The sequence below is a fragment of the Salvelinus namaycush genome, chromosome 35, assembly GCF_016432855.1.
Source record: "Salvelinus namaycush isolate Seneca chromosome 35, SaNama_1.0, whole genome shotgun sequence".
Taxonomy (NCBI): Eukaryota; Metazoa; Chordata; class Actinopteri; order Salmoniformes; family Salmonidae; genus Salvelinus; species Salvelinus namaycush.
Window position 1 is genome coordinate 26,224,794 of NC_052341.1, and position 72,089 is coordinate 26,296,882.

The 72,089-nt window shown below is 44.3% G+C and overlaps 3 protein-coding genes across 3 annotated transcripts in view; 1 reads left to right on the top strand and 2 right to left on the bottom strand.

Moving 5' to 3' along the window:
• Nucleotides 1-5,697: 5,697 nt before the first annotated feature.
• Nucleotides 5,698-38,788, top strand: LOC120029632 (glutamate dehydrogenase, mitochondrial-like). The gene is made up of 13 exons (XM_038974921.1): nt 5,698-6,318; nt 9,968-10,048; nt 10,250-10,305; nt 18,842-18,905; nt 23,766-23,860; nt 26,247-26,426; nt 34,446-34,583; nt 34,747-34,884; nt 35,006-35,086; nt 35,299-35,422; nt 37,292-37,383; nt 37,524-37,586; nt 37,853-38,788. Exons 1-13 carry the CDS (start codon nt 5,931-5,933, stop codon nt 37,970-37,972), a joined length of 1,620 nt encoding a protein of 539 aa, XP_038830849.1. The 5' UTR covers nt 5,698-5,930; the 3' UTR covers nt 37,973-38,788.
• A 12,783-nt stretch (nt 38,789-51,571) lies between these two features.
• LOC120029665 (alpha-synuclein-like) lies at nt 51,572-58,052 on the bottom strand. The gene is made up of 5 exons (XM_038974944.1): nt 57,959-58,052; nt 53,464-53,505; nt 53,302-53,393; nt 51,704-51,742; nt 51,572-51,592 (listed from the first exon to the last, which is right to left on the bottom strand). Exons 1-5 carry the CDS (start codon nt 58,050-58,052, stop codon nt 51,572-51,574), a joined length of 288 nt encoding a protein of 95 aa, XP_038830872.1.
• Nucleotides 58,053-68,508: 10,456 nt separating this feature from the next.
• LOC120029913 (LIM domain-binding protein 3-like) overlaps nt 68,509-72,089 on the bottom strand; it is a 16,480-nt gene continuing 12,899 nt past the window's right edge. The window contains exons 5-9 of the mRNA XM_038975223.1: nt 70,781-70,978; nt 70,474-70,503; nt 69,195-69,364; nt 68,967-69,003; nt 68,509-68,806 (exon numbers count right to left, since the gene is read on the bottom strand). Coding sequence (XP_038831151.1) covers nt 68,701-68,806; nt 68,967-69,003; nt 69,195-69,364; nt 70,474-70,503; nt 70,781-70,978 — 541 coding nt within the window. The 3' untranslated portion in view covers nt 68,509-68,700. The remainder of the gene's footprint in view (nt 68,807-68,966; nt 69,004-69,194; nt 69,365-70,473; nt 70,504-70,780; nt 70,979-72,089) is intronic.

A 72,089-nucleotide genomic window follows, 5' to 3' on the forward strand; every position in this document is an offset into this window, starting at 1 on the left:
GTGACCAGTGAGACTTATAGACGACCAGGAGCCAGCGGGTTTGGCGACGAATACGTAGCGAGGGCCAGCCGACGAGAGCATACAGGTCGCAGTGGTGGGTGGTATATGGGGCTTTGTTGACAAAACAGATAGCACTGTGATAGACTACATCCAGTTTGCTGAGTAGAGTGTTGAAGGCTATTTTGTAAATAACTTCGCCGAACTCAAGGATCGGTAGGATGGTCAGTTTAACCAGGGTATGTTTGGCAGATGAGTAAAGGAGGCTTTGTTGCGAAATAGGAAGCCGATTCTAGATTTAAATTTGGATTGGAGATGCTTAATGTGAGTCTGGAAGGAGAGTTTACAGTCTAACCAGACACCTAGGTATTTGTAGTTGTCCACATATTCTAAGTCAGAACCGTCCAGAGTAGTGATGCTAGTCGGGCTGGCGGGTGCGGGCAACAATCGGTTGAAGAGCATGCATTTAGTTTTACTAGCATTTAAAAGCAGTTGGAGGCCACGGAAGGAGTGTTGTATGGCATTGAAGCTCGTTTGGAGGTTTGTTAACACAGTGTCCAAAGAAGGGCCAGATGTATACAGAATGGTGTCATCTGCGTAGAGGTGGATCAGAGAATCACCAGCAGCAAGAGCGACATCATTGATATATAGAGAGAAAAGAGTCGGCCCGAGAATTGAAACATGTGGCACCCCCATAGAGACTGCCAGAGGTCCGGACAACAGGCCCTCCGATTTGACACACTGAACTCTATCAGAGAAGTAGTTGGTGAACCAGGAGAGGCAGTCATTTGAGAAACCAAGGCTATTGAGTCTGCCGATAAGAATGCGGTGATTGACAGAGTCGAAAGCCTTGGCCAGGTCGATGAACACGGCTGCACAGTACTGTCTTTTATCGAAGGCGGTTATGATATCGTTTAGCACCTTGAGGTGCACCCATGACCATCTCGGAAACCAGATTGCATAGTTGAGAAGGTACGGTGGGATTCAAAATGGTCGGTGATCTGTTTGTTAACTTGGCTTTCGAAGATTTTAGAAAGGCAGGGCAGGATGGATATAGGTCTATAACAGTTTGGTTCTAGAGTGTCTCCCCCTTTGAAGAGGGGGATGACTGCAGCAGCTTTCCAATCTCTGGGGATCTGAGACAATACAGGCTAGTATTAGGGATGGCAACAATTTCGGCGGATAATTTTAGAAAGAGAGGGTCCAGATTGTCTAGCCCAGCTGATTTGTAGGGAAGTTGGGCAAGTTGCTGCAGGAGGTGCAGAGCTGTAGGCCGAGGTAGGGGTAGCCAGGTGGAAAGCATGGCCAGCCGTAGAAAAATGTTTATTGAAATGATCGATTATCGTAGATTTATCGGTGGTGACAGTGTTTCCTAGCCTCAGTGCAGTGGGCAGCTGGGAGGAGGTACTATTATTCTCCATGGACTTTACAGTGTCCCAAAACATTTTGGAATTAGTGCTGCAGGATGCAAATTTCTGTTTGAAAAAGCTAGCCTTAGCTTTCCTAACTGACTGTGTATATTGGTTCCTGGCTTCCCTGAAAAGTTGCATATCGCGGGGGCTATTCGATGCTAATGCAGAATGCCACAGAATGTTTTTTTGCTGGTCAAGGGCAGTACCAAGGGTTATATCTGTTCTTAGTTTTACATTTTTTGAATGAGGCATGCTTATTTAAGATGGTGAGGAAAGCACTTTTAAAGAGCAACCAGGCATCCTCTACTGACAGGATGAGGTCAATATCCTTCCAGGATGCTCGGGTCAGGTCGATTAGAAAGGCCTGCTCGCTGAAGTGTTTTAGGGAGTGTTTGACAGTGATGAGGGGTGGTCGTTTGACCGTGGACCAATTACAGACGCAGGCAATCAGGCAGTGATTGCTGAGATCCTGGATGAAGACGGCAGAGGTGCATTTAGAGGGCAAGTTGGTCAGGATGATATCTAAGAGGGTGCCCATGGTTATGGATTTAGGTTTATACCTGGTAGGTTCCTTGATAATTTGTGTGAGATTGAGGTCATCTAGCTTAGATTGTAGGATGTTAAGCATTTCCCAGTTTAGGTCACCTAACAGTACGAACTCTGATGATGGATGGGGGGGAAATCAATTCACATATGGTGTCCAGGGCACAGCTTGGTGCTGAGGGGGGTCTATAACAAGCGGCAACGGAAAGAGACTTGTTTCTGGAGAGGTGGATTTTTAAAAGTAGAAGCTTGAATTGTTTGGGCACAGACCTGGATAGTATGACAGAACTCTGCAGGCTATCTCTGCTGTAGATTGCAACTCTGCCCCCTTTGGCGGTTCTATCTTGTCGGAAAATATTGTAGTTGGGGATGGAAATTTCAGGATTTTTGGTGACCTTCCTAAGCCAGGATTCAGACACGGCTAGGACATCAGGGTTGGCGGAGTGTGCTAAAGTAGTGAATTAAACAAACTTAGTGAGGAGGCTTCTGATGTTAACATGCATGAAACCAAGGCTATTACGGTTACAGAAGTCAACAAATGAGGGCGCTTGGGGAATGGGAGTGGTGCTGGGGGCTGCAGGGCCTCGGTTAACCTCTACATGACCAGAGGAACAGAGGAGGAGTAGGATAACGGTACGGCTAAAGACTATAAGAACTGGTCATCTAGTGCATTTAGAACAGAGAGTAAAAGGAGCAGATTACTGGGCGTGGAAGAATAGATTCAAGGCATAATGTACAGACAAGGGTATGGTAGGATGTGAGTACAGTGGAGGTAAACCTAGGCATTGAGTGACGATGAGAGAGGTTTTGTCTCTAGCGGCACCAGTTAAGCCAGGTGAGATCACCGCATGTTTGGGGGGTGGGACAAAAGGGCTATCTAAGGCATATTGGGCAGGGCTGGGGGCCCTACAGTGAAATATGACAATAATCACTAACCAAAACAGCAATAGACAAGGCATATTGATATTAGGGCGGCAGAAAAGGGTCCAGGCCAATTGGCAAAAGAGGTATTGTAGCCCAGGAATTAGCTGGTGGACCTCTTCGGCAAGCCGGGAGATGGGCCTAGCTCGAGGCTAGCTCAAGGCTAACTGGTGCTTTCTTCGTTACAGAGACGTTAGCCAGGAGTAGCCACTCGGATTGCAGCTAGATAGATGCGATGATCCGGTGTAAAAGGTTCAGAGCTTAAGGTAGGAATCCGGAGATGTGGTAGAGAAAAAGCAGTCCGATATGCTCTGGGTTGATATCGCACTGTGCAGACTGGCAGGTATTGACCGAGCTGAGGCTGGCTGGTGTTCGAGTTAACGGTGAAGACCGCTAGCAGTGGCTAACTGACTACTAGCTAGTTGCTAGTTAGCTAGCTAGCTTCTGATGGGGGTTCCGGTTCTAAAGTATAAAAATAGCAGATCCGTACCACATTGGGTGAGGCGGGTTGCAGGAGAGTATATTCAGTCCGTAGATGGAAAATGAGATTAAAATATAAACGATAAGCGATATATAAAACAATATTTACATGGGACAGGACGGGACAAGACAAAACACACTTCCGACTGCTACGCCATCTTGGTATGAGCTGTTTATCCAGGGTTTTTGGTTGGGTATGTCCGGATTGTTATTGTGGGTACAACATCCCCAACACGTTTCCTAATAAAGCCTGTGACTGACTATATCTTCCTCATTGTTGTTGGATAAGTCCTAGTTGGATAAATCTTTGAACATATTCCAATCAGTATTCTCAAAACAATCCTGCAGCAGTGAGTTTGCCTCACTAGTCTCTGTGTTGGTGGCTCCCTTTTGAGTTGCTGCTTGCAGGCGGGGAGTAGGAACAGAGAGTCATGATCTGATTGGTCGAAGTGGGGGCAGGGGATGACTTTGTATGCTTCATGGATGTGTGATTATACATGGACAAGCACGCCGGATCCTCTTGTCAGGCAGGATACATGCTGGTGATGTCTTGAAAATGTTGGTTTTAGACGGGTTTGGTTAAAGTAATCCGTGACAATAAAGACTGGCTCCGGGTGAGAGGATTCTTGCTGGCTAATAATCTTGTACAGTTCACTGAGTGCCACCTTGGTGTTTGCTTGTGGCGGTATGTATACAGCTGTGATAATAACGCTTTTGAATTCACTCGGCATATAGTGGGGTCGGCATTTTAACATCAGAAACTGAACAGGAGCTCACAATGTTTTAAACTTCAGAACAACAGTAATTGTTTATGAGGAAACATCCCACTCAGAGGAAGCCGCCATTCGATCCATTCAGAATATGGAGAACCCTGCTGGTTTAGTAGAAGAGTCGAGAGTATTGTCCGTAAGCCACGTCTCAGTAAAAACAAAGACACAGCACTCCCTGATGTCCATCTGCGATTGAAGCCTGACTCGGAGTTCACAAAGTTTATTTTCCAGCAATTGGACATTCGCCATCAGGATACTGGGATGAGGAGGCCGTATAGCCTGTCTTTTCAGCCTAGCTTGGAGTCCCCCTTTCCTTCCTCTTCTTCGTCGCTGGCGTTGCCTTAGGTCGTCTCAGCCAGGAGCAACAGGCAAGTCCACAAAGGAGCGAATGTAGTATTCTAGATCTTAGAGGCTGAGAGATGTGTAGCCTCTGATTCATGATCCAGAAGTGTTTGTCGGTCATAGGAAATTGCCTAGTTAAATAAAAAATGAAATGCCACAACATGGGCATTGTCCCCAATAAATGAACTGCTTATTATTATCCCACAATAAAGACTGCTTTCATTTCAAGTGTTACATGCTGACCACACCACCCGCGTTGCTTGCACAAGCTTTGCAAAATAAATGTACACATACATTTTATGGGCACGTCAACGAGTATCTGCGTAGCCAGACCGCTAAAATAGAACTTGATTCTATTTTTTATGCTTGACACGCTGCAAGTCCCGTCTCTCCCATCTCCTCATTGTTTTTTAAGGAACATATACCCACATGGCTGATGAAAGATTAACTGAGGTCCACAATCCAGTCCAGTTGGTGGTGGTAATGTACCTTGAAGTTGGTTGCCAACCGCCATATAAAGTCCGAAGAAGAAGAAATAGAAGAAGACTGAAGGAGAGATTACTAGAAACTAACTAGGTTTCCACTTTTATCTGTGTATTGTCAGAATAGAGAACACATGATTTTGTGTGACTCAAAATGAGTCAAATTTCTACAAAGATCCAGAAAAAAAGGACATTGTGCATTTCAGGTAAAATAACAACCCAATGTTTATATCCCAGGACAAATTACCAAGCAACAGCAAGCTATCTAGCTAAATGTCCATGAATGTTTAAGAACAAATTCTTATTTACAATGACGGCCTACACTGGCCAAACCCGGATGATGCTGGGCCAATTGTGCGCCGCTCTATGGGGCTCCCAATCACGGCCGGTTGTGATACAGCCTGAAATCGAACCAGGGTGTCTGTAGTGACACCTCAAGCACCGAGATGCAATCCCTTAGACCGCTGCGCCACTCGGAAGCCGAATAGCGATCTAGAATACCACAAAATGAAATTCTCAGGATCCCATCAGAATAACACCACAATTTTCTCATTAGGAGATTCAGTAGCTGCATATATCTTACAGTATGTAGGCTATATATCATATTTGTCACACTTACACAATAAACATTTGACATTAGGCACTGTATCAAAGGGACACATACACGGGAGCGCGCTTTGTTTACGTGTGGACGCTCATTTAACCTCCTTCACAGAGCTGTGCTCTCCTCTTCCGCGTGCATCCCGGTCTCGGAGTAGACCTCGCCTCGTTGGTTAGCGCTGCCTTTTAAAGCAAACGGGCGCGCACTTCCAGCCGTCATTCAGTCTGAATACTAGACACAGGGAAGGAGTACTGCTGTGTCGTCCAACCATCCTTCTCTTTCTTTCCCTGTTATTAATAGATACCAAACTAGCTACCCCCTTTAGCTGTTGTTATTTTTTATTTGTATGTTAACGTTAAACGGTTAGTCAACTAGCTCAATCATGTACCGGTACTTCGGGGAGTTGTTATCCCGCGGGGCGGGCAGTGCACTGGCCTCGGGGTGCGTGGACTCTGCTCTCCCAGCATCGGCCTCTCTAATGCGGGTCCGACAGTATAGCGAGCAGCCCGACGACCCCAACTTCTTTCGCATGGTGGAGGGTTTCTTCGACCGCGGAGCCGCCATCGTTGAGGACAAGCTTGTGGAGGACCTAAAGAGCAGAGAGACCCACGAACAGAAGACGAAACGAGTGAAGGGGATTCTCCGCATCATCAAGCCCTGCAACCACGTCCTCAGCGTCTCTTTCCCCATCAAAAGGGACAACGGAGAGTGGGAGGTAGTGGAGGGCTACCGCGCCCAGCACAGCCAGCACAGGACGCCCTGCAAGGGGGGTAAGATACTGCCAAGCGCCGCTTCCTTGTTCTCAACTCTTCTTCAAGTGGTTGTGTGGTTTGACAGCGAGCTTGTTGCTAGGCTAGGTAGCTAGCTACTTAGCTATTCCAGTACTCAGCGGTGAGAACAACTGCACTGATTCTCTCTTTCGCTAACGGTAGCTATAAGTGAAGCACATCATGCAAGATACGTCTCTTACATAGACTTAATTTAACAGCATCACTGGTCTGGATGTGGAATATTGTTATTTCGACAGCGTGTAACGTTAGCTTTCTGCCTGTCATGGCTATGCCATGCGGGGAGTGTAGCTCTACAACACTGGATCAATGACCTTCCCACACACCTAGTGAGGCTGCCTGGAGCTACCTGTCATACAGTAACAGGAGCCAGCTGACATAGCTAGCTAGTATAACCCCCTGATCAGCTCTAGGACACTGGGCTATCAGGGCTAATCAGCGAATCATACTACTGGTTTCCAAGATAGCTCTATACTGTAACAGAGCTCTGATCAATGCAGTCTCTCAGTAACTACAACCTAGATACAAACATTTATACGGACTATTGTTGACTATCCAGCTCTGGCATAGTCCTTGTGTAGGCACTAATAGACAGAGTTAGCAATAATAACCAATGATGGGTTAATATCTTTGGCTATAACACAGGTGTTATACTGTATTGAGTTTGTGTGTGTGCAATTAGTGTTAGCTGAGATGTGGTGGCTAGAGAAGCTGATCATGTGATCATTTGGCATTTCACTGGGCAAGCCCTGCACTGGCACCACTCTCAACACATGCTGCCAGCTGCCCCATACATCAACCGTCTAGGAACAGGAACAGAAATAGGACATAGTACACTCACACACACACACAACAGTGAAGGGCAAGTGATGTGGGTATTCCCTCCCAGCCTATAGGTGTGTGTGAGTGAAGCAGCATGGTGCTCTCTGCTCAGGCAGAGGTCAGGTGTGCGGAGGGGCTGGGGGGGTAGGGCAAGGCTGTAGGGTGTGTGTGTGTTGTGGTATAAGGAGGGGGGCTATGTGGTTCAGGGTTCAAGGCAGAGAATTGTAGGCTGGTGCAGCCCTGCATTGTGGGTGCTTTGTGCGGTGAGGACCAGGATGAGTTAGTGAGGGGGAGGGAGAGGGGGATAAACAGTTGTTTGAAGAGGAGTGGAGTGAAGGAGGGGAAGAGGTGGTGATGTGCCCAGGCGCTCCTATTCGTCAGCATTGTGCTAGGAGGAGGGAAGAGTGTTCACTAAGCATTACTTACTTGATTCAGCTCACCACCTACCCAGGGTGCTAGGTAAGCTGAATCAAGTGCACCTACTGACTGACAGAATATTTGAACACTGGTGTGGTGTATAGATGATTAATGTTGGAAATCACTTTCACAACGCATCACCACTGTGCGTCATGCATGCTTAACTCACACGGTCACATGCCACCAGAGCAGATGCTTCCCTCAAACGCTTTTCTCTTTCTGCAGCTTAGTCACACTTTCCATTCTCCCCCTTGCTCCGACTTCGGCTGCCACTGCACTTCTCATGGTTTCTGTGTTCCCCCTTTCTGTGTGATCCAGCAACATTGTTGTCCTGTCAGTGTATGCTTTTTAACAGAGCTGGTTCAATTAACCACACTTGTATAACCTTGACTAGGACCTGAAGACTTTAACTTCCCTACCTAATGAGGGTTAGCACCGTTATTTGGCACACAGATAACTGATGGTGAGGCTAGATGATTTTTATTTTTTTTAACCTTTTGTTTAACTAGGCAAGTCAGTTAAGAACAAATTCTTATTTTACAATGACGGCCTGCTGGGGAACAGTGGATTAACTGCCTTGTTCAGGGGCAGAACGACAGATTTTTACCTTGTCAGCTCGGGGATTCGATCCAGCAACCTTTCGGTTACTGGCCCAATGTTCTAACCACTAGTCTACCTGCTGCCCCAAATGGGCGTAAGATGGGGTAAAGGCCTGTTACAGTCAGTGTGTGTAGAAGTGGGGGAGAAAGTAGAGGGTTAAGGGTTGATGCTTTCTGTGTAGGCCTAGGCCTATCTAACAATGGGGTAGAGACTAGAGGGTAAAGGGCTGGTGGCTGTTATTCATTTTCATGTTTAATGATTGATAATCAAGCTGAGAGACCCTTGGTCCTGCTGACTTATATATGATGGTCAAGGTGAATGACAAAGTGCAAAGGCTGTTGCTGTAATGCTGCTGCTGCAGATACAACAGACTAACAAACAAACCTGCAAGGCTCTCTACAGAGTACCTGGTCCTACTACAATAGTTTCAGAACCTCACATTTTGTAGCTGGAACACTGAAGAACTGTGTGCCCGATTCAGTGTTAGGGAGTTTCAGGAAGTATGTCACTCTCAAAGGATGTTTAGTCTGTTAAATCTCTAACATCTCCTTCTCATTTCCAAGCAGAAGTGGAAGAGGGAGCCTGTGGTGCAGAGTCTGAGTCAGCCTAGGCCTAATTCCGTTTTTATTGTTCGAGTAGGTCTCATTTCCACTGTGTGACTAACAGCCCACTATGGGCTCCCTTCATAGTGAATTTGTGCTCTTGGGCAATTGGGTTTGTCTGTGTGGGTGTATGTTTGTTCGTGTGTATCATGTGTTTGCATTCATTTTTGTGTATGTATACACAACATACACGGCAGTTTGTTTCTTTTGTGTGTGTGTCTGTGTGTGTGGGTGAGAGCTAGCCAACCCAGAGACTCATTTCATTGGATTGTTTATAAACATATTTTTTCCCTTTGCTGCAGTATTGGGGGAAGGGAGAGGAGTTGAGGAGGACACGAGGAGGAAGATAATCAAAGGAGGAGTGGTTATGGGAGAAAGGGGGATACAAATATATCTATTTTTTGTTCAGTGAATTGTATTAGCCTAGCTCAGTCAGTGCTGTGTCTGTAGTTCAAAGGAGAGTCTCAGCAAAATGTTCCAAGGCCTTCGAGCATCTTATTGTGACACACTCCTAACAGTAGTCTTAGGCTATCTAGTCTCTGAAGGTCATGTTTAGGTGGCATGAAACAGGAGAACTGTAATTGCTATGGTGTGCTCTACTCTGCTGAACACCACCCCTCTAACACAGCAGGGGCTACTGGCTAGCTAGAGGTTGTTTCTGGACTGGGCTTCAGTACACTGTATGGCGCTTAGAGATGATGTCACACATGCAGACATCCTCCCTGTCCTCTGACAGGAAACTGCTAGCTGCAGTTTCCTGTCAGTGCTCGGTGCCCTTGGCTCTCTGTAGGTCTCTGTCACAGCCCAATATAGCACAACCAAAGTTAGCACACACATTCACACACCCATGCGTACATTGGGTGTCGCGCATATGTTGCAAGATCAGAAACAGGCCTCCTACCTCGCGTTGGCCAGCGCGTGAAGCTGGGCACGGTGCGCAGTTTGCCTAGGCCACTGATATTGCCTGGGGATGTTCTGCATGCAAAATGACTTGTAGATCAATGACTGTTCACATTTTACGTGCAGTTTGACACTGAAGGAGAGGTCTACATTTGGATGGGTTTGTGGTCCGCGGACTGATGCTTATCGGTGAATCATTACATCCCCACTGGCTTCCTGTCAACTTTACTGTGTGTTGTTATTGTTGGGCTACGTGTGTTAACTCCCTATGTTTGTGTGTCTGTGTGCAGGCATCCGCTACAGTGAAGAGGTGTCTGTTGATGAGGTGAAGGCTCTGGCCTCTCTGATGACATACAAGTGTGCCGTGGTTGGTAAGTCCCTCTCCTCTATGTTCACATCTCATTCATGCCTTGATGCTCCTGAATTCATGCAAATATACACACTGATCTGAGAGATTGTTTTTATTTGCATTTTCAGTGAGCTGTTTTCAAAGCAATGAAGTGTGTGTGCATGTGTGCGTGTTTGTGTGTGTTCTTAAGCCCCAATTTTTAAGCCTTATTCTCTCTCTCCAGATGTACCCTTCGGAGGGGCTAAAGCTGGTGTCAAGATCAACGTCAAAAATTACTCTGTAAGTCCATCAGACACGCACAAAGATACCCGCATACAGTGCATTCGGAAAGTATTCAGACCCCTTGACTTTTTCCATTTTGTTACAGCCTTATTCTAAAATGTATTTTAAAAAATTCTTCAATCTACACACAATATCCCATAATGAAAAAGCGAATAATATTTTTTAGGGCCAAAAAATTTAAGCAATAAAACAAATACCTTATTTACATAAGTATTCAGACCCTTTGCTATGTGACTCGAAATTGAGCTCAGGTGCATCCCGTTTCCATTGATCATCCTTGATGTTTCTACATCTTGATTTGTGTCCACCTGTGGTAAATTCAATTGATTGGACATGATTTGGAAAGGCACACACCTGTCTATATAAGGTCCCACCGTTGACAGTGCATGTCAGAGCATTGTCTCAGGCATTGTCTCAGGTCTGGGTCAGGCCATCATATCTCATCAACGTCACACATTATGTTTGCTTGCTAGGCAGCGTGAGAAAAATGGCCTTGTGTGCCTTAGAAAACCCTGGATAGACTCCACAGAGACATCACCACAGGCGTCCACCATTGCCTCCAGCAGGTTTTGCTGTGCGTAGGGGTTGCAGTCATACATTCTCCACCGCCATACTGAGAAGAATTCCTCATTCGGATTCAGAAATGGGGAATATGCTGGCAAAAAAAGAACGGTGAACCTGGGGTGGTCATTGAACCAGGCGCGAACCAGAGCAGCCCGTTGGAAACTCACGTTATCCCAAATGACAACATATTGGGCTTGCTCTGGTTGCCCTGGCTCCCCTTCCTGTTGAATAATGTTATTTTGCTGCTGATCTAGAAATTGAAGGAGTTGTGCCTTGTTGTATGGACCCACTTTGACATGGCGGTGGAGGACGCCATGATTGCTGATGGCTGCACATAGGGTGACGTTGCCTCCACTCTGGCCAGGAACTTGTATGATGGCATGGTGACCAATGATACGCCCCCTTTTGTGCCTTTTTGTTAGGTTGAACCCTGCTTCATCGATGAAGATGTACTACTGTGGGTCAGCCATGGCATCTAGCTCAAACATTCTCTTCAGAATTAAAAAACACACATTTTACTGTACTACAAATACAGTACTGTAGTGTACTACTGTACTGGAATGAAAGATTGTGTACTGCAGTTACTGTAACACGTTACTATACAGTACTGTATTGATATGCTGGAGAGATGGGCCATACTCTACATACTGTAAAAATTCTGTACAGTATAGCAATTACCTGCACATATTGGAATCGTTGCTCCTTAACTCTGTTTGAATTCCTTTCAAAAGGCACACGATACAGCTGTTTGTTCCTTGTGTTTCTTCTGAACAATCTGATCAATGGTGGAAATGCTGATGCTGTCAATTCCTTGGAAGACTACCTGGTCTTCAACTATTTGGGTTTGAATTTCCCTCAAACGAATGGCATTATTGGCAATCACCATATTCACCAGGGCAGTCTCCTGCTCAGCTCTGAGAAGTCTCTGTCAACCTCCAATAGATGACCGCCACTCAGTTCTGCAAAAATAACATTTGACCATTACTGACCTATGATCATCCATTACTGTGGTAAAAACTACACTGAGAACAAAGTGGAGATTCCGTCTGTATGCACTGCAACATTACATGTATCACATGATGAACAAGGGTGGCACGGATATCATCTGAGATTACTTGTCTTTGTTGTTGTTGTCGTCCTCTTCCTCTCTGTTGTCTTGTAACTTCGGCATTGTTAGGATCCATTGTTCCAATGCACATGGACATGCCTCCAGGCCCTATTTATTGATCCTGCAATTCTGATTGAGGCTTAGTGTTTGCACCTGGAGAAAGATGTGCTCTTTGAGTTTAGGTTGTAATGACTTGAGTAAATTATATTGAGAGCATGTGTTTGCCGAATGAATATATATAGTGCAATGAAGGATTTATTTGGCCACTTTTGTGTAAAGTTTAGCAGAAAGAGTTTTGAATATTGAAACTAGAGGTCGACCGATTCATCGGAATGGCTTATTAATTGGGGCCGATTTCTAGTTTTCATAACAATCGGTAATCGGCATTTTTGGACACCGATTGTGGCCGATTACATTGCACTCCACGAGGAGCCTGCGTGGCAGGCTGACTACCTGTTACGCGAGTGCAGCAAGGAGCCAAGGTAAGTTGCTAGCTAGCATTAAACTTATCTTATAAAAAACAATCTATCTTAACATAATCACTAGTTAACTACACATGGTTGATGATATTACTAGTTTATCTAGCTTGTCCTGCGTTGCATATAATCGATGCGTTGCCTGTTAGTTTATCATCGAATCACAGCCTACTTCGCCCAACGGGTGATTTTAACAAGCGCATTTGCGAAAAAGATTAAATACGTAACGGTTCGTATTTCACTGAAAGAATAAACATTTTGTTTTTTAAATTGTTTCCGGATTTGACCATATTAATGACCTAAGGCTCGTATTATTTATGTGTGTTATTATATTATAATAATTAAGTCTATGATTTGATATTTGATAGAGCAGTCTGACTGAGTGGTAGTAGGCAGCAGCAGGCTCATAAGCATTCATTCAAACAGCACTTTCCTGCATTTGCCAGAAGCTCTTCACTGTGCTTCAAGCATTGCGCTGTTTATGACTTCAAGCCTATCAACTCCTGAGATTAGGCTGGCAATACTATAGTGCCTAGAAGAACATCCAATAGTCAAAGGTATATGAAATACAAATGGTATAGATGGAAATAGTCCCTATAAGTCCTATAATAACTACAACCTAAAACTTCTGTCTGCTTTTTTTGGTCCTCCAATAATCGGTATCGGCGTTGAAAAATCATAATCGCTCGACCTCTAATTGAAACATGGAAACAGGTGAATAGTGTTTACGGTTATGGGAAATGTGTGTGTGTTTTTGGGAATGACGTAAGGGTATGGGCGCTACAGGAACCAGTTTTTGTGTTTAAGCAATCAAGAAAAACTGTAAATGGAAGAAGTTTGGAATCACCAAGACTCTTCCTAGAGCTGGCCGCACGGCCAAACTGAGCAATCGGGGGGGAAGGGCCTTGGTCAGGGAGGTGACCAAGAACCCAATGGTCACTGACAGAGCTCCAGAGTTCATTTGTGGTGATGGGAGAACCTTCCAGAAGGACAACCATCTCTGCAGCACTCCACCAATCAGGCCTTTATGGGAGAGTGGCCAGACGAAGCCACTCCTCAGTAAAAGGCACACGACAGCCCGCTTGGAGTTTGCCAAAAGGCACATAAAGACTCAGACCATGAGAAACAAAATTCTCTGGTCTGATGAAACCATGATTGAACTCTTTGGCCTGAAGGCCAAGCGTTACGTCTGGAGGAAACCTGGCACCATCCCTACCGTAAGGCATGGTGGTGGCAGCATCATGCTTGGGGATGTTTTTCAGCAGAAGGGACTGGAAGACTAGTCAGGATCGAGGGAAAGATGAATGGAGCAAAGTACAGAGAGATCCTTGATGAAAACCTGCTCCAGAACGCTCAGGACCTCAGACTGGGGTGAAGATTCACCTTCCAACAAGACAACGACCTTAAGCACACAGCCAAGACAATGCAGGAGTGGCTTCGGGACAAGTCTCTGAATGTCCTTGAGAGGCCAGAGCTTGAGAGGATCTGCAGAGAAGAATGGGAGAAACTGCCCAAATCGAGGTGTGCAAAGCTTGTAGCGTCATACCCAAGAAGACTCAAGGCTGTAATCGCTGCCAAAGGGGCTTCAACAAAGTACTGAGTAAAGTATCTGAATACTTATGTAAATGTGATATTTCCGTTATTTTTAATGCATTTCTGAGAAACTGTTTTTGCTTTGTCATTATGTGGTATTGTGTGTAGATTGATGAGGAAAAAACAATTTCATACATTTTAGAGTACGGATGTAACTTAACAAAATATGGAAAAAGTCAAGGGGTCTGAATACTTTCCGAATGCACTGTACATACACATACACACACAGACACAAGTGTGTGTGTAGTTGTCATGTAGGGGGACGAGCAGCCAGGTCACCCGTGATACATGTATTCAGTATTCGACGTCCATCTATGGCTGAGGGAGATGACCTGGAAACTGGCCACTAGGGGCAACAGTGAGTCCCAGTGGCTAGATGTGCCAAGCTTATAGAGACATTGCAGCTGTAATTGTTGTGAAAGGTGGCTCTACAAAGTACTGACTTTGAATAGTTATGCACTCAAGTTTTCAGTTTTTTTGTCTTATTTCTTGTTTGTTTCAACCCCCCAAAATATTTTGCATCTTCAAAGTGGTAGGCATGTTGTGTAAATCAAATGATACAAACCCACCAAAAATCTATTTTAATTCCAGGTTGTAAGGCAACAAAATAGGAAAAATGCCGAGGGGGTGAATACTTTCGGAAGCCGCTGTAGGCAACGGAAGGCAGGCAGACTTCATCAGTGCTTCACACACCACTTTGCAATGAGCTGGAGGCCATACAGTACCGGTCAAAAGTTTTTGACACACCTACTCATTGCATGGTTTTTTCTTTATTTGTACTATTTTCTATATTGTAGATTAATAGTGAAGACATCAAAACTATGAAATACACATATGGAATCATGTAGAAACCAAATTGTTGCTTATTTGAGCTGTTCTTGCCATAATATCGTCTTTTACCAAATAGGGCTATCTTCTGTGTACCACCCCTACTCAAACACATTAACAAGGAAAGAAATTCCTCAAATTAACTTTTAACAAGGCACACCTGTTAATTGAATGCATTCCAGGTGACTACCTCATGAAGCTGGTTGAGAGAATGCCAAGCGTGTGCAAAGCTGTCATCAAGGCAAAGGGTGGCTACTCAAATATAAATATATTTTTTGATTTGTTTAACGCTTTTTTGGTTACTACTTGATTCCATATGCGTTATGTCATAGTTTTGATGTCTTCACTATTATTCTACAATGTAGAAAATAGTAAAAATAAAGAAAACCCTTGAAAGAGGAAGTGTCCAAACTTTTGACTGGTACTGTATTTAGGTGTTTGAAACTGGAATGCTGTACTACATATTATGAGTATGTCTTACCTTGCTTCAAAGTAGCCTAGCCAAAATCACACCATATCCATGGAGGCAATTATTTTATATAAACTTTCTTTCATTGTCCAGTAGCCAAAGGCACAATCCTAGTCATATTAGCAACCCATGTTAGTTATTGCATATTAGATTTCCCCTTTTTTCTAAATTTGAAACTGATATTTTCATCCGCTTGCATGTGCGGTGAGCTTTTGACAATCGTGTTTTCCTACTAATTGCATTAAGGAACGAACATTCGTACGTAGCCTACTTCCTTATGCGCATTGCTGCGCTTATAATGTGAAGAAATAGTAGTTTATCAACATTTTAAGCTAAACATTCTGATCTGCTGCTTTAAACTCATTGCTTTAAATGTTTTTTTTGTTGATGTAGCCAAGGCCTACTGGTTGTATGAATTTGGGATCTATTGTCCCACAACTGTCCCAGAGTCTGTTCAGAATAAGCTATTCCTTTCTCCACAATCTGACCAATAGAATAGTTCAAATGTTCTACTATGGGGACAGTAGCTTGACATATGCTAGTGATGTTGCTGTTCGTTATTGGTGTTGGCACAGGAAAAGTAAATGTGCCAGTTATTCTAACGTCTTCAAAGTGCGCATCAGAATTTGGGAAGAAGGACCACACATCGTTGCGTCCCCGAGTTGCATGTTCTGTTAATATGATTTGCCATCATCTACATGTGATTTCTGTCATCCTGAGCACTGTGGGTGGACACCCTAATCAGGTTACGCACCCAATGCATATGGGTCCAGTACATTTCTGAAATCTCCTGTAAATTAAAATGCTGCCGGTCAAATGTCCAGGGCCACGGAAACCCTGACACTCGCGCACGCACGCACACACACACACACACACACCATAGCAGGTGATTATGGTGGGAATGCTCTGATGCACAGGAAGCATATCTTACTCCCTGTCACATCAGTGATATATTCCAGTGACCCCTTTACACACACACACACACACACACACACTCTGTCTGTCTTTTCCCCTCCAGCATAGAAGAAAATCAGAGGTTCAGTCTTATCCTTTTAGCATGTCCTCATTTCTCCTGCTCTCAACACATAGACACTCACCACAGAACCAGATAGACTGTTTATTTATATCCTTTGGAGTTGGGGCTGTTTGCTATGGCTTTCTGTTATAACATGTCATAGATAGATAGACTACATGACCAAAAGTATGTGGACTGCTCATCGAACATCTCATTCCAAAAGCATGGGCATTAATATGGAGTTGGTCCCCCCCTTTTGCTACTATAACATACTCCACTCTTCTGGGAAGGATTTCTACTAGATGTTGGAACATTGCTGCGGTGACTTGCTTCCATTCAGCCACAAGACCATTTGTGAGGTTGGGCACTGATGTTCGGCGAGTAGGCCTGGCTCAAAGTCGGCGTTCCAATTCATCCCAAAGGTGTTCGATGGGGTTAAGTTCAGGGCTCTGTGCAGGCCGATCAAGTTCTTCATCACCGATTTCGACAAACCATTTCTGCATGGACCTCGCTTTGTGCACAGGGCATTGTCATGCTGAAACAGGAAAGGGCCTTCCCCAAACTGTTGCCACAAAGTTGGAAGCATAGAATTGTCTAGAATGTCATTGTTTGCTGTAGCTTTAAGATTTTCCTTCACTGGAACTAAGCGGCCTAGCCCAAACTATGAAAAACAGCCCCAGACCATTCGTCCTCCACCAAACTTTACAGTTGGCACTATGCATTCGGACAGGTTGCATTCTCCTGGCATCCACCAAACCCAGATTCGTCCGTTGAACTGTCAGATGGTGAAGCGTGAGTCATCACTCCAGAGAACGCGTTTCCACTGCTCAAGAATCCAATGGCGGCACTCCAGGCGACAACTTGGCATTGTGCATGGTGATCTTGGGCTTATTTGCGGATGCTCGGCCATGCAAACGGATTTCTTGAATCTCCCGACGAACAGTTCTTGTGCTGACATTGTTTCCAGAGGCAGTTTGGAACTCGGTAGTGAGTGTTGCAACCGAGGACAGACAATTTTTACGCTCTAAGCGCTTCAGTACCCGGCGGTCCTGTTCTGTGAGCTTGTGTGAACTACCACTTCACGGTGAGCCATTGTTACTCCTAGACGTTTCCACTTCACAATAACCACACTTACAGTTGACCGGGGCAACTCTAGCAGGGCTAAAATTTGGCGAACTGACTTGATGGGAAGGTGGCATCCTATGTCGGTGCCACGTTGAAAGTCACTGAGCTCGTCAGTAAGGCCATTCTACTGCCAACGTACACTACTGTTCAAAAGTTTGGGGTCACTTAGAAATGTCCTTGTTTTTGAAAGAAAAGCAATTTTTTTGTCCATTAAAATAACATCAAATTGATCAGAAATACAGTGTAGACATTGTTAATGTTGTGAATGACTATTGTAGCTGGAAACGGCAGATTTTTTTATGGAATATCTACATAGGTGTACAGAGTCCCATTATCAGCAACCATCACTCCTGCGTTCCAATGGCACGTTTTGTTAGCTAATCCAAGTTTATCATTTTAAAAGGCTAATTGATCATTAGAAAACCCTTTTGCAATTATGTTAGCACAGCTGAAAACTGTTGTGCAGATTTAAAGAAGCAATACAACTGGCCTTCTTTTGACTAGTTTGTGGGTTTGATTACAGGCTCAAAATGGCCAGAAACAAATAACATTATTCTGAAACTCGTCAGTCTATTCTTGTTCTGAGAAATGAAGGTTATTCCATGTGAGAAACTGCCAAGAAACTGAAAATCTCGTACAACGCTGTGTACTACTCCCTTCACAGAACAGCGCAAACTGGCGCTAACCAGAATAGAAAAGGAGTGGGAGGCCCCGGTGCACAACTGAGCAAGAGGACAGGTACATTAGAGTGTCTAGTGAGGCGTCTGTTTCTCAAACAAGTCCTCAACTGGCAGCTTCATTAAATAGTACCCGCAAAACACCCGTCTCAACATCAACAGTGAAGAGGCGTCTCCATCTCAATTATTTCATCAAACAGCTCGCATCAGACAAGCTCACTGCATATAGTTTATTTTGTTAAAACACAAGGTGTGTCTGTAAAACAAACAAAAATACACTTTAAGAACTTACGACCAATATCGGTCGACCAACATTTTTTGTCAGGGACAGCCACAGTGTCTACACTAGTATGCCCTTCAGCTGGCAGAGACAAAGGAAACCCTTCTCTCAACCCACCCCTCCCCCTCTCTCTCCTTGTGCACACTGTGATCAATCAATTCTCTTTATCGCTCTCCCCTTTCTTTTTCTCGCTCTCTCTCTCCCTCTTTTTTCCCCTCCATTGCGCTCTCTCCCTCTCCCTCATCTCAATCCAATTACATTCAAAGGGCCTTTATTGTCATTGGAAACGTGTTTACATTGCCATATCAAGTGAAATAAACAAATGTGAGAACACAAAACAATATTAACAAAAAACTATTAGAAATGAAAAGTTAACATTGCTCTCTCTCTCTCTCCAGGACAATGAGCTGGAGAAGATCACTAGGAGGTTTACCATTGAGCTGGCCAAGAAAGGCTTCATCGGTAAGCGTGACTGTGTGCCTCACACAGCCTTACGTAGCCAGTTGTCCCCTATGATCCTGTATGCTAATGACTGTGACGTGTTAACTCAAAACACATAGAGATGTCTCTCCCTTACATGTAATAATAGTGATGGGGTAGTAGACCCCTCTTCCAGTCAGTCAGCTCCTCCCCCCTCTGTCCTCCTGGTGTTGAACACATGAGAATGTCCCTCGCTACATACCACACCCTGTTTATACCACAGAGAGTCTGGTATTTAGACATGTCGCTCTCTCTGGTATAGTGGGCATTCAGAAACCTCCAGTCAGCCACTGTACAGTATTAAACATATAGGAAGCATATATGGTAGAAACTAACTAGTTGGTGTATATTTAGAATATGTACAAGAAGGGTTGCACATTTTGGGGAATATTCAGAGGTGGAAACTTTCTGTGGGAATTAACCGGAATTATATGGGAATTAACGGAAATACACTGCTCAAAAAAATAAAGGGAACACTAAAATAACACATCCTAGATCTGAATGAATGAACTATTCTTATTAAATACTTTTTTCTTTACATAGTTGAATGTGCTGACAACAAAATCACACAAAAATGATCAATGGAAATCAAATGTATCAACCCATGGAGGTCTGGATTTGGAGTCACACTCAAAATTAAAGTGGAAAACCACACTACAGGCTGATCCAACTTTGATGTAATGTCCTTAAAACAAGTCAAAATGAGGCTCAGTAGTGTGTGTGACCTCCACGTGCCTGTATGACCTCCCTACAACACCTGGGCATGCTCCTGATGAGGTGGCGGATGGTCTCCTGAGGGATCTCCTCCCAGACCTGGACGAAAGCATCCGCCAACTCCTGGACAGTCTGTGGTACAATGTGGCGTTGGTGGATGGAGCGAGACATGATGTCCCAGATGTGCTCAATTGGATTCAGGTCTGGGGAACGGGCGGGCCAGTCCATAGCATCAATGCCTTCCTCTTGCAAGAACTGCTGACACACTCCAGCCACATGAGGTCTAGAATTGTCTTGCATTAGGAGGAACCCAGGGCCAATCGCACCAGCATATGGTCTCACAAGGGGTCTGAGGATCTCATCTCGGTACCTAATGGCAGTCAGGCTACCTCTGGCGAGCCCATGGAGGGCTGTGCGGCCCCCCAAAGAAATGCCACCCCACACCATGACTGACCCACCGCCAAACCGGTCATGCTGGAGGATGTTGCAGGCAGCAGAACGTTCTCCACGGCGTCTCCAGACTGCCACGTCTGTCACATGTGCTCGGTGTGAACCTGCCTTCATCTGTGAAGAGCACAGGGCGCCAGTGGCGAATTTGCCAATCTTGGTGTTCTCTGGCAAATGCCAAACGTCCTGCACGGTGTTGAGCTGTAAGCACAACCCCCACCTGTGGACGTCGGGCCCCTCATACCACCCTCATGGAGTCTGTTTCTGACCGTTTGAGCAGACACATGCACATTTGTGGCCTGCTGGAGGTCATTTTGCAGGGCTCTGGCAGTGCTCCTCCTTGCACAAAGGCGGAGGTAGCGGTCCTGCTGCTGGGTTGTTGCCCTCCTATGGCCTCCTCCACGTCTCCTGATGTACTGGCCTGTCTCCTGCTAGCGCCTCCATGCTCTGGACACTACGCTGACAGACACAGCAAACCTTCTTGCCACAGCTCGCATTGATGTGCCATCCTGGATGAGCTGCACTACCTGAGCCACTTGTGTGGGTTGTAGACTCCGTCTCATGCTACCACTAGAGTGAAAGCACCGCCAGCATTCAAAAGTGACCAAAACATCAGCCAGGAAGCATAAGAACTGAGAAGTGGTCTGTGGTCACCACCTGCAGAACCACTCCTTTATTGGGGGTGTCTTGCTAATTGCCTATAATTTCCACCTGTTGTCTATTCCATTTGCACAACAGCATGTGAAATTTATTGTCAATCAGTGTTGCTTCCTAAGTGGACAGTTTGATTTCACAGAAGTGTGATTGACTTGGAGTTACATTGTGTTGTTTAAGTGTTCCCTTTATTTTTTTGAGCAGTGTATATGCAAATTATTATTAATACCATTTAAATGTGGATTTTTTTGCATTGGATATTTACCATATCATGGAGACAGAAACATTTTACCTTATTATAAGTAGACTTAATTGCAAATGATTAAGAAATGTTGTTTTAATTCAACTTTAATTAAATGATTTGACACTTCACATGGGATGATCACCAATGATCCATCGCATCTTCCAAAAACGCTTTCAACATACATCTGTAAAATGATAGTCTAGAAACTAAAGCTTTGGTTGTCTTCCTCTCAGGCTTCCATGTCTTCTCTCTGGACCTCCTCAATGTACACCTCTTGAACATCAGACTCTGAGGCCTCATCTTCACTGTCACTTTCTAACCTAGTTGAGGATGGCTCGTTGTCAGGCTCAAAAAGCCTCAAATTTGCATGGATGGCCACGAATGTTTCAACCCAAACAAGGACCAGTTGCGCTCTGAGGCGGCTGATGTTGGTGGGATTTGGAGGATGATGGAGGCAACAGGGGAAAGAGTCTCAGACCCTCAAAGTCCCTTCCACCAGGTGGCCGATGACATATGTTGGCAAGACTGCCATATTGCATCTCCATCCCAAAGCCCTTGCTTGGAAGTGTACTTCACCAGACTGCCAAGAACCTTGCCCTCATCCAGGCCAAGGTGGCGAGACACGGTAGTGATGACACCATAGGCCTTGTTGATCTCTGCACCAAACAGTATGCTCTTGCCAGCGTACTTGGGGTCCAACATGAACGCTGCGGCGTGTATGGGCTTCAGGCATAAGTCTTCACGCTTTTTGATGTATTTCAGAATTGTAGTTTCCTCTGCTTGGAGCAACAGTGAAGTGGGCAGGGCATTACGGATTTCTTCTCTTACATCTGCAAGCAGAGTCTGAACATCAGACAGGATGGCATTGTCTCCCTCAATCCGTGCAATGGCTACTGCTATAGGTTTCAGGCTGCTTACCACTCTCCCAAAATACATCATCCAGGAGGGTCCTCTTGATGGGGCTGTCCATATCGGCAGACCTCCTTCCCCTCCAGGAGACTGTCAAACATGATGACAACACCACCCCCAACGGGTGTTGCTGGGCAGCTTCAATGTGGTACTCTTATTCTTCTCACTTTGCTTGGTGAGGTAGATTGCTGCTATAACTTGATGACCCTTCACATACCTAACCATTTCCTTGGCTCTCTTGTAGAGTGTATCCATTGTTTTCAGTACCATGATGTCATTGAGGAGCAGGTTCAATGCATGAGCAGCACAGCCAATGGGTGTGATGTGAGGGTAGGACTCCTTCACTTTAGACCAAGCATCCTTCATGTTCACAGCATTGCCTGTTACCAGTGAAAATATCTTCTGTGGTCCAAGGTCATTGATGACTGTCTTCAGCTCATCTGCAATGTAGAGACCGGTGTGTCTGTCACTTGTGTCTGTGCTCTTGTAGAATACTGCTTTAGGGGTGGAGATGATGATGTTAATTATTCCTTGCTCACGAACATTCGACCACCCATCAGAGGTGATTGTAATACAGTCTGCTTTCTCTATGATTTGCTTCACCTTCACTTGAGCTCTGTATCCAGCAAATTAGTAGATTAAGCATGTCTGGTTGGAGGGGTGTATGCTGGGCGAAGAACATTCAGAAATCTCTTCCAATACACATTGCCTGTGCGCATCAGAGGTGAACCAGTTGCATACACAGCTCGAGCAAGACATTCATCAGCATTTCTCTGACTACGTTCCTCCATTGAGTCAAAAAAAATCTGATTCCAGGAGGACCATGAGCTGTTGGTATCGATAAGGTGTCTGATTCATATTTTTTTTAACCTTGAATAGAAGTAGAGGGACTTTTGTCAGAGGTTGCTTGTTGTGAGCGCTGAGGGAACTTTATGCACTTGGCCAGATGATTCTGCATCTTTGTTGCATTCTTCACATATGATTTGGCACAGTATTTGCAAATGTACACAGCTTTTCCTTCTACATTAGTGCAGTGAAATGTCTCCACACATCAGATAGTGCCCGTGGCATTTTCCTGTAAAGATTAGGGGGAAAAAATGTTAAAAAAAACAACAAATACAATTCCATGTACAGATAAATAGCTAAGCAGTTAGATTAAACAACTCCTTTGTAAGATGATAAATGTTTTAAAATGGAGCATGTATGGGTGAACTAACACTCTTCAGTTAGCAGTCTCAAGCAAACTAAAACCCACATGGTAGCAAAAACTAACTAGCAGAAATTGTAAACAAGTTAGAAATTATTTAAACACACTTTGCTGTAGGCTACTATTTACTAGTTAACAAAAAATAATGTATGTCATATAAAATATATTCACCCCATCCAGTATTGTAATCAAAACTTACCAGAAAGCATGTAGTCCTAGGCTCAGACAATGTAGAAGTGTGGGCTCAATAGCATCTCAATAGTGTGCAAGATCTTGAGAATCAGCTGTACATGTGATGGAAGAGTGCACTGCACATGCAGAGGGTTACAATTCCATTGAATTGAGGATAATTTAACCAAAATAAGTCAGAAGACCTAGAATTGCCTTATGTGTATCCCACAAAAAAGGTTCACTGTTATAAGCTAACTTTTTTGATGAATTTCAGCAAAATTCCCCAAATTCCGGAAATTTACCAGAAAGTTACCAACCCTTGCAACCCTATGTACATGTATAGAGATGTATTAATACGTTTATCTCAAACATGTGTAGTGTATGTTTGTGAGCAAAAAAAAGCTGTGTGTACGGGAGAGAAATTTGTAGGGTGTGTACATGCTCCCCTTCTTCACATATACCTTCACTCCCCTTCCCCTCCTCCCCCTCCCCTTAGGGCCAGGTATTGATGTGCCTGCTCCTGACATGAGCACCGGAGAGAGAGAGATGTCCTGGATCGCTGACACATACGCCAACACCATCGCACACACTGTGAGTTACCGCACACACACACACACACACACACACACTGATCCCAACACCACCAAAGTCATTATTGTGTGGTGTTTGGCCATTCATTCCCATACTGAGCTCAGAGTAACCTGTGACCCTGTGGCCAGTCAGTGCCTCACAGTGTGGTGCGTGTACAGCCCTAATGCCAGGCTGGATACTGACAGAGGGTTACATATTCCCTACCGAGAGGTGAAAATAGGTACAGGGCATATGTGGTCACTCTTTCTCTGTCTGTATCCCTCCCCCTCTCCCTCTTTTTATCCCTCCAGTTCTCCTTCCACTACAGTAGTAAAGACCCTTAGTTGTAGTTGGCAGGGTGTGTAGAGGGAGACGGATTACAACTCTCAGGCCCTCTGTGCGTTCCATCTACAAATTACATAGCATTAAAAAAAACTACTCATTATGTGATTAGCGAATCCTCACAGAGCCTTGCTCAGGCCGATCCCCACGAACACTCCATATACAGTGTCTTGGGAAAGTATTCAGACCCTTTGACTTTTTCCATATTTTGTTACGTTACAGCCTTATTCTAAAATTGATCAAATTGTTTTTATCCCCTCATCAATCTACACACAATACCCCATGACGACAAAACAAAAACAGGTTTTTATACATTTTTGCTAATGTATAAATATATATATATATAAATATATCACATTTACATAAATATTCAGACCCTTTACGCAGTACTTTGTTGAAGCACCTTTGGCAGAGATTACAGCCTCGGGTTTTCTTGGGTATGACGCTACAAGCTTGGCACACCTGTATTTGGGGAGTTTCTCCCATTCTTCTCTGCAGATCCTCTCAAGCTCTGTCAGGTTGAATGGGGAGCGTTACTGCACAGCTATTTTCAGGTCTCTCCAGAGATGTTCGATCAGGTTCAAGTCCAGGCTCTGGCTGGGCCACTCAGAGACTTGTCCCAAAGCCACTACTGCGTTGTCTTGGCTGTGTGCTTTGGGTCATTGTCCTGTTGGAAGGTGAAACCTTCCCCCCATTCTGAGGTCCTGAGTGCTCTGGAGAAGGTTTTCATTAAGGATCTCTCTGTACTTTGCTCCGTTCAACTTTCCCTCGAACCTGACTAGTCTCCCAGCCCCTGAAAAACATCCCCTCAGCATGATGCTGCCACCACCATGCTTCACCGTGGGGATGGTGCCAGGTTTCCTCCAGATGTGAGTTCAATCTTAGTTTTGTCAGACCAGAGAATATTGTTTCTCATGGTCAGAGTCTTTAGGTGCCTTTTGGCAAACTCCAAACGGGCTGTCATGTGACTTTTATTGAGGAGTGGCTTTCGTCTGGCCACTCAGGTTCTTGGTCAGCTCCCTGACTATGGCCCTTCTCCCCCTATTGCTCAGTTTGGCCGGGCGGCCAGAGCTAGGAAGAGTCGTCATGGTTCCAAACTTCTTCCATTTAAGAATGATGGAGGGTCACTGTGTTCTTGTGGATCTTCAATATTGCAGAATCATTTTGGTACCCTTCCCCAGATCTGTGCCTTGACGCAATGCTGTTTCGGAGCTCTACGGACAATACCTTTAACCTCATGGTTTAGTTCTTGCTCTGACATGCACTGTTAACTATGGGACCTTATATAGACAATTTATTTTTTATTTTTTATTTAGTTAGGCATGTCAGTTAAGAACAAATTCTTATTTACAATGACGGCTAAACCCAAACCCGGACGTGCGCCGCCCTATGGGACTCCTAATCACGGCCGGTTGTGATACTGCCTGGAATTAAACCAGGGTCTGTAGTGATGCCTCTATCACAGAGATGCAGTGCCTTAGACCGCTGCGCCACTCGGGAGCCCAAATCATGTCCAATCAATTGAATTTACCACAGGTGGACTTCAATTAAGCTGTAGTATTTATCTCATGGATAATCAATGGAAACAGTATTCACCTGAGCTCAATTTTGAGTCTCATAGCAAAGGGTCTAAATACTTATGTGAATGAGGTATTTCCGTTTTTAAATTTTTAATACATTTTCAAAAATGTCTAAATACCTGTTTTTAGAATAAGCCTGTAACATAACAAAATGTGGGGAAAGTCAATGGGTCTGAATACTTTCCCAAGGCACTGTACTAAAGCAACTGTGCTGCATATCTGGTCAGTATGGGTAATATAATTCTATAGTTTTACCCCCAGAGCAGTGTGGGTACTGAAGTTCTGTAGTCTGGTCCACAGGGCAGTATGGGTATTGTGGTTCAGTAGTCTGGCCTCAGGGTAGTATGGGTACTCTCATAATTATGCTAAGGTTCTATTTGACAAGTCTGACAAACTGCCAACAGATGTAATCCAATTAAACGTATGCCCTAATGTGTGTGTCTCTGTGTGTGTGTGTGTCTCTGGGAATGTCTATGTGTGTGCAGGACATCAACGCCCACGCGTGTGTGACAGGGAAGCCCATCAGCCAGGGCGGTATCCACGGTCGTATCTCAGCCACCGGTCGCGGAGTGTTCCACGGCATTGAGAACTTCATCAACGAGGCTTCCTACATGAGCATGCTGGGCCTGACCCCCGGCTTCCAGGACAAGACCTTCATCATCCAGGTACACACACCGACACACACACACACACACACACACACACACACACATACGTGCACGCATATGCACACTACACGCACATACTTTATTTTGATGACAAACCCACCACTGTGGTGCATGGCCAAAGAGCTCTATTCATGTCATCTGACCATAGGACCGGCTCCAATCCAAGTGCCAATGCCGTTTAGCAAACTCCAAGCATTTACATTTGCTGGATTACATGAAAATGGAGGTCTTTGGCCACGCACGCCCGTGGTGGGTTTGGCGTCTAAATAAGGATGCATATGCAGAAAACAACCCCATACCGACACTCTTAGAATTAGTGACTCGAGGAACCCTGGAGATCCTCAAGGAACCCCTGTTCCTCATGGAACCATTGTTAGTCAGTGGTTCATATTTGCACCTTGGGTTTGTTGAGGGGTTCTTGGAGGAATCTTGAATGGTTTGAGATAGCAATGGGTTCTAGAAGGAACCCTGGAGTGAAGGCATGGCTTAGTAGGGGCTTGGCTTTTTTTTGACCACCCTCTAGAGTAAATGTATTTCCGGTAATCTGTTCTGTTGTCTTGTCATCTAGATGTTAAGGTTGAACACTGACAGTTTAGTAGCTTCAATGAGCTAACAGAGGTGTATGAGTTCCTCAAAATCCCACATTTGGAATAGTTGCCACTTTATTACTATGTAATCAGCAATATTATTAATATTGTAGTAGAATATGTAATATGTATAAATATTCAAGGAACGTTTTAGGTAGCAGTGTACAAACTTAACACGATCTACAGGAATTGTATTTACGCTAACAGGTGTCCAGAAATAACTACATGAAAGCCACCAATCTCATAGGCTGCCACCTCCTATATTATTAAAAAGGTTCAAAATGTAACCCCTTCCATCCAAAAAAGATTCCAGTCTGAACCTTTGTGCAGGGGTGAAGACCATTTCAGACTATATACAATGTGTGCAAATGAAGTAAGGAGGTAAGGCAATAATTAGGCCAATAGTAGCGAAGTAATTACAATTTAGCAAATTAACACTGGAGTGATAGATGTGCAGATGATGATGTGCAAGTAGAAATACTGGTGTGCAAAAGAGCAAAAAAAGTAAATAAAAACAATATGGGGATGAGGTAGGTAGTTGGATGGGCTATGTACAGCTGCAGCGATCGGTAAGCTGCTCAGATAGCTGATTGTTAAAGTTAGTGAGGGAGATATAAGTCTACAACTTCAGCAATTTTTGCAATTTGTTCCAGTTATTGGCAGCAGAGAACTGGAAGGACATGCGGCCAAAGCCGGTGTTGACTTTGGGATAACCAGTGAGATATACCTGCTGGAGTGTGTGCTACGAGTGGGTGTTATGGTGATCAGTGAGTTGAGATAAGGCGGAGCTTTACCTAGCAAAGACTTATAGTTGACCTGGAGCCAGTGGGTTTGGCGACAAATATGTAGCGAGGGCCAGCCGACGAGAGCATACAGGTCGCAGTGGTGGGTAGTATATGGGGCTTTGGAGACAAAATGGATGGCACTGCGATAGACTGCATCCAGTTTACTGAGTAGAGTGGAGGCTATTTTGTAAATGACATCGCCGAACTCAAGGATCGGTAGGATGGTCAGTTTTACGAGGGTATGTTTGACAGCATGAGTGAAGGAGGCTTTGTTGCGAAATAGGAAGCCGATTCTAGATTTAATTTTGGATTGGAGATGTTTAATGTGAGTCTGGAAGGAGAGTTTACATGTCTAGCCCGACACCTAGGTATTTGTAGTTGTCCACATATTCTAGGTCAGAACCGTCCAGAGTAGTGATGCTAGTCGGGCTGGCGGGTGCAGGCAGCAATCGGTTGAGGAGCATGCATTTAGTTTTACTAGCGTTTAAGAGCAGTTGGAGGCCACGGAAGGAGTGTTGTATGGCATTGAAGCTCGTTTGGAGGTTTGTTAACACAGTGTCCAAAGAAGGGCCAGATGTATACAGAATGGTGTCGTCTGCGTAAAGGTGGATCAACGAATCACCCGCAGCAAGAGCGACATCATTTGATATATACAGAGAAAAGAGTCGGCCTGAGAATTGAACCCTGTGGCACCCCCATAAAGACTGCCAAAGGTCCGGACAACAGGCCCTCCGATTTGACACACTGAACGCTATCTGAGAAGTAGTTGGTGAACCAGGCGAGGCAGTCATTTGAGAAACCAAGGCTGTTGAGTCTGCCGATAAGTATACAGTGATTGATTGACAGAGTCGAAAGCCTTGGACAGGTCGATGAAGTCGGCTGCACAGTACTGTCTTTTATCGAAGGCGGTTGTGATATTGTTTAGTACCTTGAGCGTGGCTGAGGTACACCCTTGACCAGCTCAGAAACCGGATTGCACAGCGGAGAAGGTACGGTGGGATTTGAAATGGTCAGTGATCTGTTTGTTAACTTGGCTATCAAAGACTTTAGAAAGGCAGAGCAGGGTGGATATAGGTCTGTAACAGTTTGGGTCTAGAGTGTCACCCCCTTTGAAGAGGGGGATGAACGTGGCAGCTTTCCAATCTTTAGGAATCTCGGACGATACGAAAGAGAGGTTGAACAGACTAGTAATAGGTGTTGCAACAATGCGGCGGATCATTTTAGAAAGAGAGGGTCCAGATTGTCTAGCACAGCTGATTTGTACGGGTCCAGGTTTTGCAGCTCTTTCAGAACATCTGTTATCTGGATTTGGGTGAAGAAGAAGCTGGGAGGCTTGGGCAAGTAGCTGCGGGGGATGCGGAGCTGTTGGCCGGAGTTGGGGTAGCCAGGTGGAAAGCATGGCCAGCCGTAGAGAAATACTTATTGAAATTCTTGATTATCATGGATTTATCAGTGGTGACAGTGTTTCCTAGCCTCAGTGCAGTGGGCAGCTAGGAGGAGGTGCTCTTATTCTCCATGGACTTTACAGTGTCCCAGAACTTTTTGGAGATAGAGCTACAGGATGCAAATTTCTGTTTGAAAAAGCTAGCATTTGCTTTCCTAGCTGACTGTGAATTGGTTTCTGACTTCCCTGAAAAGTTGCATATCGCGGGGACTATTCGATGCTAGTGCAGTATGCCACAGGATGTAAACACAGGATTTAAACTGTATCACTCAGCATTTTGTGGCAGGGCAGGCACTTTGCTGATTCTTGATGTTTAGTTGTAGAACTGTTTATCTGTTTTACTTTTTACTGTTGTACTTAAATGATTTCTTTTAACATACATTCGTTAAAAGACTTGATTATACACTACCGTTCAAAAGTTTGGGGTCAGTTATAAATGTCCCTGTTTTTGAAAGAAAAGCACATTTTCTCTCCATTAAAATATCATCAAATTGATCAGAAATACAGTGTAGACGTTGTAAATGACTATTGAAGCTGGAAACGGCAGATCTTTTATGGAATATCTACATAGGCGTACAGAGGCCCATTATCAGCAACCATCACTCCTGTGTTCCAATGGCACGTTGTGTTAGCTAATCCAAGTTTAGCATTTTTTTAAATTTTATTTAACCTTTATTTAAAAGGCTAATTGATCGTCAGAATACCCTTTTGCAATTATGTTAGCACAGCTGAAAACTGTTGTGCTGATTAAAGATACAACTGGCCTTCTTTAGACTAGTTGAGTATCTGGAGCATCTGGAGCATGGTTTGATTACAGACTCAAAATGACCAGAAACAAAGAACTTAATTCTGAAACTCGTCAGTCTATTCTTGTTCTGAGAAATGAAGGCTATTCCAAGTGAGTTACTGCCAAGAATCTGAAGATCTCGTACAACGTTGTGTGCTACTCCCTTCACAGAACAGCGCAAACTGGCTCTAACCAGAATAGACGTCTACTGATGTACTGGCCTGTCTCCTGGTAGCGCCTCCATACTCTGGACACTACGCTGACAGACACAGCAAACCTTTTTGCCACAGCTCGCATTGATGTGCCATCCTGGATGAACTGCACTACCTGAGCCACTTGTGTGGGTTGTAGACTCCGTCTCATGCTACCACTAGAGTGAAAGCACCGCCAGCATTCAAAAGTGACCAAAACATCAGCCAGGAAGCATAGGAACTGAGAAGTGGTCTGTGGTCACTTATTTTTTTGAGCAGTGTATATATATTTAAGACAATTGAATTTAGCAATATACCACATTACTTCTTACTAGTAACACAGCATTTGGAAAGTATTCAGACCCCTTGACTTTCTGCATTTTGTTACGTTACAGCCTTATTCTAAAATTTATGAAATCGTTTTTTTCACTCATCAATCTACACACAACACCCCATAATGACAAAGCAAAAACAGGTTTTTTGAAATTTTAGCAAATGTATTAAAAATGAAAAACTTAAATTACATTTACATACAGTTGAAGTCGGAAGTTTACATACACCTTAGCCAAATACATTTAAACTCAGTTTTTCACAATTCCTGACATTTAATCCTAGTAAAAATTCCCTGTCTTAGGTCAGTTAGAATCACCACTTTATTTTAAGAACGTGAAATGTCAGAATAATAGTAGAGAGAACGATTTATTTTAGCTTTTATTTCTTTCATCATATTCCCAGTGGGTCAGAAGTTTACATACACTCAATTAGTATTTGGTAGCATTGCCTTTTAAATTGCTTAACTTGGGTCAAATGTTTCGGGTAGCCTTCCACAAGCTTCCCACAATAAATTGGGTGAATTTTGGCCCGTTCCTCCTGGTGTAACTGAGTCAGGTTTGTAGGCCTCCTTGCTCGCACACGTTTTCAGTTCTGCCCACAAGTTTTGTGATGGCCACTCCAATACCTTGACTTTGTTGTCCTTAAGCCATTTTGCCACAACTTTGGAAGTATGCTTGGGGTCACTGTCCATTTGGAAGACCCATTTGTGACCAAGCTTTAACTTCCTGACTGATGTCTTGAGATGTTGCTTCAATATAGCCACATCGTTTTCCTACCTCATGATGCCATCTATTTTGTGAAGTGCACCAGTCCCTCCTGCAGCAAAGCACCCCCACAACATAATGCTGCCACCCTGTGCTTCACGGTTGGGATGGTGTTCTTTGGCTCGCAAGACTCCCCCATTTTCCTCCAAACATAACGATGGTCATTATTATTAACAGTTCTATTTTTGTTTCATCAGAGCAGAGGACATTTCTCCAAAAAGTACGATCTTTGTCCCCATGTGCAGTTGCAATCCGTAAGTCTGGCTTTTTTATGGTGGTTTTGGAGCAGTGGCTTCTTCCTTGCTGAGCGGCCTTTCAGGTTATGTCGATATAGGACTCTTCACAAGGTCCTTTGCTGTTGTTCTGGGATTGATTTGCACTTTTCGCACCAAAGTACGTTCATCTCTAGGAGACAGAACGTGTCTCCTTCCTGAGCGCTATTCTTAAAATAAAGTGGTGATCTTAACTGAACTATAACAGGGAATATTTACTAGGATTAAATGTCAGGAATTGTGTAAAACTGAGTTTAAATGTATTTAGCTAAGGTGTATGTAAACTTCTGACTTCAACTGTAGGTATTCCTCTTGTCCAGATGGGATAGGGCAGTGTGATGGCGATTGCATCGTCTGTGGACCTGTTGGGGCGGAATGCAAACTGAAGTGGGTGTAGGGTGGCAGGTAGAGTGAAGGTGATATGATCCTTGACTAGTTTCTCAAAGCACTTCATGTTGACAGAAGTGAGTGCTATGGGGCGGTAGTCATTTAGTTCAGTTATCTTTGCGTTCTTGGGTACAGGAACAATGGTGGCCGTCTTGAAGCATGTGGGGATAGCAGACTGGGATAGGGAGCGATTGAATATGTCCGTAAACACACCAGCCAGCTGGTCTGCGCATGCTCTGAGGACGCGGCTATGGATGTCGTCTGGGCCAGCAGTCTTGCGAGGGTTAACACATTTAAATGTCTTCCTCACGTCGGCCACGGAGAAGGAGGGGGGGGGGGGGGGGGGGGGTTGCAGTCCTTGTTAGCGGGCCGTGACGGTTGCACTGTATTATCCTCAAAGCGGGCAAAGAAGGTGTTTAGTTTGTCTGTAAGCGAGATGTGGCTGGTTTTCTTTTTGTTGTCTGTCATTTGCTGTAGACCCTGCCACAAACGTCTCGTGTCTGAGCCATTGAATTGTGACTCCACTTTGTCCCTATACCGACATTTCGCTTGTTTGATTGCCTTGCGGAGGGAATAACTACACTGTTTATATTCAGCCATATTCCCATACCTCTTTCCATGGTTAAATGCGGTGGTTCGCGCTTTCAGTTTTGCGCAAATGCCGCCATCCATCCATGGTTTCTGGTTAGGGTAGGTTTTAAGTCACAGTGGGTACAACATCTCCAATGCAATTCCTTATAAACTCACTCACTGAGTCAGCGTATAGATCGATGTTATTCTCTGAGGCTGCCCGGAACATTTCCCAGTCCGCGTGATCAAAACAATTTTGAAGCGTGGATTATGATTGGTCAGACCAGCGTTGTTTGGTTCTCGTCACGGGTGCATCCTGTTTGAGTTTCTGCCTGTAAGACGGTAGGAGCAAGATGGAGTCATGGTCGGATTTGCCGAAGGGAGGGCCTTGTATGCATCGCGGATGTTAGAGTAGCAGTGATCGAGTGTATTGCCCGCACGAGTGCTGCAATCAATATGCTGATAGAATTTAGGTAGCCTTGTTCTCAAATTAGCTTCGTTAAAATCCCCAGCTACAATAAATGCATTCTCAGGATATATGGTTTCCAGTTTACATAGAGTCCAGTGAAGTTCCTTAACCTTTCAGTGATACCCATCCGGGAGCATCCTCATCAAAAAAGCTGACTAGCATAGCCTAGCCTAACGGGACAGGGATATCATATAATATAATTTTCATGAAATCACAAGTCCAATACAGCAAATGAAAGATAAACATCTTGTGAATCCAGCCATCATTTCCGATTTTTAAAATGTTTTACAGCAAACACTATGTATTTATATTAGCTAACCACAATAGCCAAAGACTCAAAGAAGCATACACCCCGCCCTTCTTCTTCCCAGAGAGGTGTTTATCTCTTTCGGAGCGACACATAAAGAAGCCCGGACCTGACTGTACACGCACACACACACGCAGACACACACACACACACGCAGGTACACACACACACACACATGCAGACACACACACACACTTGCAGGCCCCATGGCCTTGTCCTCCTTCCTGGAAGCCTGTCTATAATTATCACCATTTCCCTGTAATGAGCTGCGGAGGGTGTACGACAAGGTATGTGTTTGTGTGTAGGTCACTCAGTGTAAGGGTGAATGTACTACAGATTAAGTTAGGATGAAAGTTAATGGCAACAGCAGTAGAGATCTGTTAATATACTCGCATCTCGCCTTGGTGCCTGATGTACAGACTGACTGACTAAACAGAGAGAGGTTGCAGGTGAGGAATGTCTGTTTGTGTGTAGTGGTTGCAGGGAGAGGGGTGAGGTGGAGAGAGCTCACCCTGTGCCCTGCCGATCTGGTGTGTGTGTGTGTGTGTTTAGGGATAATCGCCGTGTGATTCGATTTTCTTGGAGATTTAGTGAGTACGCAGATCAGTGACGTCATCATGTATCTAGCAGATGACAGAGAGAGTTGAGGAAAGGAGTGGTCAGATTTCTGCTGCAATAAAGGAGCGGATAACGGAGAGAGACGGAAGTGAGGATAACGGAGAGTTAGACGGAGGAAAGGAGCTGATCTCTGAGTATTTAAAGACGTCGGCCACTGCTGCTGTGGACACGCCCCTCAACTACAATATCTGTTGTGCAGGGCTTATAGCAGCGTTATATACTCATCATAGTTAAAGCCATATTTCCCAGTTGTACCAGGTTTGGATAATATTTGATATTGCCTGGTTTCAGTCCTCTCTCTCTGCTTATTTGCTGTTTCAGTTTATTAGCTAGTAATCTGTGGCTGTGGCTTCTGCAGTGACAGAGGGGGGCCACATGGGGGCGCTAGTGTCATGTGTTTGTAGTGGAGCTGAGATCAGGCCTGGTCGGGTGTTTCTGCGCAGGTGGTGGTAGTGATGACGACATAATAATAATGATCTCTCTCCCTTTCTGTCTTCATTAGGGCTTTGGTAATGTGGGTCTCCACTCCATGCGGTACCTCCACAGGTACGGTGCTAAGTGTGTGGGCATCGCTGAGTTTGACGGCAGCATCTACAACCCAGAGGGCATTGACCCCAAGCAGCTGGAGGACTACAAACTGGTAAAAATACTCTCTTACTCTCCTGCATTCTCCCTCTCTTCTTCTTTCCGTCTACCTCCCTTCCTCTCTCTTCCTCCCTCTCTTGCTCTGAATATGAGCTGGCCAAGAAAGGCTTCCTCTCTCTCTCTCGTACTTACCTGTGTCTGTACATGTCTGTGCGCAGCAACACGGTACGATCGTAGGTTTCCCCGGGGCTCAGCCATACGAGGGCAGCCTCCTGGAAGCTCCGTGTCACATCCTGATCCCTGCCGCCAGCGAGAAGCAGCTCACACGCAACAATGCCCACAGAATCAAGGCCAAGGTACTACATTACAGACAACACCCCTATCTAAACTACACTATGCACAATACCCTATTTTCCTCAAGTTTCAACTACACTACCCACAGTCCTCTGCTCTAGCCAGTGTTGTTGTTTGTTCTAGATCATTGCTGAGGGAGCCAACGGCCCAACCACACCCGACGCTGACAAGATCTTCCTAGAGAACAAAGTCATGGTCATCCCTGTAAGAATACACACACACACACACACACACACACACACACACACACTAACCGACATGAATAAAACACACATTTGCATGTTAAGGCCGTCATGCACACATTCAGTGTCTGCAGTTCTCTCATTAACCAATCAAGAAGCTGAAGACTCACTCAACAATCCCAGACAGAGACATTTATCTGTTTACCCTCCTGTGTGTGTTTCTCCCTCCCCCAGGACATGTACCTGAACGCCGGTGGTGTGACAGTGTCCTACTTTGAGTGGCTCAAGAACCTGAACCATGTCAGCTATGGACGTCTCACCTTCAAATACGAGAGAGACTCCAACTACCATCTCCTCAGTAAGTCCTGACCTCTTACCTCTGACCCACAACCTCTCACCTTCCAATACAAGAGAGATTCCCACTACCACCTATATATATTTTTTATTTATTTAACTAGGCAACTCAGTTAAAAACAAATTCTTATTTACAATAACGGCCTAGGAACAGTGGGTTAACTGCTTTGCTCATGGGCAGAATGACATATTTTTACCTTGTCAGCTCGGGGATTCGATCTAGCAACCTTTCGGTTACTTGCCCAACACTCTAACCACTAGGCTACCTGCCACCCCGATATATAGTACATCCTGACTCCTGACACTTGTTAAATCAAACTTTATTAGAATTGCGTTTCAAAAATCTTGATACATTTTAGAGCACACATTTTGAAACAAAATAAAACACATATTGCTGGGGAAATTCCCAGGGACCACCACCTTTTTGCTTTAAGCGCCTTTTTCATTGGGAAAGTGCTAAACTATAACCAAAGCAAGATAATGATGATTGTGAGCACTTATGAATGCATTTTTCATACAAGCTCAATAAAAAAGACAAACATTAAAAGGTAGAAGATACAACATTAAAATAATAAGGTAAGAGGAACAGCAGGCTTTAGCATAATTGTTCATCAAATTATACATCCTGTAAAATAATGTTTCTCTTCTGATCTGACCTGGAAGGTTCAGTGCTACTTCTTACCTCCTCCCACCTCTTCCTTTATTTCCTCCTTTATGTCTTCCTCTTTTATGTCCTCGCTCTCTCTTTCCCTCTGCTCTCCTCTTTCCCCAATGACTAGCTCTGCCATTTTCTCCTCGACATGCTCTGTCGTCTCGACGCTCTTTCTCACGCTCTTGACACTCTGTCTCACGCTCTCGCGCAGGGCTGGGAAATCATTTGGGAATATCTTTAACGTCTCACTATTACCCTGCACCATGATTGTCCCAGTTTCATACACATTTATAGTGCCTGCCTTCGTTTTCAGTTGTTTGCCATCTTGAATTTTTTCCCACTGTTTTCCCTCAGGATAGTGTTTCAGTAATTCCTCTTCCCATGCAGAACCGTTTGGTGTGTAGAAAATGAGGTCGCACGGAGCCTTTTTTTTTTCATCACGATATAAAGTCTCTGGATGTTCCTGCAAAACCATTTTTTTATATCTTTTCTTTTCTTTTTCATCTGTCATCCCCTCAGGGTAGGGGATGAGGGGGGGCAAATTGTTCAGTTTTACCTCTGCCATTTCTAGATGTGGCAACTAGATTTCCTTTGATTGTTTGTTTACTACCACCTGTAATAAAGATGAATGTTCATGTATTTATTGTCTAGGTCACTCATTAACAACATATTTTCTTTAAAATATAGCCCAGGTTAAATATTAGGAGCAGGGCCCTGTATTTCCTTGACTAATGTTGGAGGTCTTTAATCTGTACTCACTCTGGAGCTGTGTGTCCGCTTTCTGATCTCGCCTCTCTGTCTGTAGAAGATCTGTGTTCGTTCAGTTCTGTAGCCTTTTCCTCTTCCTTTAACAACCTCGGTGTAGCAGGAGATATATTACTGTGTCCTCTCTTGGAAATTGTCTGTAAGGATAACTGAAAAGATGACCGCGAAAGAAGTGTAACTGGTGATATTTCCGCTGGTCACCCCTGTATATACAGTAGGTTCGTTTAAGGTGCCGTGCCAGATAGAAAGATACGCCTTTCTGACGTTGAGGTCTCGACTGAATGAAAGCAATACTAATCTGAATTATGTGAGTGAACCCAGATGAAACTTCAGGGATGAATGTTGATCGACTGGATATACTTGAAAATACGATGGTTGCTAAGGTTCAGGTTGCATTGCTACATTGCCATCTAACTATTTCTTTCTCTCTCTCCCCACTCTCTTCCTCTCTGTCAGTGTCCGTTCAGGAGAGTTTGGAGAGGAAGTTTGGAAAGCAGGGAGGACCAATCCCCGTTGTCCCCACCGCTGACTTCCAGGCCAGAGTCGCTGTGAGCACACCACACACACACACACACACACACACACACACACACACACACACACACACACACACAACCTATGTGGTGCGGAGATGATGTAGTCTGTTGGCAGTTTGATAACACATCTTTCCTTCCTCTCTCCACTCCAGGGTGCTTCTGAGAAGGACATTGTTCACTCTGGGCTGGCCTACACCATGGAGAGATCTGCCAGGGTAAGAGTGTGAGCGTGCGTACACGTGTGTGTGCGTGCGTGTGTGTCTGCGGGTGTTTGTGAGGTTAGTGCCGATGAGTCAGATCCTAGAATTAAATCATATGTTCTCTGAGACAGACTGTGATAATGACAATGCCCCCGCCCTGACCCGGGGCACCTCTCAATCACACCACCATGTGTCTGTGTATGTTTGTGTCAGTGTGTGTGACTGGTTTTGCCAGTGTAACTGGTATCTAACTAGTGTTTGTGTGTTTTGTCTCCCTGCAGCAAATCATGCGTACGGCCAGTAAGTACAACCTGGGTCTGGACCTGCGGACGGCTGCGTACGTCAACGCCATCGAGAAGGTGTTCAAGGTCTACAACGAGGCCGGCATCACCGTCACATAATCACCCTATCAAAGTCAGACCCCTCCTATACTGCCCTGATATTTGTTCCACCGCTTCCCCATCGCCCAATCAGCCTTTAGAACATTTTAGCTTTTACATTAGAGATCCCCACCTCCCTTTCGTACGCACGCACGCACACACACACACACAGACACACATGCATACACACACACTGACACGTACTGTGTTCTGTGTCCCATGACCTCGCCATATCTCAGTATCATGACGGTAACTCAGTATTTCTGTATCGTTTTGTTTCAGTATTGTCGTTCAGTTATTATTTGTGTATTTTGAAAGGAGCAGGTTGTAGCAGGAAGCTAGCAATGCTGAGAGAGATTTAAGACGACCCCCCCCCCCCCCCCCATTACTATCTGAGTTCAATGTCTGTCTTTTTGTCTTGTTTGACCCTGGTGTTGCCATGGTTTCAGACCACAGCACTGGAGATGCCTTAGCTCTGACGGAGCTCTGTACTGAAGAGACGCACATACACCACTATACTGTACTTAAAAAAAGGAAATAGATTTCATGTTAACTTTAGACTTATACTTTATTTAAAAAAAAGGGAAATGGTTTAAAACTTTATATCAGGGAAAGGTGATATCATATGTGTTCCTCCCAGAGGATACGGGTCAGAGGTCAAGGCCCATATCCACAAAGCATCTCAGAAAAGGTCCTAGGAATTCTGTTAGAACCTGTTTTAAGACAATAAAACTCCCAGCTCAGAGTAGGTTTTAGGATGATGTTAAGACACTGCTCAGATGGGCCTTCCGAGTGGCGCAGCGGTCTAAGGCACTGCTTGGGGCGTTACTAAAGACCTGGGTTCGATCCCAGGCTGTGTCACAACCGGTCGTGACCGGGAGTCCCATAGGGCGGCGCACAATTGGCCCAGCGTCGTCTGTGTTAGGGGAGGGCTTGGCCGGGGGGGGGGGCTTTGATTGGCTCATCGTGCTCGACTCCTTGTGGTGGGCCGGGTGCTTGTTGAACAGTGTTTCCTCCGACACAGTGGATAAGCGGGTGGGTGTTAAGAGTCTGGTTTGGCAGGTCATGTTTCAGACTCGACCTTCGCCCTCTCCTGAGTCCATTGGGGAGTTGCAGCGATTATTTTGACAATATTACCGTTATAGCAACACACACATTGTTACTCCCGTTTAACAACTCTAAATCGTTTTGGCACAGTAGGCATCAAGTCACTTGCCGATAATGTTTGAAATGTCTGTCATTTTTATTGAACACAAGCAAACCTACCTATACCTACAGTTGGGACAATTTATAGGTTTGCCCAATTTAGACATATATTTTAACAATGTGAGGTTGCGTTCCAAATGGATAACTTGATGTAGGTAATTAAATAATCAAAAAGAAAATCTGTTTATTTATTAGCGTAGTGGTTATAAATATTTAGGCAAATCATGTGAAATAGGACTTGTGAAATCATTGTCAAAAGGGCAAGAGATACTGTTGCATGTAGGTCTAGATTATTTATGGATTGATGAAATATCAAAACGTTCTTTTAAAAACTCAAAAGCAAAAACAATCCACTGACTGGCTGCATTTTTCTATTATCAAGACACCTGCTGGTAACTTAACTGGTTAGGACAGCTCATGAGGTGTCCTGATTATCTGTCAACTAGGTGGGACTCTTATGACTAAAGAGGCTTCATGCGTAGCTTTTACTTTCACTCATAATAGTAGGAGTGAAATATTATCTATTCTCAGCACTTATGACCAATTTTCAACTCAGACGCTTTGTTGATACGGGCTCAGGGTTAGAGGTCAGGGGTCATGGTTAGCGTTCTGTGCTGAGGAACACTGGGTTCTACTATGTTTGGTTTAGTAAAGTTCTACACCCTTCTCCACTACATCCGTCCCCCCACGAGCCCCCCAACCTTCCCTGCCTACTGCTCCTGTCTTGTCCAATCTGACCCTCCTCCAAACCCCCCGCCCTGAGCGAGAGTCGAGCTACTCAATGGAACAAACGTTCTCCTTTTACTTCTCCAATAACCCGTTCAAGCCCGCAAATGGAAATTGCTTTGGGAAATGTGTATTTCCTTTTTTTTGTTGAAAACCAATAAAATGATGACAAAAACACAAGTGCGGCTTGACTGATGTATAAGCGCAGTACGTGAGGTACAGACAGACAGAGACTAGTGCTGAAAGATAGGTGTTTTATTCATGTTTATTCATGTCCTATTTACTTTATACAGATCTCAGTTACAGTACAGAGATGGGGTTGGTTGAGGGGAAGGAAGGTTTGTGGTTGAGGTATCCAGAGAACTCTTCAGGGGTGAGTGGAGACATGGTATAGTCCAGGTCGGGGGATTATTTCATAAGGCCCTTTCCGAAAGACTTGGCTTTGTCTACAGCACTGTCCTTGGCTGCATTGGCTGCGACCCCTTTCACTGCATCAGTCACCAATTCACCAATACCTGTAGAAACAACCACATCATCAGACACCATTTCAACAATGCGTACAAAGACATCGGACTCCCAACACAATCATTATATATCTTACACCTGGGTCGCATTCAGGAGGCTGCAACATACTGAATGTTGTAGATAGAAATTCCACGAATAGAGTTGACATTGTGGGTGTGTGTCTACATCAGGGGTGTCAAACAAATTTTGCTCCGTGTGCCGGATTCTGTCTTCAACGAGATCCGGAGCGTCACACTGAAAATGAGTTATATTTCCTCGCCATCAAACTTAGCAAAAAATTGTCCCTCTATCGATTGTTTTTGGAATTTTCGATACTGTAGCTTTAATTTCTGTGATTATTAGCGAGCTGGACACAGTCAAGAAACTGTACGTGGGTCTATTATAATTTCCACACAGTTTGGATTTGGTTTTAGTTATTTGAAGATACACTGAGTTACTTTCGTTTGACATCCCTGGTCTAGACCCATACAGGTGAGGCTACATGACCGTGTTAGCATTGTAACTCAGAATAGACAGATCACCTTGATCTTTCTTCGGTTCCTTCGTTCCTCCGATCATATCTCCCACCTTCCCCTTCACCACACCAGCTAGACAGAGGGAGAGAGAGAGGGGGCTGTCAAACATGCACCTGTCTCGACATGACGAAACACTGGGTGGAAATTCAATCGTATGTCTCGTTAGGAAGAATGTGTCAGCTGGAACTCATGATGTGATGCCACAGAATCTTTGTTTATTTTTCCCTTTCTGATAGAAATGAGCTCCCACACTTTTAAATCTAGACAAATCCATCTAACTGTACATTTTGAAACATGAGCAGTGCCATAAAGTACAGATCCAAGATGTTTTTTTTTCTTCCTTATTTGGTTTAAGAATGTTGTTGGCTAATCAACTGCAGATGCGCTTAAAATGCCAAAGTCCAGATTGAACATTTTGAAGGCTGATAACACAACAATGAATACTAAAATCAAAGCAAAACTATATTACTGCATATAAACATCATTTCTGCTGTGTGTTTGGTTTTAAACAATTCATTCTCCACATGAATGTCTCCCATCATTCGACCACGTAAACAAACATCATTATCAATTTATCTTATAGATGCCTTTTTTCTCACCTGCTTTGTCAATGACCGCATCCACCTGTTTCCCTGATCCTTTCAGAAGATCCATCTCTGCGTGTTCTGTTCTCGGCGGTAGAGTGTGAGAACTTTTGGATGTGGGTGTGTGTGTGTGTGTGTGTGCGTGGGTTTATATGAGGTTGGGAGAGATGCTTAGAGGCCACCCCTCCATCACACACCCCTCAAGTCATACCACACCCTCAGGGTGCGAGACGCATTTGTTGTTGGTGTCCATATGAAAACTTGTTGTCAGTGGAAACGCCCAGCAGCGGAACTGTAAATACCGTAGGCGGGATAGGCCTCCTAACTTTATTAGGATCCTCAAACATTGTTTGAACTGAGGACCCAAAAATGATAAAGGATATACAGATACTTGGACTTGGGAGTCACACATGCACGCACATACACACACAATCCTTATTCACTTCATAGATATCCATAATGTGAAGATGCACATGATACATTATTAAATGCAAATAATACATATATAATTCATTTATTTGATATTAAGATGCATGGGAAATAGTGGATGTGATGTCCTGGGAGGTTACCAGACCTTTTGACTGACCGTCTAAACAGCTCAGCTATAAAAACAGACACAACGATACATGGGCCAAGCCAAAACCAGCATAGAACGCACTCCGTACCAGGACAGTTCTCTCACAGATTGTTTCTCTGTGTTTGTGTGGATTCCTTAGGGGTGTTGGCTGTACGTATGTATGTGTGAGCGTGTGAGAGTGTGAGAAAGTGACACCTACCGCGCCTAGGTGTGGCTCCTCTCCATTCCACCTCTGGCAAGACACTCCTCTGTTTTAATGTCTTCTGGCGCAGGATCTAAGTGTGTGTGGAGCAGTTAAGGACTTGTCTGTGAATGGAACATTGGGCTGGTTACATGTCGTCCTGAAAGATCATTCATTAAAACACTAATGGCTCTATTCAAACCGTATCGCTTAAGTTCAGCGTTACCAGTGGTGGAAAAAGTACCCAATTGTCATACTTGAGTAAAAGTAAGGATACCTTAATAGAAAATGATTCAAGTAAAATGGAAAGTCAACCAGTAAAATTCTACTTGATTAAAAGTCTAAAACAATTTGCTTTTAAATATACTTAAGTATCAAAAGTAAATGTAATTCATAAAATATACTTAGGTATCAAAAGTAAAAGAATAAATCATTTTTCATTCTTTATATTATATTAAGCAAACCATACGACATGATTTTCTTGTTTTGAACATTTACAGATAGCCAGTGGCACGCTCCAACACTCAGATATAAATTACAAACGAAGCAGATCAGAGGCGGTAGGGATGACCAGGGATGTTCTCTTGATAAGTGCATGAATTGGAGGACCCTTTTCCTGTCCTGCTAAGCATTTGAAATGTAACAAGTGCTTTTGGGTGTCAGGGAAAATGTATGGAGTAAAAAGTACATTATTTGATTTTGATGTGATTTAGTAGGATCCCCATTAGCCTACGCCAATGGCGACAGCTTGTGTTACTGGGGTCCGCCAAATAACGGAAAAGACGTTACAGACAAAAAACTTTACAATTTACATACATTTAAAAACATTCACGTATAGTGTATGTGCATCTATCAGTTCATCATCATACATGTCAGTACACACAACAAGTAGGTCACATGGGGGAGAGGCGTTGTGCTGCGAGGTGTTGCTTTATTTGTTTTTTGAAACCAGGTTCACTTACACTATACGAGATGGAAGGGCGTTCCATGCAATCATGTCTCTGTATAATACAGTTGTCACGCCCTGACCGTAGATTGCTTTGTATGTTTCTATTTTTAGTTTGGTCAGGGTGTGATGTGGGTGGGTATTCTATGTCTGGTGTTTTATGTTGTCCTTGTTTTTTATTTCTATGTGTTTGGCCTGGTATGGTTCTCAATCAGAGGCAGCTGTCTATCGTTGTCTCTGATTGAGAATCATACTTAGGTAGCCTGTTCCCACCTGTGTTTGTGGGTGGTTGTTTTCTGTTTTGTGTGTTCCCCTTACAGGACTGTTCGTTTATCTTTTTTGTTGTTTTGTCAAGTGTTTCATATTTTAATTAAAATAATGAACACTTACCACGCTGCACCTTGGTCCTCCTCTTCTCCTCTATATGACGATCGTGACAACAGTACGTTTCCTTGAATTTTATTACATATATAATAAATAGTAAATTACAGATACCCCAAAAAACTACTTAAGACTTAAGTACTTTAGACCGCTGAACGTTACAGCATGATAGAAATTTAAAAGCAATCTTGCCTCGTTGGCGGGGACTGCATTACTGTAAACGCTGCGTATGTTGGCTCAATCTTTACATTTATATTGCGCAATCTGTAACGCTTCAGCGATACAGACTGAATAGAGCCCTAGGACTGGGCTCAATGACACTAGAGGTTCTACGTTGGCTTTGTTTTCTTTCTAGCCTCTCTTAACCAGTTGCGTTGCATGGGTAAAATCACCGGGGAGGCCAAGCCAGAAGAACCATATTACAACCTACGGTACCAGTCAAAAGTTTGGACACACCTACTCACCACACCTACTACACCTACAAGGGTTTTTCTTTATTTTTACTATTTTATACATTGTATATTAATAGTGAAGACATCAAATCTATGACTTAACACATATGGAACAATGTATTAACCAAAAAAGTGTTAAACAAATCAAAATAGATTTTATATTTGAGATTCTTCAAAGTAGCCACACTTGGCATTCTCTCATCCAGCTTCATGAGGTAGTCGCCTGGAATACATTTCAATTCATAGGTGTGCCTTGTTAAATGTTAATTTGTGGAAATTCTTTCCTCCTTAATGCGTTTGAGCCAATCAGTTGTGTTGTGACAAGGTAGGGTTGGTATACAGAAGATAGCCCTATTTGGTAAAAGACCAAGTGCATATTATGGCAAGAACAGCTCAAATAAGCAAAGAGAAATGACAGTCCATCATTACTTTAAGACATGAAGGTCAGTCAATGCGAAACATTTCAAGAACTTTGAAAGTTTCTTCAAGTGCAGTCGCAAAAACCATCAAGCGCTCATGAGGACCGCCACAGGAAAGGAAGACCCAGAGTTACCTCTGCTGCAGAGGATAAATTCATTAGAGTTACCAGCCACAGAAATGTCAGCCCAAATAAATGCTTCACAGAGTTTAAGTAACAGACACATCTCAACATCAACTGTTCAGAGGAGACTTCGTGAAGCAGGCCTCCATGGTCTAATTGCTGCAAAGAAACCACTTTTAAAGGACACCAATAAGAAGAAGAGACTTGCTTGGGCCAAGAAACACAAGCAATGGGCATTAGACCGGTGGAAATCTGTCCTTTGGTCTGCTGAGTCCAAATTTGAGATTTTTGGTTCCAACCGACGCAGATTAGGAGTAAATGAAAAGCAGAGTAAAGAAAAAGCAGCCAACAAGTGCTCAGCATATGTGGGAACTCCTTCAAGACTGTTGGAAAGGTATTCCAGGTGAAGCTGGTTGAGAGAATGCCAAGAGTGTGCAAAGCTGTCATCAAGGCAAAGGGAGGCTACTCTGAAGAATCTCAAATATAAAATATTATTTGATTTGTAAAACACTTCTTTGGTTACTACATGATTCCATATGTGTTATTTCATAGTTTTGATGTCTTCACTATTGTTCTACAATGTAGAAAATAGTAAAAATAAAGAAAAACCCTTGAATGAGTTGTGTCCAAACTTTTGACTGGTACTGTATATGTAACAAAATACCTGTAAATAACTCAAATGTTAAACAAATGTACTTTTGTCCTCCGGAGAGGGGCGTTGATGGATGTGCCAATAATAATTGACTGGTACTGTATATGTCGTGATAATTGCATTGTTTGCTCTATAACCTGTTAGTTCATGTGCCTTGAGGCCTAAGGCGGAGACGATAAGAAGACACAGTGGCAGAATAAATTCAACCACACCTTTGTTTCCTCACAAAACCGGAGAGCAACCTAATTGCTCCTGTAAGTCGCTCTGGACAAGAGCGTCTGCTAAATATATATATATATTTTTTAAAGTATGAATACAATGCACCACGCCAGTTAGTTAGCATTAGCCTACTGCATATACTGTAGCTACATGTTGAACTTCCATCCTCTCAGGCCAGGGGCACAATGTATGAATTTATTGTTGGATCAGAATCGGAGTTATAATTATTGGCCAGTACGGAGAATTAAGAATAAACAAAAGTTCAAATCCCTATCTCCAGCCATGGATAATTTAGAAAAGGGATGATTTTAGCTAGCTAGCCACCGGAGGACAATGACACAACGAGATGCAACAATTTAAAAAAAGAAATTGGTCAATTAAGTTTTTTTCTTCTCATGAAACGTGATTGGTGTGAAGCCAAATCCAAGCTGGCTTCCCTTGACACTTTTTTTGATGCGCCAGGACCATTCACATCTGAGCTCACTCAGTTTTGCTCAACGCTGATTTGCTGTTATTATTATTTTTATTTTATTTATCAAGGGAGGCCAAATACTCGCTTGCTTCCCTTGCATTCAATGCTACAGGTGACAACAACCTCATACTCTTTATGACCAGACAGAATTTGATAGATGGCTACACATACTGAGACAGAGGGACGCTGTTTCGTTCACTCGGATGCTTTCTCCGGTGAGATACATTCAGCCTCTTGCGAATTTAAGGAAATGTATGAAACACAGAGAGACGAAAGATATATTATTTAGAATGTTCTTTCTTGGTCAATTCTTTGGGGAAGCCTGGCTTCCCTTGGCCTCCACGAATACACACCACTGCTCTAGACCTCTCTGTGACTCTGTCACCTCCCAGCATGCCGAGGGAGGGAGTTGCTTCATACAGTACCTGTGGGGGAGGACAAAGAGCCTGACTAAACCCCTGGTGCGTCACGCACACACACACACACACACACACACACACACACACACACACACACACACACACACACGCAGTTTTGTATTGCTATCTTTGTGGGTACCAAAGAATTGATTCCAATCCAAAATCATATTTTCCCTAACCCTAACAATACATCTAACCCTAACCTTAAACCATAACCTAACCGTAACCCCTAACCTTAATTCTAACCCTAACAAGGGCCTGATGTGCCCCAGCTGTGGGCCAAGATGGGACAAATTGGGCTGAAGGGAAATTTGATCCCGTAGCTCACCTCGGTGCCACTTTTTCCATCAATGGGCGATGGTTCAACGTGTAGTACACGAGCCTCATCATCTGACGACCCAGATTCAAGCTCCACCTAGGACGAGACACTCGTTTTTTATCCTGCGCCTGGGGACCTAAAAAGCCCAAGGCCCAAATGGGACAAAAGGCCCAGCTCTGCCCATGGCCTTTTATGGCCATCCAGGCCTATACACGTTTGACATTAAGCCTGACAAGAGGCACTCTGACTGGGACTCAGAGAATTACTTACTCCCTTGACCTGCTAACCTTAAAGGCCCAAGGTTTAAGGCCCAAAGCCCAAATGGGACAAAAGGCCCAGCTCTGCCCTTGGCCTTTTGTGAACATCCAGGCCTATACATGTTTGACATTAAGCCTGACAGGAGGCCCTCTGACTGGGGTCAGAGAATGGCTTATTCCCTTGACCTTTAGTAATCCAGGCCTATAGCTGGTTTTCATTTAGCCTGACAAGAGGCCCTCTGACTGGGACTCAGAGAATGACTTCCTCCCTTGACCTTTATTCATCCAGGCCTATAGCTGTTTGACATTAACCTGTTAGTGTGTAGGGGGCGCTATTTTCACTTTGGGAAAAAATCGTGCCCAATTTAAACGGCCTCGTACTCTATTCTAGATCGTACAATATGCATATTATTACTATTGGATAGAAAACACTCTCAAGTTTCTAAAACCGTTTGAATTATATCTGTGAGTAAAACAGAACTCATTTTGCAGCAAACTTCCTGACAGGAAGTGAAACATCTGAAATCGAGGCTCTGTTCCAGGGCCATCCTATTCAATTGCTTGAAATCTATGGATATACATGCACTTCATACGCCATCCACTAGATGTCAACAGGCAGTGAAAGGTGGAATGGGGTGTCTAGCTTGATCTGAGGTCAAACGAGAGCTCTTGGAATGACGTGACCCCAATTTCCTTTGTCTGCCAAGGCGCGGGAAGGAACCCCAGATTGCCTTCTGAAAAGCTTTCGGTATAGACGGCTAATATCTCCGGCTTTGATTTTATTTGATACATGTGATAATATCATCGTAAAGTATGTTTTTTCAATATAGTTTTATCAGATTATTGAATGTTTATCGGGAGTTTTGGCGTTTTCCGTTCTCTGCGTTTGGTGAAGATGGACATCTTCGCGCCACTTGGCTAGCTAAGGTTGCTAATTCGACAGGCGAAGAGGACATTCTAAAACCAAACAACGATTTATTCTGGACAAAGGACTCCTTGTACAAGATTCTGATGGAAGCTCAGCAAAAGTAGGAACCATTTATGATGTTACTTCGTATTTCTGTGGAAAATGTTTAGTTCTATTTTCCGTCCTCATTGCAGGCGCTGTCTCGTTATAACGTAAGCTGTATGTCGTACTAAAGTTATTTTTAAAAATCTAACATGGCGATTGTATTAAGAACTAGTGTATCTTTCATTTGCTGTACAACATGTATTTTTTAGTAAAGTTTATGATGAGTTCTTTGATTAGATTAGGTGACTGTCCAAAATATCTCTGGATAATTTTGTGCAGTTTGGCTACGTATTCACATTGTAAAACCACGAGTTGTACCGCTAAATATGCAAATTTTTGAACAAAACATATATGTATTGTGTAACATGATGTTATAGGACTGTCATCTGATGAAGTTTGTCAAGGTTAGTGAATAATTTAATATATTTTGCTGGTTTTTGCAATCACTACATTTTGCTACTGATAAATGCGTTTGTGTGGTTGGCTTTTGTGGTAAGCTAATATAATGCTATATTGTGTTTTCGCTGTAAAACACTTAAAAAATCTGAAATATTGGCTGGATTCACAAGATGTTTATCTTTCATTTGCTGTACACCATGTATTTTTCATAAATGTTTTATGATGAGTATTTAGTTATTTCACGTTGCTCTCTGTAATTATTCTTGCTGCTTCGGTGCTATTTGTGATTGTAGCTGCAATGTAAAACTATGATTTTATACCTCAAATATGCACATTTTTCGAACAAAACATAAATGTATTGTGTAACATGTTATAAGACTGTCATCTGATGAAGTTGTTTCTTGGTTAGTGACTAATTATATCTATATTTTGTCGGTTTTTTGAAAGCTACCTATGCGGTGGATAAATAGCATTGTGTGTTTGGCTATTGTGGTGAGCTAACATAAATATATATTGTGTTTTCGCTGTAAAACATTTTAAAAATCGGACATGTTGGCTGGATTCACAAGATGTTTATCTTTCATTTGCTGTGTTGGACTTGTTAATGTGTGGAAGTTAAATATTTCTAAAAAATATTTTTTGAATTTCACGCTCTGCCAACAAACTAACCCTAAGTATAACCCCTAAGCCTAAAATTGCATTTTTCCTTGTGGGGACCTGCAAAATGTCCCCACCACCTAATTTTCCTTGTTATACTATCCTTGTGAGGACTTCTGGTACCCACAAGGATAGTTAAAGAAACACACACACACACAAACACACGCACACACAAACACATGCGCGCACGCACACACGCACACACACACACACACACACACACACACACACACACACACACTGCTAAGACTTGCAGAGGGCATAGAAAATATCCAGGATGGTACCACAGTATGTCCATGGTAACATACTGTTGGCCATACACACTGTTATAACATGCATAATAAGTAATAACTCAAAAGGAAAAATGAAGACTGGGCACCGAAGTTTGGATTTCAACAAAACTGTCTTTAATTCACTGGTACTGTTTATAAAATCAGCAAGTCTGCTTTGATGCCAACTTAAACAAGGTGTGAGTGTGTTTGTGTATTATTTTGTGTGCTTGATGAGTGTACTGTGTGTATGGATTGTGGGGTTTTGCGGGTACGTGTGTGTGTGTGTGTGTGATGTGTGAATGTAAGAGTGCTGGATAAGGCAACATGCAGTAATCAGTTTCCAATGACCTCAAAGTAATAATACACACATACCTGCTCTATAATACAGACACTGATGCTGGACTGACCTGCTTTATATGTAACAGACACACACGCACACACAGACACACACTTTGTACCTGCACAGGGCAGACCTGTTTTTTGTACCTGCACCTGTTTTAGTCTCTAACATTACTTGCTGACCCAGGGAAGGGCGGGACACACTGAGTGACAGGGCAGAGGAAGCCTCTGAGTGGCTGAGATGGTTGACAACAGGAGCAGTTGACCAATGACAGAAGAAAATGTACTATTTTTTGTGGGAATCAAAAATCGATTTTGAATATAAATTTCCCAGCATTCCCTATGTGTGATGCTCCTCTATTCTACCTGTCTGTCTGACTATTGCTTGGTATTACTATGACAACAACATATTTTCACAAGTAATCATCATTCTGAATCACTTTCTGCTTTCCTCCCTTTCAACTCTGCCAGTCGACCCAGGCCATATCTAGAGCCAGACTAAACCCAGGCTAGACCAAAACCACTGTAGTGTATTGCGTATATTGATATCTTCTGCTGTTATGTGATTCCGAGTGGTGGCAGGAGCGTTCTTCCCCTCACACACACTAACAGTACATGTGTATTGCTTTCTGGCGTGTCTCAAGACATATTGTTTTGATATGCCGGGTAGTGTAGTGTTAACACACAGTTAGGCAACACACTATCTAGGTTACACCCACACTCCACCCCCAGGCGACAGCTGGCAGGTCTAGGTGCTGAGCTAAGCCTTGAAAAGAACATCAGGTACAGCCAATTGGGGTGATCGGCTGTCTATGAGAAAGAGAGGCCAGAAGCCTCTCTGCCGGCCTTTTATTTGTTTCTTTGTGTTAGTTAACCTCTAGTTGTTTGTTTCTTTGTGTTAGTTAACCTCTAGTTGTTTGTTTCTTTGTGTTAGTTAACCTCTATAGTTGTTTGTTTCTTTGTGTTAGTTAACCTCTATAGTTGTTTGTTTCTTTGTGTTAGTTAACCTCTATAGTTGTTTGTTTCTTTGTGTTAGTTAACCTCTATAGTTGTTTGTTTTTTGTGTTAGTTAACTTCTTTATTTGGGGATGCCTTTTTCTTGTTTTGTTTTTGTACATATTTATGTTTCACCATCTGAACAAGTAATAATCCACTTGGACTGGCTGGTCAAGAGGGCAAGAAGGAGCTGGCCCTGGACTTAAGGTAAGGTGCCTGTCTCCTGGGCGCACGTACATTCAACACCTGGTCACATACGCTTCCTTCTCATATTGATGCACACATCAAATCAGGTTACAGACCAGTAAACTAGGCCTAAGACCCCTAGACTTAACAAGTGCAACAATATAAGCCGGCTAGTTAATCGGTTTTAATATGACCCTGTTACATGTGTGACCAAACACACTTTAACACACACACACACACACACACTCTCTCTAATTCATTGCACATGTCCCTACAGCAGCATCTCATGGACAGAACACCCCTGAACTGGCCTACTACTTGACACGTCTAACAGACACACACACACAAGCATCCAAACTACGGTAAATCTCTCTGTGGTTCTGTAATCCTGAATAATCATCACAGCTCTCATCCACCCTGTGTGTGTGTGTGTGTGTGTGTGTGTGTGTGTGTGTGTGTGTGTGTGTGTGTGTGTGTATATTGTTGCTGTGTGTGTGTGTGTGTGCGCAGGCCTCTTGATAGAGTACTGGGTGGCAATAGGGAGAACATAACACTAGGGCGAACATCATGATGACAACGGCACAAAGGCGGGGAGCTATACAGGAGAGGGGGGCCAGAAGGGGGCTGTTAGGGGAAACAGAAGGTATCAGGGAGGGCAAAGGGGGAATCTGGAAGAGTCTGTATCGGTTTTGGTTCCATAAAGTAGAACATCTGGAAGTCTGGAACAGCAGGGCGAGGGGAGCGAGCGAACAAACGGAAGGCTGGGGAGAAGAGGTCCCTGGAATGACTAGTAGCCGCCCTGAGAGCCCTGAGAGGGAGTGAGAGGGAGAGAGAAAGGAAGTATCAACAATCATGTCATGATATCACCATCTTATGCATAAAGAAAGTAACATGAAACGCGTGGTTCGTTGTCACTTACCTCTCCTTCTCCTCCCTGCTCCATTCCTCCATATTCCGCCTACAGAGAGAGAGTTTACGTAAGAGTAGGGAAGGAAGAAAATGAAGGTGGGATGACATGAGAGGTCTAGGGGTCTCAAGCGGTGAACCATGTTCATGTGATGAGTAACCTTGCCTGAGACCTGAAGACTTGTGTTTGCTCCTAGACCTAGCACCTAGGCTTTAGTGCGTTGGGCTAGCGCAATCGTGCGGCGTGCAGACGCCTGGGCTTCACACCCAGGAGGTTACAGCTACATCAAGCAGATTATCCCTTATGTCATGCTTATGACAGGGTTAAGTCTGATACAGGGCCACTCAGTCCCAGTCTCTGAGCTGAAGTGTCTAACGAGGCGGAAGGTTAGCATGCCATAGCTAGCAGAGTAGATGTGATGGCACAGGAACAAACTCTGTTACACTCTTTTCTGTGCACCCTAACCAGAGGGATCCATTCAGAGTAAGTGCATGTCCATATGCTACACCAGAGATGCAGCATTGTTATCTATATTACACCTAGCTGAAGTAGAGCAGAGTTAGACATGGTTATGGAGAGGGTTAAATCAAGTTTAGAATGTAACCCCAGGTCCTTACAGCACACTAGGCAGTCAGTGTTTGAAAGCCCCCTTCGGAATGATATATGCACTTATGATCTATGTTAGGCAGAATCATGCAGCATTCCCTAGCCAGCCAACCCGCCATAACCTATAACCTCTGAACCCCCCCTTCTCTCTCCTGCCCAATAGGCACCTCGTATACAGGCTGAGGCTCCTCCTACCAATGGAACGTAGAGGAAACAAACACAACAATAACAACAAAGGGTTAGCAGCACAACGCCAACACAACGCCAACACAGCACTGCTACAATTGCAACGTAAGCGCACAAAATATAAGCTATGTCAACACACAAAGCAATATCAACACACAATATCAACACTCTCAGCACGCACAATAGCATAGCAACACAACAGCATAGCAGGATCACAACAGGAGGAAATCGAACCTGGCTGCCACACACAGAACGGTGCCAACACACAAAGTAAAACACACCTTCACACACGATTCACAACACAACAGAAAAATACAGACCTCTTCATATTGGGAATGTGGAGTGAGTTATAGGCCTACCGTAGGCCTACCGTCAAACCTAATCTGCCTGGACCTCTGAACCACTGGCTATTAGAGGAGCTGTCATTTCCGTCTGTCTCTGCTGTACTGTGTTAAATAGCGCCACCGTGTGGTCAAGAAGCAGACTGTTTTTATGGCGACAGCACTACTGTCTGAGCCCAACTGAAGGACACTGTTATGCGTGTTGACGCTGCAGTCATGTTGTTGCTCGACATTCTATTGTAATCATTTCAAAAGGGTGCTGTGTCACCTGATTGATAGTCTCACGATGCCAGAAGCCTGGGCTGTCATAGGCTACCTGAATGACAATGTCAAGTTTGGTGTCTAGTTACTAGTATGTCAATGGTCCTAATCTGCTATTCCTTACCGGTTATTGATCACGTGAATATTCTTGTTCACATTGACCTGTCAGTCACTAATTGATCGATCATTCTTTCATCTGTTGTCATGGTAACTCACCGCCTGTCCGGTGTTCTCCATGCCACCCTGCGAGAGGTCAGCTCCGGCAGCAGTGGGGTCCCCGACGATGTTTGCCTGGTCGCGGTTAGCAACTGACACACAGAGATCGATCAGTCAGTTAATAAATCAATCCGATCCCACAAGAATATGTGTGTGTCTCACCTTTGTTTACTCCTGCGTCCATTCCCTCCTTTGTCTTTGAACCTGAGGACAGGGGAGACATCACAACATGTCAACAGATCAATATATTGAAATCACACTGCAATGGATGCCATGAAACATGATCAGGGATCAGTGTTGTGATTTACTATATAAACTCAGCCTAAGAAGTACTGTGTTAATTAAGGAGTGCAGCAATCAGAAATCTGTTGTAACCGTTTGGTAATATAAACTCAGCAAAAAAAGAAACGTCCCTTTTTCAGGACCCTGTCTTTCAAATATAATTCTTAAAAATCCAAATAACTTCACAGATCTTCATTGTAAAGGGTTTAAACACTGTTTCCCATGCTTGTTCAATGAACCATAAACAATTAATGAACATGCCTCTGTGGAACGGTCGCTAAGACACTAACAGCTTACAGACGGTAGGCAATTAAGGGCACAGTTATGAAAACTTAGGACACTAAAGAGGCCTTTCTACTGACTCTGAAAAACAACTAAAGAAAGATGCCCAGGTTCCCTGCTCATCAGCGTGAATGTGACTTAGGCATGCTGCAAGGAGGCATGAGGACTGCAGATGTGGCCAGGGCAATAAATTGCAATGTCCGTACTGTGAGACGCCTAAGACAGCGCTACAGGGAGACAGGACGGACAACTGATCATCCTCGCAGTGGCAGAATACGTGTAACAACACCTGCCCAGGATCGGTACATCTGAACGTCACACCTGCGGGACAGGTACAGGATGGCAACAACAACTGCCCAAGTTACACCAGGAACGCACAATCCCTCCATCAGTGCTCAGAGTGTCCGCAATAGGCTGAGAGAGGCTGGACTGAGGGCTTGTAGGCCTGTTGTAAGGTAGGTCCTCACCAGACATCACCAGCAACAACGTCACCTATAGGCACAAACCCACCGTCGCTGGACCAGACAGGACTGGCAAAAAGTGCTCTTCACTGACGAATCGTGGTTTTGTCTCACCAGGGGTGATGGTTGGATTCGCGTTTATCGTCGAAAGAATGAGCGTTACACTGAGGCCTGTACTATGGAGCGGGATCGATTTGGAGGTGGAGGGTCTGTCATGGTCTGGGGCGGTGTGTCACAGCATCATCGGACTGAGCTTGTTGTCATTGCAGACAATCTCAATGCTGTGCATTACAGGGAAGACATTCTCCTCCCTCATGTTGGACCCTTCCTGCAGGCTCATCCTGACATGACCCTCCAGCATGACAATGCCACCAGCCATACTGCTCGCTCTGTGCGTGATTTCCTGCAAGACAGGAATGTCAGTGTTCTGCCATGGCCAGCGAAGAGCCCGGATCTCAATCCCATTGAGCACGTCAGGGACCTGTTGGATTGGAGGGTGAGGGCTTAGGGCCATTCCCCCCAGAAATGTCCAGGAACTTGCAGGTGCCTTGGTGGAAGAGTGGGGTAACATCTCACAGCAAGAACTGGCAAATTGGATGCAGTCCATGAGGAGGAGATGCACTGCAGTACTTAATGCAGCTGGTGGCCACACCAGATACTGACTGTTACTTTTGATTTTGATCCCCCCATTGTTCAGGGACACATTAATCCATTTATGTTAGTCACATGTCGATGGAACTTGTTCAGTTTGTCTCAGTTTTTGAATCTTGTTATGTTCATACTAATATTTAAACATGTTAAGTTTGCTGAAAATAAACGCAGTTGACAGTGAGAGGAAGTTTCTTTTTTTGCTGAGTTCATTTATTTGGTGAGGTTGTAGTAGCAGGGAGAGCACTGCAGGTGGCAGTGTAGAATTCAGCAGCATACTGTATGTCACTCTGTAAAATCCAAATGGATGATATTATCTTATAATGACTCTCCTCCATAGCAAGTGTTTTTCTGTACATCTCTCTCTCTCTGTCTCTCTCTCTCCTCTTTCTGATGCTACAGTATGAAAGGTTCCTAGGCTGATTAAATAGTAGTTATGCAACCAGCTGGATAGAGGAAAAGAGCAAAGGAGGGATAGAGGGAAAAAGAGAAAGGGAGGGGGTATTGAGAGGGGGAGTGGGTATAGAGAGAAAGATAGCCTATAGGGAAGATGCATGAGCAAATCCAGCACAAAACCAGAATAATGCATACATCTCTTTCACATACATGACACACGTTTCCATAGCACACAGTTCATTGGAGATGCATACTCTCGCTTTATCTCCATCTCTTCTCCCCCCTTTCTCTCTCCTCCACACTCTCAGAACTGCAGATGCCTCGCTTCCTCCTCCATTTCGCTTCTTATTTTTTCTCTCCCCCTCCCTGTTCCACCTCTGTCTCTTTCTCTCTCTCTGCACGCTCCCCGTAGTCTGTGAGCCACGTGCCGAGCTGCGCAGTACTGCAGCAGACATACACCGAGACACATACTCGCGCACACACGCCCATTTGCAGCGTGGCTATGACACAGCTTCCTTCTCTGAGTCAGGGGAGCACCCCTCCTGGGTACGGCCTCTATCTAGCATATCCGACTGCGTGTGTGTCTGTATGTATGTGCATAGGACCTGTCTGTCTGTCTACACTATCCAGGCCAAGGACCAATACAGTGATTTAGCTGCAGGGTTTACCCCTGAGAGAGAGCGCTCCTCTGCAGCCAATGACCTGTGAAATGGCCATACGCTCCATAGGACAGAACACACACACAAACACACGCACACTTATGCTCCAGTAAGCTCTGAGTGGACGACCTTGTTAGAGAGGAGGTGCGTTCTGCATTGCATTTTGTGATAGAAGTAATAATCCATAAATGATTTGTTCCGATTGGACCGGCTCTGCTCCTTTAATAGGCTAACACACGCACATTCACACACACACACACTCTGCGGAAGTCTGAAGTCTCAGTTGATAGATTAGATACAGTAGGTGATCAGGAACATTGAGCCTCTACAATCCACTGAATACATTTCTCTCTCTTTCTCTAACTACAGCTCCTCTTTGTCCACCTCTCTATCCTCTACCCCTATCCACCACTCGCCATTCCCCTCTCTATCCTCTACCCCTATCCACCACTCGCCATTCCCCTCTCTATCCTCTACCCCTATCCACCACTCGCCATTCCCCTCTCTATCCTCTACCCCTATCCACCACTCGCCATTCCCCTCTCTATCCTCTACCCCTATCCACCACTCGCCATTCCCCTCTCTATCCCCTACTCTGGCTTTATCCATCTCTCTCCCTCTCTTTCTCCATCTGTTGATCTTTAAGCTGCTAGCTCTATGACATAACACCCCCCCCCCTCTCTCTCTCTCTGTCTTTCTGTCTCTCTCTCCCTTTTAATTGTAAATTAGCATTGATTTGGCTATGAATGAATGTTGAATTGAGTCATTAAAAATTGCCCCCCCTCTCTCTCTCTTTGTCTCTCCCCATCACTCCCTCTCTCTGTTCCCTGGTTGTAAAGGGTCATATACTCTGAAGGGGGAGGAAGGTAGTTAGTCATCAATGGTCACACACTAGCCAGCAGCACGTGAGGACACACACGCATGCGCATACACACCACACACCACACACGGGGGCGAAGAGAGAGGATTGCTGCAGTGCTCAGCTGATCCATGTCCCTGATGCCCCGCCCCCCAGCCACAAATAATACAAAAACACACACACGTTTCATCAGGTCCATCACGTTTTTCTCTCTGTCATGTTATTCTGCAGTGTTAGCTGTAGCTGTCAGATTGATGGGTCAGAGAGAGAGAGAGTGTGTGTGTGTGTGTGTGTGTGTGTGTGTGTGTGTGTGTGTGTGTGTGTGTGTGTGTGTGTGTGTGTGTGTGTGCGTGTGCGTGTGCGTGCGCGTGTGCGTGCGTGCCAGCATGCATACCTTGTTCCTACCCCAAACCCTTTGGCCCTCACACAGGCTAACCTTGAGCTCTGACGCACAAATACACTCACACACACACTGGTGAATCCCCTCTCACAGTACTGGACCCTATCTAATGGCCTGGTGGTAGCAGCCTTGGCATGGTCTTATCTAGATTATAACATATTATAGCGCTCTTATGAACTGCTGCAGTGCCGCCACACTATCCCCCAATGTCACACTACATCTTTCCCTCTCTCCGCTCCTCTCGTCTAGTTCCCTCCCATTTTCTCTCTTCCTCTCATCCTTTCTCATCCACTCATTCTTCCTCTTGGTTTCGCTCATCACTCTTCGCTAATTTCTTTTTCTCCGACTCTTATTCATAGAAACTCTCTCTATCCTCCTCTCTGTCTGTGATTCCTTCACTCAATGTCTTCCTATCTCTCCATCTATTCTTTCCACCATCCTTGTCTCCACCACACCCCAGCTCTCTCTTTCTTCCCCCTCTCCTCCTCCTCCTCCTCACTCTCTCTCCCTCTCTCTCTCTGCACCAGTTCTGCAGTATTCTGCCTCTGCTCCTTGGCAACCACCTCCCCTTCTTCTCACTTCTCACTGTAACTGTCCCAGACTGGTGCATCCACGGGACCCCTTTTAAGCACACACACACACAGACAAACACACACACACAAACACTTACCTACATACATGACCCCCTCCTTGGTCTTGGCGGCTGCCCCCTCCACCCCAGCCTTGGTCTTCTCTGCTGCGGCCACCACCCCCTCCTTAGCCATGCTGAACCCTCTCATCAGTACATCCATCCTGGGATATGTCTCTACTGGGCTCCCCTGCTCCGAAACGGGCCTGCTGGCTGGGCTGGTCACACAGAGTGTGTGAGAGAGACGGAGTGTGTGTGTGTGTGTGAGGAAGAGACTGTGTGTGAGGAAGAGCTTGTGTGTGTGTGTATGTGTGTGTGTGTGTCAGTGACTTCTCCAATAGCGCTGCAGAGAGAGAGATGTAAAGAGCGAAAGAAGGAGAGAGGACTGCACAGCAGGGCTACAGGATGCAGACTGAGAGAGAAGAGGAGAGAGCGACTGAGCAGAGAGAGGAGAGAGGAAGAGAGAAATGAAGAGAGAGCAGGCGTGCGTGCGATGGAGAGAACGAGAGACAGAAAGACAAAACCTGCTGGATGGTGCAGCATATTTAAGTCACGCTGCAGCCAACCCCCCCCCCCCCCTCTCTCTCTCTCTCTCCCCTCTCACTCACACTCGGAAAGCAACCTCAAGCTGGCTGACTCCATATTTAATACGCAGGTTGATCTGTCTGAGATACGTTTTATGTGATGAAACTGTGAAACTGTGATGAAAATACATAATAAACAAATAGATTTTTGAGATTTTTGAGATTGCTGGGGTTCTGAAAAGGGAATGAAATATTCACGATGATGCTTCAGTTTTAATGATCAGTTTCCTGTCATATTATTAGCTGAATCTACAGTGTGCTGTGACATCACCTCTGACCTCACTCAGCTTCCACCATGTTCCTCACATCTGGGGGGGGGGGGGGGCAAAGACATGGTGGAAGCTGCCTTACACCACTCCAATCAAGGAAGGTCCGGTCCAATCCTTTTAAATCCATGCATGGGGGGTGAATGAGTGCACACTTTGAAGAAGAGAGAAACGGACCATGGCCATTAGCTTGGTCCATTTCTTTCTCTGGGTGGTGTGAAGAATGCTGACTCACCCCTGCACCCCCTCTTTAACCCACCCCCCCTTATGAGCTGTTCTCTTAAATCTATCTACATTCAACCCGCAGAATGCTTCCGTGGTAGAGACACTCCCTCCAGTGACCATAATACACACTGCATCATGACACAGCAGATCCTTGGAATCGATCAACCCCCCCCCCCCCCCCCCCCCCCCAAAAAAGGACACTAAGGACTTTCCCAGCCAAGTTTGAAGATGCAGCATCATCACTTGTCCGGTCTCCCGGTTTCATCTCCTACACCTCTTTCTCCCTTTCTCCACCCTAACATACAATGCATTCGGAAAGTATTCAGACCCCTTGACTTTTTGTTACAGCTTTATTCTAAAATGGATTAAATATTTTTCCCCCTCATCAATCAACACACAATACCCCATAATGACAAAGCAAGAACAGGTTTTTAGGATTGTTTGCAAATATATAATATATTTAAAAAAATGAAATTACATTTACATAAGTATTCAGACCCTTGACTCAGCACTTTGTTGAAGCACCTTTGGCAGCGATTACAGCCTCGAGTCTTCTTGGGTATGACACTACAAGCTTGGTACACCTGTATTTTGGGAGTTTCTCCCATTCTTCTCTGCAGATCCTCTCAAGCGCTGTCAGGTTGGATGGGGAGCGTTGCTGCACAGCTATTATCAGGTCCCTCCAGAGATGTTTGATCGAGTTCAAGTCCGGTCTCTGGCTGGGCCACTCAAGGACATTCAGAGACCTGTGCCAAAGCCACTCCTGCGTTGTCTTGGCTGTGTTTAGGGTTGTTGTCCTGTTGGAAGGTGAACCTTTATCCCAGTATGAGGTCCTGAGCGCTCTGGACCAGGTTTTCATCAAGGATCTCTCTGTACTTTGCTCCGTTTATCTTTCCTTCAATCCTGACTAGTCTCCCAGTCCCTGCTGCTAAAAACATCTCCACAGCTGCCACCACCATGCTTCACCGTAGGGATGGTGAAGGGTTTCCTCCAGACGTGACGCTTGGCATTCAGGGCAAAGAGTTCAATCTTGGTTTCATCAGACCAGAGAATCTTGTTTCTCATGGTCTGACAGTCCTTTAGGTGCTTTTCGGCAAACTTCAAGTTGTCTGTCATGTGCCTTTTACTGAGGAGTGGCTTCCGTCTGGCCACTCTACCATAAAGGCCTGATTGGTGGAGTTCTGCAGAGATGGTTGTCCTTCTGCAAGGTTCTCCCATCTCCACAGAGGAACTCTGGAGCTTTGTCAGAGTGACTATCGGATTCTTGGTCACCTCCCTGACAAAGGCCCTTCTCCCCTGATTGCTCAGTTTGGCTGGGCTGCCAGCTCTAGGAAGAGTCTTGGTGGTTCCAAAAGTCTTCCGTTTAAGAATGATGGAGGACACTGTGTTCTTGGGGACCTTCAATAATGCAGACATTTTTTGGTACCCTTCCCAGATCTGTGCCTTAACACAATCCTGTCTCGGAGCTCTATGGACAATTCCTTCAACCTCATGGATTGTTTTTTTTTGCTCTGACATGCACTGTCATCTCTCACCTTATATAGACAGGTGTGTGCCTTTCCAAAACATGTCCAATCAATTTAATTTACCACAGTTCACTTACTCTGCATCTCAAAAAGACACGGCGGTTGGAACCAAGAATCTCAAATTTGGACTCATCAGACAAAAGGACAGATTTCCACAGGTCTAATGTCCATTGCTCATGTTTCTTAACCAAGCAAGTCTCTTCTTCTTTTTGATGTCCTTTAGTAATGGTTTCTTTGTAGCAGTTCAACCATGAAGGCCTGATTCACGCAGTCCCCTCAACAGATGTTGAGATGTGTCTGTTACTTTTATATGCATTTATTTTGGCTGCAATCTGAGGTGCAGTTAACTCTAATGAACTTATCCTCTGCAGCAGAGGTAACTCTGTGTCTTCCTTTCCTGTGGCGGTCTTCACGAGAGCCAGTTTCAGTATAGCGCTTGATGGTTTATGTGACTGCACTCAAAACTTTCCAAGTTCTTGAAATGTTCTGGATTGACTGACCTTCATGTCTTTGCTTATTTGAGCTGTTTCTGACATAATATGGACTTTCTCTTTTACCAAATAGGGCTATATTCTGTATATCACCCCTACATTGTCACAACACAACTGATTTGCTCAATTGCATTAAAGCACACCTGTTAATTGAAATGCATTCTAGGTGACTAACTTCTTCTTAATAGGGGGCGCTGTTTTCACTTTGGGAAAAAATCATGCCCAAATTAAACAGCCTCGTACTATGTTCTAGATCATACGATATGCATATTATTATTACTATTGGATAGAAAACACTCTGGAGTTTCTAAAACTGTTTGAATTATATCTGTGAGTAAAAAACTCATTGCTGCCAAACTCATTTGGCAGCAAACTTCCAAACAGGAAGTGAAAATTCTGAAAATAGGTCTCTGTGTAAGGCCTTGCCTATTCAATTGCCTTTTATTTATGGATCTGTATGCACTTCATACGCCTTCCACTAGATGTCAACAGGCAGTAGAATGTTGAATGGGGTGTCTAGCTTGATGTGAGACCGAATGAGAGCTTTTGGAGTGACAGGTCCGCCATATTGGCAGTATTTTGCGCACCAGAGAGCACCATATTGTTTTCTGCAATGCGTTAGGTAGACACGACGAAATGCTCCGTCTTGGACGTTATTGGATACATACGAGAAAAACATACTACAGATGGATTCTCAACTGAGTTTGACCAGTTTATTCGACTTTTATTATCAGTTTTTGAATTGCATTCTGATGGAAGATCATCAAAGGTAAGAGAATATTTATGATGTTATTTCGTATTTTTGTGGAATATGTTGGCTCCAACATGGCGGAGAATGGCTGGGCGCTGTCTCAGATTATTGCATGCTGTACTTTGTACTAAAGTTATTTTTTTTAAATCTAACACAGCGGTTGCATTAAGAACCAGTGTATCTTTCATTTGCTGTACAACATGTATTTTTTAGCAAAGTTTATGATGAGTTTTTTTGGTTAGTTAGATTACGTGACTGTCCAAAATTCCTCCGGACAATTTGGTGCATTTTGGCGCCATATTCACAATGTAAAACCAGGATTTGTAGCTATAAATATGCACATTTTCGAACAAAACATAAATGTATTGTATAACATGATGTTATAAGACTGTCATCTGATGAAGTTGTTCAAAGGTTAGTGATTAATTTTATCTCTATTTGTGGGTTTTGTGAAAGCTACCTTTGCGGTGGAAAAATGGCGGTGTGTTTTTGGATATTGTGGTGAGCTAACATAAATATATGTTGTGTTTTCGCTGTAAAACACTTAAAGAATCGGAAATATTGTCTGGATTCACAAGATGTTTATCTTTCATTTGCTGTACAACATGTATTTTTCATAAATGTTTTATGATGAGTATTTATGTATTTCACGTTGCTCTTTGTAATTATTCTGGCTGTTTTGGTGCTATTTATGATCATGGCACCAATGTAAAACCAGGATTTGTAGCTATAAATATGCACATTTTCGAACAAAAAATAAATGTATTGTATAACATGATGTTATAAGACTGTCATCTGATGAAGTTGTTCAAAGTTTAGTGATTGATTTTATCTCTATTTGTGGGTTTTGTGAAAGCTATGTTTGCGGTGAAAAAAATGGCGTTGTGTGTTTGGCTATTGTGGTGAGCTAACATAAATATATATTGTGTTTTCGCTGTAAAACATTTTAAAAATCGGAAATGTTGGCTGGATTCACAAGATGTTTATCTTTCATTTGCTGTATTGGACTTGTGATTTCATGAAATTATATTATATGATATCCCTGTGGCGCTAGGCTAGGCTATGCTAGTCAGCTTTTTTACATTTACATTTAAGTCATTTAGCAGACGCTCTTATCCAGAGCGACTTACAAATTGGTGCATTCACCTTATGATATCCAGTGGAACAACCACTTTACAATAGTGCATCTAACTCTTTTAAGGGGGGGGGGGGGGGGGGTTAGAAGGATTACTTTATCCTATCCTAGGTATTCCTTAAAGAGGTGGGGTTTCAGGTGTCTCCGGAAGGTGGTGATTGACTCCGCTGACCTGGCGTCGTGAGGGAGTTTGTTCCACCATTGGGGTGCCAGAGCAGCGAACAGTTTTGACTGGTCTGAGCGGGAAATGTACTTCCTCAGAGGTAGGGAGGCGAGCAGGCCAGAGGTGGATGAACGCAGTGCCCTTGTTTGGGTGTAGGGCCTGATCAGAGCCTGAAGGTACGGAGGTGCCGTTCCCCTCACAGCTCCGTAGGCAAGCACCATGGTCTTGTAGCGGATGCGAGCTTCAACTGGAAGCCAGTGGAGAGAGTGGAGGAGCGGGGTGACGTGAGAGAACTTGGGAAGGTTGAACACCAGACGGGCTGCGGCGTTCTGGATGAGTTGTAGGGGTTTAATGGCACAGGCAGGGAGCCCAGCCAACAGCGAGTTGCAGTAATCCAGACGGGAGATGACAAGTGCCTGGATTAGGACCTGCGCCGCTTCCTGTGTGAGGCAGGGTCGTACTCTGCGAATGTTGTAGAGCATGAACCTACAGGAACGGGTCACCGCCTTGATGTTAGTTGAGAACGACAGGGTGTTGTCCAGGATCACGCCAAGGTTCTTAGCACTCTGGGAGGAGGACACAATGGAGTTGTCAACCGTGATGGCGAGATCATGGAACGGGCAGTCCTTCCCCGGGAGGAGGAGCAGCTCCGTCTTGCCGAGGTTCAGCTTGAGGTGGTGATCCGTCATCCACACTGATATGTCTGCCAGACATGCAGAGATGCGATTCGCCACCTGGTTATCAGAAGGGGGAAATGAGAAGATTAATTGTGTGTCGTCTGCATAGCAATGATAGGAGAGACCATGTGAGGATATGACAGAGCCAAGTGACTTGGTGTATAGCGAGAATAGGAGAGGGCCTAGAACAGAGCCCTGGGGGACACCAGTGGTGAGAGCACGTGGTGCGGAGACAGATTCTCGCCACGCCACCTGGTAGGAGCGACCTGTCAGGTAGGACGCGATCCAAGCGTGGGCCGCGCCGGAGATGCCCAACTCGGAGAGGGTGGAGAGGAGGATCTGATGGTTCACAGTATCAAAGGCAACCGATAGGTCTAGAAGGATGAGAGCAGAGGAGAGAGAGTTAGCTTTAGCAGTGCGGAGCGCCTCCGTGACACAGAGAAGAGCAGTCTCAGTTGAATGACTAGTCTTGAAACCTGACTGATTTGGATCAAGAAGGTCATTCTGAGAGAGATAGCAGGAGAGCTGGCCAAGGACGGCACGTTCAAGAGTTTTGGAGAGAAAAGAAAGAAGGGATACTGGTCTGTAGTTGTTGACATCGGAGGGATCGAGTGTAGGTTTTTTCAGAAGGGGTGCAACTCTCGCTCTCTTGAAGACGGAAGGGACGTAGCCAGCGGTCAAGGATGAGTTGATGAGCGAGGTGAGGTAAGGGAGAAGGTCTCCGGAAATGGTCTGGAGAAGAGAGGAGGGGATAGGGTCAAGCGGGCAGGTTGTTGGGCGGCCGGCCGTCACAAGACGCGAGATTTCATCTGGAGAGAGAGGGGAGAAAGAGGTCAAAGCACAGGGTAGGGCAGTGTGAGCAGAACCAGCGGTGTCGTTTGACTTAGCAAACGAGGATCGGATGTCGTCGACCTTCTTTCCAAAATGGTTGACGAAGTCATCCGCAGAGAGGGAGGAGGGTGGGGGGGAGGGGGAGGAGGATTCAGGAGGGAGGAGAAGGTGGCAAAGAGCTTCCTAGGGTTAGAGGCAGATGCTTGGAATTTAGAGTGGTAGAAAGTGGCTTTGGCAGCAGAGACAGAAGAGGAGAATGTAGAGAGGAGGGAGTGAAAGGATGCCAGGTCCGCAGGGAGGCGAGTTTTCCTCCATTTCCGCTCGGCTGCCCGGAGCCCTGTTCTGTGAGCTCGCAATGAGTCGTCGAGCCACGGAGCAGGAGGGGAGGACCGAGCCGGCCTGGAGGATAGGGGACATAGAGAGTCAAAGGATGCAGAAAGGGAGGAGAGGAGGGTTGAGGAGGCAGAATCAGGAGATAGGTTGGAGAAGGTTTGAGCAGAGGGAAGAGATGATAGGATGGAAGAGGAGAGAGTAGCGGGGGAGAGAGAGCGAAGGTTGGGACGGCGCGATACCATCCGAGTAGGGGCAGTGTGGGAAGTGTTGGATGAGAGCGAGAGGGAAAAGGATACAAGGTAGTGGTCGGAGACTTGGAGGGGAGTTGCAATGAGATTAGTGGAAGAACAGCATCTAGTAAAGATGAGGTCAAGCGTATTGCCTGCCTTGTGAGTAGGGGGGGAAGGTGAGAGGGTGAGGTCAAAAGAGGAGAGGAGTGGAAAGGAGGCAGAGAGGAATGAGTCAAAGGTAGACGTGGGGAGGTTAAAGTCACCCAGAACTGTGAGAGGTGACCCATCCTCAGGAAAGGAACTTATCAAGGCGTCAAGCTCATTGATGAACTCTCCAAGGGAACCTGGAGGGCGATAAATGATAAGGATGTTAAGCTTGAAAGGGCTGGTAACTGTGACAGCATGGAATTCAAAGGAGGCGATAGACAGATGGGTCAGGGGAGAAAGAGAGAATGTCCACTTGGGAGAGATGAGGATCCCAGTGCCACCACCCCGCTGACCAGAAGCTCTCGGGGTGAGCGAGAACACGTGGGCAGACGAGGAGAGCGCAGTAGGAGTAGCAGTGTTATCTGTGGTAATCCATGTTTCCGTCAGTGCCAAGAAGTCGAGGGACTGGAGGGAAGCATAGGCTGAGATGAACTCTGCCTTGTTGGCCGCAGATCGGCAGTTCCAGAGGCTGCCGGAGACCTGGAACTCCACGTGGGTCGTGCGCGCTGGGACCACCAGGTTAGAGTGGCAGCGGCCACGCGGTGTGAAGCGTTTGTATGGTCTGTGCAGAGAGGAGAGAAGAGGGATAGACAGACACATAGTTGACAGGCTACAGAAGAGGCTACGCTAATGCAAAGGAGATTGGAATGACAAGTGGACTACACGTCTCGAATGTTCAGCAAGTTAAGCTTACGTTGCAAAAAATCTTATTGACTAAAATGATATAGTACTGCTGGCTGGTGAAGTAGGCTAGCTAGCAGTGTTGACTACGTTAGAAGGACGAAAATAGCTGGCTAGCTAACCTCGATAATTACTCTAAGCTACACAATTATCTTTGATACAAAGACGGCTATGTAGCTAGCTAAGATCAAACAAATCAAACCGTTGTACTGTAATGAAATGAAATGAAATGTAATACTACCTGTGGAGCGAAGCGAAATGCGACTACTCGCTCCAACCCGGAAGTAGCATGAGGATGAGCCCGGATCCGGGAGGGGGGGTCGGTCGAGGCTAACTCATGAAGCTGGTTGAGAGAATACCAAGAGTGCAAAGCTGTCATCAAGGCAAACGGTGGCTACTTTGAAGAATCAAATATAAAATCTATTTTGATTTGTTTAACTTTTTAGGGATAGGGGGCAGCATTTTCACTTTGGATGAATAGCGTGCCCAGAGTGAACTTTCTCCTACTCTGTCCCAGATGCTAATATATGCATATTATTATTACTATTGAATAGAAAACACTCTGAAGTTTCTAAAACTGTTTGAATGATGTCTTTGAGTATAACAGAACTCATATGGCAGGCAAAAACCTGAGAAAAAATCCAAACAGGAAGTGGGAATTCTGAGGCTGGTCGATTTTCAACTCATCGCCTATTGAAATCCCAGTTGGATATGGATCTGTTTGCACTTCCAACGGCTTCCACTAGATGTCAACAGTCTGTGGAACGTTGAATGAAGCTTCTACTGTGATGTGGGGCTGAATGAGAGGGAATATGATATCGACTTGCGTTCCATTACTTCTATAGACACAAAGGAATTCTCCGGTTGGAATGTTATTGAATATTTATGATAACAACATCCTAAAGATTGATTCTATACTTAGTTTGACAAGTTTATTCGACCTGTAATATAACTTTTTGAAGTTTTCGTCCGAAGTTCGCCTGGACCTGCACGAGCGTTTGGATATGTGTACTAAACATGCTAACAAAAGTAGCTACTTGGACATAAATACTGGACATTATCGAACAAAACAACAATTTATTGTGGAACTAGGATTCCTGGGAGTGCATTCTGATGAAGATCATCAAAGGTAAGGGAATATTTATAATGTAATTTTGTATTTCTCTTGACTCCAACATGGCGGAGAAATGTTGTTTCTATCTGAGCGCCGTCTCAAATTATTGCATGGTTTGCTTTTTCCGTAAAGTATTTTTGAAATCTGACACAGCGGTTGCATTAAGAACAAGTGTATCTTTAATTCTATGTAAAACATGTATCTTTCATCAAAGTTTATGAAGAGTATTTCTGTTATTTGATGTGGCTCTCTAGATTTCTCCGGATATTTTGGAGGCATTTCTGAACATGGCGCCAATGTAAACTGAGATTTTTGGATATAAATATGCACATTATCGAACAAAACATACATGTATTGTGTAACATGATGTCCTATGAGTGTCATCTGATGAAGATCATCAAAGGTTAGTGATTAATTTTATCTCTATTTGTGCTTTTTGTGACTCCTATCTTTGGCTGGGAAAATGGCTGTGTGTTTTTTGGACTTGGCGGTGATCTAACATAATCATATGTTGTGTTTTCGCTGTAAAGCATTTTTTAAATCGGACACGATGGGTAGATTAACAAGATGTTTATCTTTCATTTGCTGTATTGGACTTGTTAATGTGTGAAAGTCACATATTTCAAAAAAATATTTTTGAATTTCCCGCGCTGCCTTTTCAGCGGAATGTTGTGTCCTAGAAAGGTTAAAACTTTTTTGGTTACTACATGATTCCATACAGTATGTGTTATGTGTTATTTCATAGTTTTGATGTCTTCACTATTATTATACAATGTAGAAAATAGAAAAATAAAGAAAAACCCTGGAATGAGTAGGTGTGTCCAAACTTTTGTATGGTACTGTATTTCTGTTTTTTATTTTTAATCCATTTTCCCCAAAAATTCCAAAACCTGTTTTTTGCATTGTCATTATGGGGTATTGTGTATAGATTGATGAGGAAATTGTTTTATTCAAACCATTTTAGAATAAGGTTGTAACGTAATAAAATGTGGGAAAAGTCAAGGGGTCTGAATACTTTCCGAAGGCACTGTGTCTCCCTACCTATCTCATTTCAACTGTTGATCACCGGGTGTCTGAGACTATGTCAGTATGTTGATAGAAACATACCAGTGAGAGATACATGAGACACATGAGACACATGACCAACACTCACATAGGCAATTTGATTTAAAGAAAATATTTATTCACATTGATAATAGTACATTTAAATTGTGTGGGTATACGTGCATTCGTATGTATTTGTGTGTGCATCTTTGTTAATTGTTAGCATGCGTACATAGGTGTGTGTGTGTGTGTGTGTGTGTGTGTGTGTGTGTGTGTGTGTGTGTGTGTGTGTGTGTGTGTGTGTGTGTGTGTGTGTGTGTGTGTGCGTGTGTGCGTGCGCGCATGTCCGTGTTCGCGTGTTCGCGAGTGTGTGTTTACATGATCACTTTTACAATTTCTCTTAAATTCTTTTTTGTACAATTCCCTATCAGTTAGGAGAGGCAAAACAACCAACAAGAAAGAAAAACAAAAACCATTCTAAACATTCTAATCATTCCAAAGATAAAGGATAGACCTGGCAGATCAATTAGAAGGGAGTCTCAGGGACATTGAGGATCTGAGCTGAGAGCCCGTTGTGCCAGTTCTTCAGCTTGCGGAAGCGAGGTCCTTTCACCTCCGATTCAAACTTATCCCTGGGAGAAAGACAGAGAGATTAAAACGGAGGGTAAAGTGTGTGTGTGTGTGTGTGTGTGTGTGTGTGTGTGTGTGTGTGTGTGTGTGTGTGTGTGTGTGTGTGTGTCTGTGAGTGTGTGTGTGTGTGTGTGTGTGTGCGCGTGCGCGTGCGCGCCTCACCTCGACCTCTGCAGGGCCTCCTCATCTGGGTCTTGCACTGAGGACAGAGAAGGGAGAGAAGAGAGGGAGAAGAGAGGTGAGGATACATAAAACATGAAGAGGAGAAATCTCTGAAGTACAGAGACAGAGAAGACATGAGATGAAGAGGGAAGGAGAGAGTAGAGAGAGAATAAGAGCTAGACAGAACAAGAGCGAGAGAAAGAGGTCGTTGACTAGAGGTGTACTGACTGTATTCAGTGCCGGTGAGGTGGGCCAGCATCTTGAAGCTCTTGGACTGCAAGTTGGCAGCCCGTCTGGCCCACTCGGCAATCTCCTCGTCTCTATCATGTGTCTGGATCACAGCCTGGTAGACTGGAGACGCACTGTCAACCACCGGGTCCTTCATAGGCAGGGAACCACTGCAGGCAGGGGACATGGTGTCAGTAACTAGTCCATAGATGCGGTAAAGAGGTCAACGGAATGCAGACCATAGGGGATAGAAGAAGGATACAGGCTCGGTGCACATTGCACAGGACCAAGTTTGTTAAACCCTGGAGTTAGTCGTTCTCAATTCTCTACACATCGTCCCCCAGCTGGTTCAGAGCTATCACACCCACCGGATTCAACTTGTTCCTTTACCCAAAAATAAAAACTATGGTATTTTTCTTTATAGGACCTTTAATAAAGGTTTAATAAAGAACCCTAAAAAAGGGTTCTATATAGCCCCGAAAAGGGTTGTAACCACAGCGGAACCCTTTTTTGGTGTTATATAGAATAATTTTGTAATGGTTATTTACAGAACCTTTATGTGGAATGGTTCTATAAAGAACCTTTCTCAATCTTAAAGGTTCTTTGTGGAACCAAACAGTTTTTTAAAATTCTGGTTTAATAGCCATATAATATTGTTAAAATTCGATAGTTTGTATTATTGTGTCATGTATTACATTTAGAACCTGATGATCATGGTTCTTTATAGAACCTTCAAAAAAAGGTTTCATATAGCACCAAAAAGGGTTCCGCTATGGTTACAAGCCAAAGAACCCTTATTTGTCACTATATCGAACCATTTGTTTTTAGTGTGTAGGGTTAGGAGCATCATCTAGTGTTTTGGGGGGTTAGAACAGGAGGGGGAGACCAGTGATACTCAGAAATTTCCCTTTTATGTCATCAGAACAGAGTTAACCCCTGAAAACATTCTGAAACAGCTTAGTTAACCCCTGAAACACAGCAGTTCACCTCTGGATGCAAGAAACTGGACACACGGACAATGAGACAGTCACACAGAGAGAAAAATAGCTAGACACATGGATAGAGCCATGTGAAAAATACAAGAACCATATGATATATGCAAATGTATCATGTGATGATATCATATGAGACAGATGTGAGTTTGATACTGTTTATTAGACTTACAGCGTATAAGCCGAACATGAGCCCACTATTAGTTTATTACACGTTATTTACATATCATATATGAGAGGAGAGTGAGTAGGCGGTGAGTAAAGGGTGAGTCGGGGGTGATACTTACGCCAGGGGGGAGCCAGCAGGTACATCATCACTGAGGTCACATGATCAGAGGGGGGCGAGGTGGGGGTTTGGGGGTGGATGACACAACACAGGGTGGTTGATTGGTTGGTGGGTTGTAGAGGAAGGAAGGAAGGAAGGAAGGAAGGAAGGAAGGAAGGAAGGAAGGAAGGAAGGAAGGAAGGAAGGAAGGAAGGATTAAAAAAAAAGAAAGAAAGATGGGATTGACACAGACGATAACTGGGACCCAGACAGAGTACCCGCCTCTTAACACAAAATGTATTCTCTGCATTGTGTGTGTGCTCTCCTACCCCTCATGGCCCTTGGACTGTGACTGTCCGGCAATAGCGTCCATGATGGCGTCCTGTGAGTACATGGAGATGGGGGTGTTGTACTGAGCGTGAATGATGGTGGCCTTGCCTCCCGGGCCGCGCACCTCGATGGGCTTATGGGTAGACAGAGCTGAGTCCTTCAGAGCTATGGGGTTAAAGCTGGGCACATACTCCTGACTGGAGAGCAATATGGCCGGTGGGTACATGGTCATTTTGGGAGGGTTGGTTGGGTTTTGTGCGATGAAGGGGGCAGGTGGCAATGGGGATCCATATTTGGGTTCACAGGTTGTAAGGGAATCAGACGACCGGGCGGAGATAATATAAAGAGGGGAGAGAGGGAGAAAAGAAAGAGAGAAAAAAAGGTGCAGGGATGGTGAGAGGTGCAACAGGAGTAGTTATCACTTACCTTCCTCAATCTGCGGGCTCACACACTGCACAGCACTACAAGGTAATGCACACATATGATAAACACTACTAATGATTTAGCTAACTGCCTGTCTGTCTCACTCTAGTACATTTACAGTACCACTGATTACATTGTACCTGTCTGTCTCTCCAGTACACTACCACTACCTGTCTGTCTCTCTTGTACACTATATCTGATTGTATAGTACCTGTTTGTCTCTCTCATCACTCTCACACTATCACTGCTTACTTTGTACCTAGTCTCTATCTACAATGTAAGCAGATTGAGGTGACTTCCCTTTTTCTACAAATTATTATCTACTTTATTATTTATTTGATTTGAAATACATTGTCTATAGTGTCACCTCAGGACTAGTATATTGAGCATAAGCCATGACTTCAAGAAAATTCACCTGATCACAAAGTGATCAAGAAATACAATGTCTCTGACACGTTTTACGGACTAGCAAGGAAAACCAAATCAACTCAAGCCACTACGAAACAGGCTGTAAGACACAAACACTCAGCACTCCTAGTTGGTTATGATGCTTTATTAATGCACATATACTACCAATGTGTACATGCACACATCAACACACACACACATATATGTGCAGTACCATACGGAATATACTGTGAACGCATGTCTACACAGCAAATTCTCCAGTGTTAAATAAAAACTATTTACACAGAGAATGTTAAATCAACACTGAAAGTGTGGAGTCTGTGGACTCACATACACACCGGAGGAGTGATAAATTAACACAATGCTTAGGGCTCCCGAGTGGTGCAGCGGTCTAAGGCACTGCATCCCAGTGCGAAAGGTGTCACTACAATCCCTGGTTTGAATCCAGGCTGTATCACATCCGGCAGTGATTGGGAG

Bases quoted from the DNA above. Each gene is read 5' to 3' on its own strand.
- LOC120029632 (XM_038974921.1), top strand. From the start codon at position 5,931: ATGTACCGGTACTTCGGGGAGTTGTTATCCCGCGGGGCGGGCAGTGCA. The intron at 34,584-34,746 runs GTAAAAATACTC...GTCTGTGCGCAG, and splicing joins AGCTGGAGGACTACAAACTG to CAACACGGTACGATCGTAGG. The intron at 34,885-35,005 runs GTACTACATTAC...TGTTTGTTCTAG, and splicing joins CCCACAGAATCAAGGCCAAG to ATCATTGCTGAGGGAGCCAA.
- LOC120029665 (XM_038974944.1), bottom strand. From the start codon at position 58,052: ATGGCTAAGGAGGGGGTGGTGGCCGCAGCAGAGAAGACCAAGGCTGGG. The intron at 53,394-53,463 runs GTGAGACACACA...TCTGTGTGTCAG, and splicing joins GGACGCAGGAGTAAACAAAG to TTGCTAACCGCGACCAGGCA. The intron at 51,743-53,301 runs GTGAGTTACCAT...CTCTCTCTGTAG, and splicing joins TGGAGAACACCGGACAGGCG to GCGGAATATGGAGGAATGGA.